The sequence below is a fragment of the Piliocolobus tephrosceles genome, chromosome 10 (genome assembly GCF_002776525.5).
Source record: "Piliocolobus tephrosceles isolate RC106 chromosome 10, ASM277652v3, whole genome shotgun sequence".
Lineage (NCBI taxonomy): Eukaryota > Metazoa > Chordata > Mammalia > Primates > Cercopithecidae > Piliocolobus > Piliocolobus tephrosceles.
Genome location: NC_045443.1, coordinates 65337179 through 65409267, shown reverse-complemented (window position 1 = coordinate 65409267; position 72089 = coordinate 65337179). Strand labels below are relative to the sequence as shown.

At 38.9% G+C, this 72089-nt stretch overlaps 2 long non-coding RNA genes and 2 pseudogenes across 3 annotated transcripts in view; all 4 read right to left on the bottom strand.

Moving 5' to 3' along the window:
- Nucleotides 1-14947: 14947 nt before the first annotated feature.
- LOC111528615 lies at nt 14948-16024 on the bottom strand (annotated as a pseudogene). The gene has a single exon (XR_002727091.3). The product of XR_002727091.3 is annotated as a centrin-2 pseudogene (transcript).
- Nucleotides 16025-45774: 29750 nt separating this feature from the next.
- On the bottom strand, nt 45775-48329 carry LOC111528623 (annotated as a pseudogene).
- Nucleotides 48330-52604: 4275 nt separating this feature from the next.
- Nucleotides 52605-58583, bottom strand: LOC111528618. The gene is made up of 2 exons (XR_002727094.2): nt 58008-58583; nt 52605-56468 (listed from the first exon to the last, which is right to left on the bottom strand). It is a non-coding gene; the product is annotated as an uncharacterized LOC111528618 (long non-coding RNA).
- A 7177-nt stretch (nt 58584-65760) lies between these two features.
- Nucleotides 65761-72089, bottom strand: part of LOC111528617 — a 35328-nt gene continuing 28999 nt past the window's right edge. Inside the window, exon 4 of the long non-coding RNA XR_002727092.2 lies at nt 65761-68114. This is a non-coding gene — a long non-coding RNA (uncharacterized LOC111528617). The remainder of the gene's footprint in view (nt 68115-72089) is intronic.

Here is a 72089-nt window from a genome sequence, read left to right as displayed (position 1 = left end):
TTCTTTTCATTATTACCGCATGACATGGTTTGGCTGTGTCGTCACCCAAATCTCATCTTGAATTGTAGCTCCCACAATCCCCACATGTTGGGGGAAGGAGCCAGTGGGAGGTAACTGAATCGTGGGTGCAGGTTTTTCCCATACTATTCTCATGATAGTAAATAAGTCTCACGAGATCTGATGGTTTCATAAAGGGCAGTTCCCCTGCAAATGTTCTCTTGCCTGTTGCCATGTAAGACATGTCTTTTCTCCTCCTTCACCTTCTGCCATGGTTGTAAGCCCTCCCCAGCCATGTGAAACTGTGAATCCTTTAAATCTCTTTTTCTTTATAAATTACCCAGTCTCAGGCATTTCTTCACAGCATTATGAAAATGGATTAATAAGTAAATTGGTAGTAGTGGAGTAGGATACTGCTATTAAGATAACCAAAAATGTGGAAGTGACTTTGGAACTGGATAATAGACAGAGGTGGGAACAGTTTGGAGGGCTCAGAAGAAGACAGGAATATGTGGGAAAGTTTGGGGCTTATTAGAGACTTGTTGAATGGTTTTGACCAAAATGCTGATAGTGATGTGGACAATGAAGTCCAGGCTGAGGTGGTCTCAGATGGAGATGAGGAATTTATTGGGAACTGGAGCAAAGGGGATTCTTGCTATGCTTTAGTGAAGAGACTGGTGTCATTTTTGCCTTGCCCTAGAGATCTGTGGAACTTTGAACTTGAGAGAGGTTGTTTAGGGTATCTGGCAGAAGAAATTTCTAAACAGCAAAGCATCCAAGATGTGTGCTCTTAAAATCATTAGGTTTTATGCATAAACAATATATAGTTTGGAATTGGCACTTAGGTTTAAAAGGGAAGAAGAGAATAAAAGTTCAGAAAATGTGCAGCCTGATAATGTGATAGAAAAGAAAAACCCATTTTCTGAGGAGAAATTCAAGCTGGCTGAAGAAATTTTCATAAGTAACAAGTAGCCAAATGTTAATCACCACGACAATGGGAAAAATGTCTCCAAGAAATGTCAGAGACCTTCATGGCAGCCCCTCCTATCATAAACCAGGAGGCCTAGAAGGAAAAAATTGTTTCATGGGCTGGGCCCAGGGCCTTGCTACTTTGTGTAGTCTTGGGACTTGGTGCCCTGTGTCCCAGCCATGGCTAAAAGGGGCCAACCTACAGCTTAGGCTGTTGTTTCAGAGGATGCAATCCCCAAACCTTGGCAGCTTTCATATGGTGTTGGGCCTGCAGATGCACAGGAGACAAGAATTGAGGTTGGGAACATCTGCCTAGATCTCAGAGGATGTATGGAAATGTCTGGATGTCCAGGCAGAATGTTCCTGCAGGGGTGGAGCCCTCATGGAGAACCTCTGCTAGGGCAGTGTGAAAGGAAAATGTAGGGTTGGAGCTCCCACACAGAGTATCACTGGGGCACTGCCTAGTGGAGCTGTAAGAAGAGGGCCACTATCCTCCAGACAGCAGAATGGTAGAGTCACTGACAGCTTGCACCTTGTGACTAGGAAAGCTGCAGGCACTTAATGCCAGTCCGTGAAAGCAGTTAGGAGAGGGGGCTATACCCTGCAAAGCCACAGAAGCAGAGCTGCCCAAGGTCATGAGCACCTACCTCTTGCATCAGCATGACCTGGATGTGAGACATGGAGTCAAAGGAGATCATTTTGGAACTTTAACGTTTAATGACTGCCCTATTGGATTTTGGACTTGCATGGGTCTGTAGCTCCTTTGTTTTGGCCAATTTCTCCCATTTTAAGTGGCTCTATTTTCCCAATGACTGCACTCCCATAGTATCTAGGAAGTAGCTAACTTGCTTTTGATTTTTGCAGGCTCATAGGCAGAAGGGACTTGCCTTGTCTCAGATGAGACTTTGGACTTGGACTTTTGAGAATTCTGGAATGAATTAAGACTTTGAGGGGACTGTTGCAAGGGCATAATTGTGTTTTGAAATGTGAAGACAAGAGATTTGGGAGGAGCCAGAAGTGGAATGATATGGTTTGGCTGTTTCCCCACCCAAATCTCATCTTGAATTATAGCTCCCATAATCCCCATTTGTCATGGAAGGGACCTGGTGGGAGGTAATTGAATCATGGGGACAGGTTTTTCCCATGCTATTCTCATGATAGTGAATAAGTCTCATGAGATCTGATGGTTTCATAAAGGTCAGTTCCCTGCACATGCTCTCTTGCCTGCCACTATGTAAGACATGGCTTTGCTCTTCCTTCACATTCCACCATGATTGTGAGGCCTCCCCAGCCATGTGAAACTGTGAGTCCATTAAACCTCTTTTTCTTTATAAATCACCAAGTCTCAGGTATTTCTTCATAGCAATATGAAAATGGACTAATGCACTCCACAACAGATTCATTAGCAAATCTTGACTATATCCTCAAAACACCTTCTTAATCTGTTTTTCTCTGTCTCCATTAACACTGCCCACATCCAAATAACAAAATCGTTCTCATGCACTTTGCAATAAAGTAATTACTCTCCCTGCTTTGATTTTTTTACTCTGTATTGCATTCACAATCGTTAGCAGATTTAAAATAATGCAAATTAGAATATTTAATTTTCCTGGCTAAAACTCTGAATATTTAGAATAAAATTTACACGCCTAATAGTGGGTTCCAAAGACCCTAAGAACTTTTTTCTGCTATTCCCCCATCTCATTTCTTATACTCCTCTCTCTCTCTCTTTTTTTTTTTTTTTTTTTAAGGAGTGGAGAGTTTAATAGGCAAGAAGGGAGAAGGCAGAAGGAAGAAGCTCCCCCATACAGAGACAGAAAGAGGAGGGCTCCAAAGCTGAGAGAGAGAACCACCCATATACTCCTCTCTCACTAAGCTCTGGCCACACAGGGCTTCTATTGGTTCCTTTGTAAGTGCCAACTCAGTTCATGAAGAAGTCCTTTGTCTTTCAGATCTCTGTCTAGACATCACCTTAGAGAGGTATTCTCTGACCATCCAATTCAATGTAGCCACTTTGTTCCATTGTATTATATTTTCCTATTTTAGTTTTTTTAAATCATATTTGTCACCTCTGGTATTTTTCTTGTTACTGTCTCATCTCATTCAAATTTAAGCCCTACTAAAGCAGAGACCTTTCACAGAGCAGGGACCTTGTATAATTTATGTGTCTGTGTGTGTGTGTGTGTGTGTGTGTGTGTGTGTGTATGAGAATATATGAGAATAGCATATATATAATGGATTCTGGCACATAATAGGCTCTTGATACACATTAAAGAAATGGGTGGATAAATGCATGCAAGCATGGCCAATTCTGTAAAAGGCATTTTGGAGATACATGGTAAATATGAAAATGGTCTCTGTCACATATGGAGCTTCCAATTTGTCTGGTGGCCCAAACAACAGAGCATTGTATGACTAAGCAGTAAACTATGTGGTATTGACAGGAGTTCAGAGAAGTGTGTGGGAAATGCAAGAGACCTAAGCTCTGGGCCTGGGTTCCAGTATTTGCATACTGCTCCATTATGCAAATCATTTAACCGAATGTATAGAATTTCCATACCTAACAATGTGGTTGCAGGAGGAGTTGAATGGTGCTAAAACTGTCTGGTGATAGTTTATGCTTCAACAGCCCATCCAAACAACTTTTTTCCAATACATTTGCATTCAAGTATGTTTTCAACAGAAATATTTTGAATGGGTTTTAAGTTTTATACAAACTTAGTAAATAATTGGGCAAACTTCTGTCCTTCCTAAACAAGATGCATGTGTAGGATGACATTAAGGGTTTTTTTTTTTTTTTACATTAATTTATAGGCACAATAAGTAAAGAGACCAGTGAGAGAGAACTTGGTGATGCCAATATACCGAAGGATATTTGAATATTTTTGTTTTTTCACTTCATTGGGTTATTTTTCAATCTTAATTGATTACATTACTTTGATTTTTGAAGCTTAATTCTTCTCAAAAACTAACTCTTTTTGGAATCTTTTATTACCCATTTACTTAATAGACTATTAGAGTTAAAGCCTTAGTGGCATGTTGAGCTAATTAATACTCCTGTCATTTGCCCATGTGGAAATTGTGTTCACTTTCCAGGGAGATTCTCTTATTGTCACAACAGATATAACAGTGAACATATTAATTAAGTGAATATCCCCAAAGATTAAAAATAATTGTTTTAATTTTATAGTTTCTTGTTGAAAAGTGAGGAAAAAAAGGTTTAAAGAATCTGCCTAGGAGAAACAGGTGTGTGAGGCAAACATGGGATGGAGAAGTTTAGCATTCTTTATCTTCTTTCTTCTGGAGAAATCCGATCACAGCAAACACTTGAAGAATTTACTGCTATTGCTTTTCAGATAAATGACTTGGGGTGTGAAAAACAGCACATCCGCCCTGTGGTTGAGCATTGTTTTCTGTGAGTAGCTTAGCTTTGAACTTCTCTGTAGTGGTGGGCTGGTGGTACTCCCCTGGCCTCTCCCGGAGATTCCTTTCTAACTCAGTTACTTTCAGTTTACTGAAAGACCCCAAGATGACCTGAGGAAAGCTCTGTTGTTTTCTTCATTTCCTGACTCCACGCTGCAGTGATGACATCTTCAAAAAATAGATTTCTGCATAAGAAAATATACCCATATCCTATTTTATCAAGAAAGCAGCATCTCAGTTTATTGGATTCATGACTTAATATAATAACACCCCAAATAATAGAGGCCACCTGACCCACATTTTTAATTAACTAGTATTTTTCCCACTAACATCAACTTTTAGGGGAAGAGGAGAGTACCAACTGTTTCAGGAATATTTTTAGTTACTTTTAAAGTGTTATAAAACAAAAAAATTAATTTTTAAAAGTATGATTATAAACATAACTCCTTTTGTTTATACTTAGATGAAAATCAAAATATTGACTTATTAATATTAGCAAAATCCCTGTAACTGCTAAGATGGATAGATTCTAGTATCAACTAAGGCCCTTAAAAAGTTGTATTTAATGTATACTTTCTTTCACACAAATTGAAGAAAATAGGCCTAGAGTTCAAACTATTTCATGTATTCAGCTAGTTACGAGATGAAAAGGATGGTGGCCTGTTCCTATGGCTTCTAATCAGGAAAGGCCCTGACCAACTATGTAGAAACCTAAAGAGGACTTATTGCCTCTGGGCAGAAAGAGAACCCCCAACAAACGGACAGCGACCTAAACCCTCCAGTAAATTATGCAGAAATGAATATTAGGCTCCAACTGGTTACAGTGTGAAAGGCAGGATTCCTGGTGGTACAAGAGAGAGGTATTACACACAAAATTCCACCAAGTGCAAAAGGAAGAGACGGGTTGCCATATATGACTGCACAAGTTGTACTCTGTACCACTGTAAGGTGAAGAAGGGTTCCGTTGATAAGGAATGGTATCAATATGTCCCTGAGGGTTGTGTAGCAACAGTAGAGTCATAAAGATTTCTTGGGACATATGTAGAAACTAACTCACTGTATTACACTGCCCAAGTCATTTAATCCCTATTAGCCCCAATTTCCTTGGTCAGAGATTACTTTTTACTCACCCAATAATCATTCTTGCCTACTTCCTTAGCTTTGAGCCCCTATATTGACAGGCATAGATTTGTGTCCAGATTAAAACAAACAAACAAACAAACAAAACAAACAAATGAAGTATACTCCCCAGCCTTCCTTGCATAGAAGTGGCCAATGGGAAATCTCTAAATAAAAATGACTCAGCTGGGAAATACAGTCTTTCTCTTTTATCCCTTGTCCTACACAGAATAAGATTGTAGTGGCTAGAACTCCTGCAATTGTAAGGTGACCTTGAAGTCAGCTTGAGGATGGAAACCACCCATGAAAAATGATGAAGTGGAGAGAAAAGGAGTGTGGGTCTCTGATATTGGTGAAGCTACCATAATAGCTTGCACTCTTCCACTCCCTTCTCACATGAGATAAAATACAACCCTATTTTGATTAAGCTACTGTTGGTTGAGTATATGTATCCACCCTAATCATAATCGATGGATACATCATCTGTAATGATATTTGTGTGGGTGAAGAGAAATAAAAGAGGGCATATTGGGAAACACTTTGTGAACAATAAAATGCTACGTTAATGTAATGGTTTTGTGAGATTCTGGGCTCAAGTAGTGTCACTTGGAGGTGCTAATGAAAATGACAGGCACATAGCTGTGCAGTGGGTCATTCCCTCCCTCCCCTTATTCTGCCTCAGGCCATAGTACAGCTTCCTGAGAGCACAGAATGGTCACTCCCTAAGCATGGGGCTCTGTCTGGCCTGGCAGGATTCTCGGCACTTACAACAGAGTCACCCAGGAGAAACTTGGCAGGAGCTGGAGAGAGAACAAGTTTATCAGAAGACTCAGAAGACTGGTCCTGAGAACTGGGAGACTCCTTCCTCTACGGCTTCCTGGAGTAAGAATCGGAGCTATAGTCAGTGACAGGGGAAGGTCTTGAAGCTGCACTGATGGGACTCAGAGCCATTAAGACTTTTATACATGACACAGAGGGTTTCTTGGACATTTGGGTATAACTAATTCACTCATTTGATAAATGATATGCAAAAACGATGCAAGCTTACCCAACCTGTCTTATTTCATTGTTCTTCTGTTTTGTTTTGTTTTAGGCTTTTAGCAGCCTGAACCCATAGTTTTCAGTTTCTGGCTCTAGTGATAAGTGAAAAAGAGGGAGGAGGAAGGGGCTTTACTGGCCCAACCAGAAACAGAAACTAAGAACCCATGACTGTGTTCTCCCCCTTGGACACCCCTGGAAGTGATCAAAAGAGAAAGACATATTTTCCTGGAGATGACAGGGAAGCCACACTCATCCTTGGTCCTCAATGCTGGCCAAGAAGTTCACCTGCCCTTGAAACAGGGGAAAGAGGGTACATTTGTATGATAGAACCCTTGTCCTAACACATTGCTGAGAATAGGAAATCAGGACACCCTGGAGGCAATTACATAAATCTTCTGCAATATCCTCAACAAGTCACCGTCTAATCTCTGCTTGTACACCAACAGTGATGTAGAATGTACTAACTCCCTAAAGAGACCAATCTACTTTTGAACATCTTTCTTTTCTCCTTATAAAGTCTTCTATTGAGAACAAAGCTTCAAATAAACAAAATTAAAATACAATACAAACCTTGGATTTCAGAATCAGGTTTGGGACAAATTACTAGCTTTGTCTTTCCAATAGCTATATGACTTTGTGAATTTATTTAACTTTTCTAAGCCTGTACTATAAAGGGAAATAATGATTGCCAACTCCTGAAATTGTTAAGAATGATGATAATGATGATAATGAAAATAATAGCTAACTCTTACTGGCTATATTACTGTTTGTCAGGTCTCTACATTGTTTCACATACTTCTAACAAGAACCCCATAAGGTGGATACCAATGTTATCCCTACTTTTCAGTTGAAGAAACAGAGGCAAAGAGGCTTAGAAACTTGCTGATGGCCACACAATTGCACTTAACCACTTTCCTAGACAGCCTTTTTATAAAAGAGAGTTCCCATGAAGGTCCAGCTAGTCCTGATCCTGCTTAGCTCCAGTGTTTAAAAAGACCAGGTATTTTAAGGAGTTAAGGTGATAGAAAAGAAATAAGCTAATGGACACGACAGAGCTTCACACATCAACACTACCACAGAGCTTGACATAGCGATACATTTGAGTTCATTTCACCTTCTCTCTTCTTCAGCTTAAGAAGCCACAATTCTGCTAACAATTCTCAATAAGTATCATTTGAAAGTTCCTCTCAATCTGGATTCTTTTCTCTACTTGTGTTATTTGTTTACATCCATGTAGTATCTATACTGAACTTAACACCCTGGGTATAATCTGACCAGTCTCAATATGAATCCATCATCTCCCTTGCTTTTCGTGTGTGTGTGTGTGTGTGTGTTTTTATGGAGTCTCCCTCTGTTGCCCAAGCTGGAGTGCAGTGCCCTGATCTCTGCTCACTGTAACCTCTGCCTCTGGGGTTCAAGTGATTCTCCTGCCTCAGCCTCCCAAATATCTGGGATTACAGGTGCTTGCCACCATGCCTGGTTAATTTTTAGTAGAGACAGGGTTTTACCATGTTGGCCAGGCTAGTTTCGAACTCCTGATCTCAAGTGATCCACCCGCTTTGGCCTCCCAAAGTGCTGGGATTGCAGGCGTGAGCCACCACACCCAGTCCATCTCCCTTGTTTTGAATGTGAATTTTCTCAATGTCATCCAAAATCACTTTAGCTTCGAGGGTAGCCACTGTCATACCTTTGGTTCATAAGCTTTGTCTCTTGCTTGCCTGGCACTGCTTCCTTCTTAAACCAAAGTATCCAGTCTTAACATGTATTGGTACAATTCTCTTAGAAAGCAAGTTGATAATATAAAAAAGTACCTTAAAGATGTATATCCCTTTGGCTGTTATGAAAATATGAGAGATAACAAGTGTTGGTGAGGATATGGAGACAAGGGAACTGTTGATGGGCGTGTAGATTGGTGCAGTCATGAAAAATAGTATATAGGTTGCCAAATAAATTAAAATTAGAACTACCAGACGACCCAGCAATTCTCTTCTGGGTATGCATTCAAAGGAAATAAAATCACCACCTTGTAAAAATATCTGCATTTTCATGGTCACTGCAACATTATACACAATAAATATCTGTTCACTGAGGGACAAATGAATAAACTGTGATATGTGGGTGTGTATGTACAATATTATTCAGCCTTAAAAGAGGAAATCCTGCCATTTGCTACAACACAAATGAACTTGGAAGATATTATGCTAGGTGAAACAAGCCAGACACAGAAAGAAAAACAAATTATATAATCTCACTTATATATGAAACCTTAATTTTTTAAAAAGTCAAACACACAGAGATAGAGAATAAAACAGTGATTGCTAAGGACTGGGGGCTTGGGGCCATGGCCAGATGTAGGTCAAAGTATTCAAAGTAGCAGATACAGAGGATAAAAAAGTCTAGAGATCTAATGTACAATATAAGGACTGTAGTTAATAATATTGTTTTGTATTCAGGATTTTTGTTTACTGAGTAGATTTTAGCTGGTGCTACCGCAAAAATAAGGATAACTATGTGATATGATGTATATGTTAACTTTCTTTACTATAGTAACCATTTTTCTACTTATATGTATCCCATAACTTCATGTTGCATACCTTAAATACACATGATACAACTTATTTTTATAATGTATATCTTTTGATACACAGTCTGAGAAAATCTGATTGGAAGCTTTCCTAAATGCCGAAAAAGTTTACAGTCAAAATGTCCATTATTTGCACAGCAAAAATTAGAAAATAGCCTATGTGTCCAAATACCAGGGGACTCTAGTAGAGCTACGGGGAGTGTAGCAGCTGAGAGTTTAAGAGTAAGAATCTCTGGACTTGCTTCCAATTCTTCCCCTTAATGTTCATGACTACACACACACACACACACACACACACACACACACACATGGCCATGAAAAGGTAACCCTGATGTTATGAATACTTGGCCTGGACCACCTGGAGGAAAGGAAGGCATCTCCTGCATGTCTCCCCAGTGAAGAATCTTTCCCATGTTTGCACATTCCTGTCCAGGTGCACTGCAGTTTACTTTTCTGGTTTTACTTCAGTATACAAGATTACTGAGTGGAGGTGGGTAGGACAGTCTGGGAAGAGAAATAGAGTTAGGACAGAGAGTAGCTCTGTAACAGGAGGATTTCAGGTGTTACAATGTGAAGCTAACAACTGCTGTAGCAATGTTAGGGAGAAATGTTTCATAAACTCCCTAGTTTTATTTTTACCACTTGTAACAGTAACACGATACATTTTACCAAAAAAACACAGAATTGTTGTTAAGTTTTCAAGCTAGCCTTGATTTCACTCTGGAAAGTTTTGCAACAGTTGCTTTTGCTTGACTCTTTCGAGGATTGCAGCAAAGAATTTTATAGAAGAAAATGCTTCATTAATAAAAAAGGAAGTGTTAATCTATATTAAATCATCTCTTAAAGATTTTCTAACTAGGTGTCCCTCAGATATGTATTATCTAGATAAAACACTGAGAGAGAGGCACTGGAGACCTTGGAGAACAATGAGTGAAAGTTACCATATGCAAGAAATAGTAAGGGAGGCAGCTGAAAAGGTGATATAAATTAATTTTGATTACCTTATGGGGGAAAACACAAGAAGATATTTCTGCTCTCAAAGCATCACGATTAGTCCTAAGTAGCTGCAACTAACTTTTTAGAGCCCCAATTATGTGCCAAGCTCTGTCCTAAGTGGTGTTCACATAAATGAACTAATTTAGCTATCGCCTCCTGCCTGTGAAGTGGGTAGTGTCGTTATCTTTGCCACAACCCCAAAGGTCACATCGAATTTCTCATCCTCGGTAGAGACATCACTGACTGAGTCTACAGAGCTTCTTCAGTTGCCCCTTGGCTCCTTCCCACCATGCTGGTAAAGCAGGACAGAGTTGCTCCGATGAAAATCTCGTATTTTAAAGATTATTCTAATAACAATAGGGAAAAGTCAGAGGCTAAGAAAAATAATGTGGGCTAATTAAAAAGGCGCATGAAGGCTTGGAAAGCTTCCCTCAGTCATGTGTCCTTCTCTAATAGGTCCCAGGAGTCTGACAGGGCTATGGTACTTTGCTCTTTGATTTGATGCTGGAGGGGGAGGTATCTAAACTGCCTCCAGTTATGACAGTGGGTAGGAATTCTCAGGGGCAATCAAAGCAGAGTGTCCCTTTGTCACAAGAAGAAACTTTCATTTCTGGAAACCTCCAAACTATACCCATTTTACTGAGTGCCCTTTTCACAGAGTAATGGACCTCTTTGGGTATTTCCTTATGTTAAGAGAGAGTTTTTGTGTGGGCTACCCAAGAACCAAATTAACATTTATATAATGCTCTTCCTTTAGAGCAAAAATTTTGATGTCTAAAAAATCAGCTCTCAAATGAGTGTTTAGAATTCAAATGCCTAAGTCAGGGTGTTTATATGTACTGAATCACTATGCACATTAAATTTCTAGGTGGAATAATATTAATACTTATTTTCAGTTCATGTGAACACCATTATTTTATTCTTCTTATTTTGTAAAATTACCCAGTACTTTCTGGATGGTAAAAATCAATCTTATAAAGATGACAATTTTCAACCAAGTTAGTTTATGGCTTTAATGTAAAAAAAAAAATTTAATATCATTCTTTCCGGAACTAGACCAAATGGTTTTTAAATTGTGTTGAGAATTAAAGAAGAAAAACATCAGGGAATATTCTAAAGAAAATGAAGAATAAGAGAAGACTGGCCCTAACAGATAATAGCACATGCTATTATTATTTAAACAACATAATATAAACACTAAAAGTATTTAAGTGTTTAGTGCAATATAATAGAGATTCTTATCAATTTATGATAGTACGTATACAATACAATCAGATTATAGGAAACTTTAAAAACTATTATAATAAATATGTCACATTAAAATATTATATTTATAATTATATAGTAAAGAAAAATTTAATTCTTACTCTTATGTCTTATTTTATGTTTACTCTTATGTTTTATTTTGAAATAGATGTCTAACTTAAATATTTTTAAAGCAGAAAGAAAGAGAGTAATTCCAAGATACAACAGAGATGGATGCTTGTGAGAGACTTAAAGCAATAGAAGGAATTATGAAAAAAAAAAAAAAAAGGACAGTTTTGGTTAGGTAAAATTGTTTATAAAGTAAACACTAACAAAAAATAGGATTTGATAGAATGCAAAAATGGCAGCCTATACTGGGAACAACAGGGCTCTAGGAATGGTGGTTGAAGCATGGACTTTGAAGTCAAGCCACTGAGTCCAAATCCTCCCTCCACCACACATGTGAACATGCGTAAGTTACTTATCTGTACCTCAGTTCCTCCTTTTGTAAAGGGAAGCTAATAGTACCTCGCTTGTAGTATTGTTGTAGGTATGAGATGCATGATAAAGCACTTAGAACATTGTCTGACATATAGTAACCACTCAATTAATTGATAGTTATTATTATTATCAACGGCAGCATTTCTATTTATTATTGTTATTGGGATCTATAATAGTGCTTCTTTACCAGGGGCAATTTTTCATCCAGAGGACACTTGGCAATGTCTGGAGACATTTTTGGTTGTCACAACTTGGGTTGCTGCCAGTTGAGTAGGTAGAGACCTACTCAACATCCCACAATCACAGGACAGCCCACCACAATAAAGAATTATCTGGTCCCAAATGTCAGTAGAGCCAAGGATGAGAAACTCTACGTGATGGTATGTAAAAAGTTTTTACAGCTTTACAAGAACTCCAACAGTATCCCAATAGGTACATGAAAAAAGGCACACGAACTATTCATTTAAAAAGAAGTTCAGATAACAAGTATTTGAGAAAGCATTCACATTTGCCACTAAAAAAATTAATTTGGACAATGAAGAATTATCTGAAAAGTTCAAGAGAGTTAATATTAAAAACCAAGGTCAGTTATTATCCAGGGAAATGGGTATATTTATACCTTGTTGATAGCTGTGTACGTAGGTAGCAGTCCTTGGGAAATAATTTGGTAGTAAGAGTCCTAAGAATGTGCAGAACTTTTGACACTTTGATATCAGTTCTGGAGATTTATTCTAAATTAATTACTTTAATAAGAACTTATATGGGCCAATATGCTCAATGCATACTGTAACATTTTTTTTTTTACTAGCAAAAACCTGACAGAAATTTAAATGAACATAAATGGAAAACAGTTAAGTTATATGTTATAACTAAATGGACTATTTTATCACCACTGAATTTATGATAAAACAAAAAATCTGACTACATGGAAAATGTAATGTTGAAAGTAATGTTAAGTGGAAATGAGTATAACATTTTTATTTGTTTATATTCTATGATTTCTACTATATAAAATATATAACAAATATGAAACTCAAAACATATGTTTAATAACACTGGTTAAATGAGTTAAAAACAAAACAAAAAAGTCTTATGACATCATGAAGATGGTATGCATGTATCTTTTTCCATTTACTTTAATATTTCTTAATGTATTATAATGTTTCCTGAACAAATAGAAAAGGAAAAAAAAAAAAACCTCATCAAGCATGCCTTTACTGGTGACTTAAAGTTAAGCAGACAGAATAGAGGTATCAATGGGTGGTAGGTAGTCTTCACACATCCATAACTCATATTACCAGTGACCCAGACTTTGGTATTTTTGAGTACACACATATCTCAGTTTTCGCTCTGTTAAGTGACTCCTTACAAATTTTATGTTCCGCTCCAGGCAGAAACATTTTCAAGATATTCTTTTCCATTTCATTTGAAAGCATAGGTAGTCCTTCAGGAAAAGATGCAAACAAATCACTCCGAGTTATTAAATACATTATTAAAGATTAAAAATAAAAAAATAAAGTGCTAGTGATTGTGTGAAGTTAGTCATGGAGAAAATTCCATCTTCTTAGGGAGTTTGAATAATGGTCCTTGGAGAAAAGTCATTCATAGGTTAGTTATTTCTAAAATTGCTTACTTTTTTACATGGAAGAAGTCAAAGTTTTTGTTTTTGACAAGAGTTACAACAGTTTTCTTCTTCTTTTTTCTTTTCTTTCTTTCTTTCTTTTTTTTTAGAAACAGGGTTTCACTCTGTGGCCCAGGCTGGAGTACAGTGGCTCAATCACAGCTCACTGCAGCCTCGACCTCCCAGGCTCAAGTGATTCTCCCACATCAGCCTCCTAAATAGCTGGGACCACAGGTCCATGCTAGTATGCCCAGCTAATTTTTTATTTTTTGTAAAGATGGGGGTCTCCCTATTTTACCTAGGCTGGTCTCAAGCTCCTGGGCTCAAGCAATCTTCCTGCCTTGGCCTCCAAAAGCGCCAGTTTTCTTCTTTAATTTGGTATTTAAGCAAGCGTAGTGGTTTATTCATATCTTTAAAAATTTCTTAAACTTTTGCCGTAGATTATTGGCAGAGACAGCCTATTGATAGGAAAAACACACAAAGTCACTTCGGAACTGATTCTGAGAATCTGCAGTAAGGAGAAATTGCCACTGATACTGTTTTGTTCAAGATGATACAGTGTGATATATAGCCTTAATCATCACTTTATATATATAGCCTTAATGATCATTTTCTCCTATAGATGATTTTTAGGTATAAGAAGTCGTTGATTTCCAGAAAGAAACTACAAAAACACTCTTTCTGGGAGAGGTGGGGTGTCGAGAAGGAGGACTTTGACAAAAACTTAAGTCCTGGCTCACCAATATTTCCCAATAAACTCAAGTCATTTAACCATTCTGGCCCTTGGGTTTCCTAATTATAAAATGAAACTAAGATGTCCCTGCCATACCTCCCACCCCACTGAGACTTCACATAGAGGAAAAGTTTATTTTCAGAAATGGCATTATGGCATTGGAGAGCCATTTGTAGGGAAAAACGAAATCTGTATTTCACTCCATCCATACACCAAATAAAATACAGATGAATCAATATTTAAATGTAGCAAATGAAACTATAAATTACCGGGAAAAGATAGGATATTCATATAACTTTGGAGTGGCTGTTGGGTTTTCAATATTCGTCTTTATTAATTTCATCTTAAATGCACATATGAAGTAAATGCACTTCACAGTAAATAATGAGTGAGCTACTTCCCTTTTTCCCAGGCCTTGCCCTTGAGATGATGTGATAAAAGACAGATTGAATACCCTACAAGAGTAGTTGGATACTCCAGCTAGCCAGGGAGAAAGAACAACAGATTTTCTCTGTTTATGTATAGGAGAGAAAGAGAGAACCATCTCTCTCCCTCCAGAAAGGAGAAAGAGAGAAAAAAGTCCTTTCACTCCTCAGAGAAAGCATGCGAAGGATCCTGGGTTCTTGCTCTAACTTTGGAATGTAAATATATTCTTCCAAGGACCAAAGATCCAGCTATTTTCACCTAGATATGTGTTCAAAGTCTGGATTTCATCCCCTTTTTTTTTTTTTTAAGAGTTCACTGGGTTTTATTAAAGAGAAAACTAAACTCAAGTGTCAAATTAAAAACTGGAGCCACTCAAGAATGACTGCTTGTGGTGACACAAGTGTAACATGTGCTTGTCTAAAGTCGTCCTGCGTTTGTGGATATGTGGAAATGCATGATAAGAGGGAAACAATGCAAGGCAAAATGGCAGGTGCTCAAAGCTTTAAGATCCTTTTCTTCATGCTAATGTGCTCTTGTTTTGCTTTTGAGAATTAGGGTAATTCGCAGGTCATTTTACAAAGAACTGTAATATCAAAGGACACTTCCAAACAGCTAAAATAGACTCAAGGTCACTATTAAAGTGATAAAGGGAGGTCAGTGGGGGAAAAGTTTGTATTCTCAAAGCCAGATTTCACACAATGGCAGGCACTAAATCTAGTTACATGTGCTTGCAGTAGAAAAAGAAGACACTGATCTTAATAGAGGCTGGTCTTTTTCATGATGCGCAGGAACTCTTGCTCACTGACCTCTCCATCTCCATCTCGATCAGCTTCATCAATCATTTCCTGCAGCTCCTCATCAGTCAGGTTCTCACCCAACTCCTTGGCCACGCGTTTCAGATTTTTGACCGAAATCTTCCCAGTTTCATCATCATCAAAGAGCTTGAAAGCTTTCAGGATTTCTTCCTTGGTATCTTTCTCGGACATTTTCTGGGTCATCACAGTTAAAAAGTCACCAAAGTTCATTTTTCCTGTCCCTTCCTTGTCAATTTCACTTATCATTTTCTTAATTTCTTCTTTCTTAGGTTCAAAGCCCAGGGCCCTCATTGCCACCTTAAGTTCTTTAACATCTAAGGTGCCAGTTCCATCCGCATCGAAAAGATCAAAAGCTTCCCGGATCTCCTGCTTCTGCTCTTCAGTAAGCTCAGGCTTAGGACTCATTCTTTTTCTCTGGGAACTTGATGTCATGTTTGTCTTCTTAAAGTTGGAGGCCATAGCCAACAGAGTCCACTCATTTCATCCCTTTTAAGTGTAAATATTTAGGGAGACAGTGCGCCCATCTTCCGGTTACTTTGAGGCCTAACTTAGGGACCTAGTGCAGCCTGTAACCATTTGGCGTTCTTGGAGCAGAACAATTAACTAGATAAACAGCTACAGCTTTAATTGTCATGGTACGAAAACCTTTTAGGGGAAGTGAAAGCAAACATTTCCTATCTTTAGACCATAAACATTTCTATGTTTCAGGAGGTTAGAGCTCTTTACAAGAACACTGAAAAGTCTGGTGAAATTTTCTTTCTTCATAGTACAGAATATTTTTCCAAACAGAATAAAAAGACTAGGAACCTAAAGAAAATCATTGACAGATTTGACTGTGTAATCATAATTAAAAATTGGTGTAGTAAAAAAACGATAAAAAGAATTGAGTGACAAGTGATGAGCAGAAAAAAAAAAACACATTTATAGCACATACGCAGAGTTAATAACTCTTAACTCTTAAAAAAAAAAACGAGCAAAAAAGACCTTTAAAAACTGTGCAAAAGTTGTGGATTTTCTTCAACAAAGAAGACAAAGCAAAAAGTTCTCACCTACAAGATAGTTGCTCAGGCTCATTAGTAATCAAATAAGTACAAATAAAGATCATCTGTGATATTATTGTCTTGACAAATTGGCAAAATGAAGGAAAACAATGCCTAGAGCTAGCAAAGCCATGGTGATAGTCCCTTTCATATTGTGGTAGAGGGAATGTAGTGCTTCTTTGGGCCACTTTGCCATCACATATTGCAGTAGACAGAATCCTGAACCCAAAGGTATCCACATTCTAAGCCTGGAAACCTGTGAATATGTTATGCTCCAGAGCAAGGGAGAACTAAGGTTGCAGATGGAATTAAGGTTGCTAATCAGCTGGCTTGAAGACAAGAACAGATCAAGATGACTGACTAGACATAGGTAGTGTGTGACTCCTCCATGGAGAAGAGCCAGAATCGTAAGTAGATACTCATATTTCTAACAGATCATCTAGGAAAGAATGCTTGAATTCACCAGAGAAGAGATGGGAAACACCAGAATTAAGTAAATAAAGGGTTTGAGGCAGCTTACCTAGCAGGAAGTGACTAAGAGCTGGGAAAGACCCCTGGATGCAGGGAAACAGTCAGAGAAATCCCCCAAGCTCTGAAATAGGGTTTTGTGATCTTGGCTATGGGAGAAACCTTGGACCCACTAGGTTATTGTGCCTGACATAGAGAGCTGCCTAAAGATTGCATGGAGACATTGCTCCAGAAAGGAAACCCACACAGAATTTCACAGGCATCTGAGCCTGGAGCAGCATCAGCTGGGCCATTTTGAGACCCCAGACACTGGGGATCTGCGGACATGGCTGTAGCCACTGCTGCATTGCCCCAAGGAGGGAGAGGGGAAGATGTGCATGCCCATGCACCCCTGAGATGGTCCCTGCTGCCCTGCTCTAAGATGCTATGAGACTGATACACGAGTGGACCACATTCCCCATGATATGTTGCTCATGCTACTCACCTGGGAGATGTCTTGCTCTCTCCGATCTCAGGCCCAAGAGATTTGCCATTTTGAGAGTTTAAAGCTGAGCTGTGCCCCACCCTCTGCCTGAATTTGGGCTGATGCAGCTGCAGCTGCTGCCAAGCCAAGGAGGGGCAGGGAAGTCAGGCTCTCCTACATATACCTCAGTTAATACTCATTGCCTTGCTATGAGCTACTGTGAGACTGAGATTTGAGTAGACCTCACAGCTTCTCACCCATGCTGCTCACCTGAGAGAGGTCCCGCCCTCTTTGGTCACAAGCCCACAGCTGGCACCATTTTGAGAGTTTAGAGACATTGTTTCATGACTTGGCAATTTTGGTGGCCACAGTAACTATTTTAGTTTTAGGCCACAGACCAGAATACTTTCTCTGGAATGGGGCAAGGACCCCCCACAGCCAGAATTGAGCAGTGAATGTGGAGATTGCCCCAGCAGTAGGAATTGGAATTAGGTTCCCTTCCATTGCAGTATTGGAGCAGGAGGAGAGTTGCTGAAGCCTAGGTTTCTCCTAGGCAGTGAGACTTGCATCCAGGGACAGCTTTGTGACCTGAAACCAGTCTGCATGTGTCATTTCTGGGTGCCTCAGCCTTCTCCCCTGGTCAGTTAGGGGACAGTGCCCCATCAGCTCTGAGGAGTGGGAGGGAGGTGGGCCCCACTCCCCTGGAAACATAACACTCAGTGTGGTTCACTCCAAGGGAGTGGGGAGTGCAGCCTGCCAAAGCCCAGCTAGGGTCAAAGAAAATAAGGGCAGAGCCAGCTCCTGAAGGCAATACCACCAACGCCAGGCATGAACGTGGAAAGGGATCATCTCTCATCTCCCCACACTCTTCCTCAGTGCACTGTTATGAATTCAGCAAGTTCTTCCCATTCTGGCCTGAGGAGTGTGGGCCAAAAGAGACCACTTCTTGGGCTTCTCCAGAGGCTCCAGCCCCACTGAAGATGAATGCATACTAAAGAAGGGCACTTTCTCATTAGTCCATTGCCTCCACTCCTGCCCCTACCTGTAGGCTCTTACTCTTAAGTGCCATCTACCGGAATGCAGCCTGAATTACACCACAAAACAAAATCACATCGCTACAAGCAACAACTGAGAAAGCCACTGCACAAACCTGTCTGTAGCCAAGAAACCTGTACAGAGCCTTAGCCCCTGAAAGCACCCAGAAATGAAGCCTACCAATCATATACAATATACACCACAGTCATACCCCTAGGGGAAAAAGAATACAACAATAAAAAATCCCCATCCAAACTATAGCAAATTCAAGAAAAAAAGAAATGTCAGCTCTCAAATGAGAAGGAATCATATTAAGAACTCCTGCAATGCAAAAAGCCAAGAGTGTTTCATCATCTCCAGAGGATCCAACTAGCTCCCGAGCAATGAATTCTAACCAGAAAATGAGTGTCTAAAATGACAGATATAGAATTTAGGATATGGATGGAAAAGAAACTCAACAAGGTTCAAGAGAAAGTTCACATCCAACACAAAGAAGCCAGAAACATGACCCAAGATTTGAAAAATAACATAGCTATATTGAGAAAGAACCAAATAAAACCCCTGGAATTGAAAAATTCACTAATGTTGTTTGAAAACACAATTGGAATCTTTGACAACAGACTGGACCAGGCAAAAGAAATAATTTCAGAGCTTGAAGGCCAGACCTTTGAATTAACCCAGTCCCACAAAAATAAAGAAAAAATAATTTAAAAAATGAACAAAGCCTTCAAGAAATATAGGATTATGTAAAGCAACCAAATCTATGACTTATTGGCCTTCCTGAGAGAGAACAAGAGAAAGCAAGCACTTGAAAAACATATTTTAGGGAAAATTTTTCCCAATCTTGCTAGAGATGTCAGCACACAGAGAGAAGAAATCCAGAGAACTCCTGTGAGATACTACACAAAGCAATCATCCCCAAGGCACATAGTCATCACACTATCCATGATCAATGTGAAAGAAAAAATATTAAAGGCAACTAGAGAAAAGGGTTATTATTACCTATAAAGGAAAACCCTTAAGATTAACAGCAGACTTCTCAGCAGAAACCTTACAAGCCAGAAAACATTGGGGGTCTGTTTTTAGCATTCTTAAAATAAAGAAATGCCAGCCAAGAATTCCATACCCTGCCAAACTAAGCTCCACAAACAAAGTAGAAATAAAGTCTTTTGCAGACAAGCAATTGCTAAGATAATTGGTCACCACCAGACCAGCCCTACAAGAGATGCTTAACAGAGATTAAAACATGGGAACAAAGTAATGATACTTGCTACCACAAAAGGGCACAAAACCACACAGCCCATGGACTCTGTAAAGCAAGTACATAATTAAGACTACAAAGGAGCTAGCTAACAACACTATAACAGGAACAAAACCTCACATATCAATATTGATCTTGAACATAGATGGCCTTAGCACTCCACTTAAAAGACATAGAGTGGCAAATTGGATAAAAACCAAACCCATCCTCTGCTGTCTTAGAGAGATCCATCTTATATTTAATGACAGTCATAGGCTCAAAGTAAAGAGATGGAGAAAGATCTAAAGCAAACGGAAAACAAACAAACAAAAAGCAGAAGTCAGTCTTCTTTTAGCAGATAAAATAGACTTTAAACCAACAACAGTAAAGATGGACAAAGAGGAGCATTACATAATGATAAAGGGTTCATTTCAACAGGAAGACTTAACTATTCTAAATATATATGCACTAAATATTGAAGTACCCAGATTTATAAAACAATTCTTCTATTTAACATGAGATTAGGAAGGTAAAAAAACCAACAATTACTTCTACACCTAAGAAAAGATTTTGACAGCCACCCAATAATAATGGGTGACTTCAGCACCCAACTGATATGATTAGATAGATCATCAAGGCAGAAAACTAACAAAGAAATTCTGGACTTAAATTCGGCCCTTGACCAGTTGGACCTAATACACATCTGTAGAATACTCCACCCAACAACCACAGAATGAACATTCTTCTTATCTGCACACAGAACATACTATCAGATTGACCACATGCTCAGTTCTAAAGTAAGTCATAATTTTTTTAAAATTTCAGTCATACCAACCATCTTCTTAGACCACAGTGGCATAAAAATAGAAATCAATATGAAGAGGAACTCTCAAAACCACAAACACATGGAAACTAAACAGCAGCTCCTGAATACCTCTGGGTAAACAACAAAAGGCAGAAATAAAAAGTTTTTTGAAACAAATGCAAATACAGACACAATATACCACAACCTCTGAGATGTGGCAAAAGCAGTGTTAAGAGGGAAGTTTATAGTGCTAAATTTAGTTCCCTGGTTGTCCAGTGGCTAGGAAAAAAAAAAAAAAAAAGGAAGAAAGATGTCAAAGATAGAAAGATCCCTAATCCCACACCTAAAAAAACTAAAAAAACAAGAAAAAGCTAAACCTATAGCTAGCAGAAGAAAAGAAACAACTAAAATTAGAGCAGAACTAAATGAAATTGAGCCCTCAAAAAGACATACAAAAGGATCAATGAAACAAGTTGATTTTTTTTTGAAAAAATAAATAAAATCGATAGGCTGCTAGCTGAATTAACAAAGGAAAAAAAGAAAACATCTGAATAAGCACAATCAGAAATGACAAAGGTGACATCGTATAATCCCACAGAAATACAAAAGATTCTCAGAGACTACTATGAACAACTCTATGTACACAAACTAGAAAATCTAGATGAAATGGATAAATTCCCTAGAAACACAAAGCCTCCCAAGATTGAATCAGGAAGAAACAGAAATCCTGAACTGAGAAACAATGAGTAATAAAATTGAATCAGTAATAAAAACCTTACCAACCCAAAAAAAACAAAAAACAAAAAAAAGCTGTGGACTATATGGGTTCACAGCCAAATTCTACCAGATCTACAAAGATTTGGTACCAATCCCACTGAAACTGTTCCAAAAAATCAAGGAGGAGGGGCTCCTCCTTAACTCATTTAAAGTCCATTTTATCTGATACAATGGTATTGACTCCTTCTAAAAAACCAGTATCATCCTGATACAATAATCTGGTAAAGTCACAACAGAAAAAGAAAACTACAGACTAATTTCCCTGATGAACACAGACACAAAAAATCCTTAACAAAATACTAGCAAATCAAATCCAGCAGCACATTAATTCAGCACTAGAAGCAGCTGCAGTTGGAGGCTCCCACTGAGAACCAAAACAACATGTGAATCCTGCACCAGCAACTGAGGTATGAAGGTTCTATTATCAGGACTGACTAGGTGTGACCCATGGAGAGCAAGGAAACGCAGGGTGGTGCATCGGCCCACCTGAGAGCCACACAGGGCAAGGGCACCCCCACCTCCAGCCAAGGGAGGCAGTGAGTGAGTATGCTACCCAGCCTGAGAAATCATTTTTTTTCACAGATTTGTTCAACCTGAAGATCAGGAGATTCCACTTGTCAGCCCATACCACCAGGACCTTGGGTCCCAACCACAGAGCTGCACAGATTCTCAACGGTCACTAGGCTGGAGTCTGCCACAAACTACCGAGTTCCTGAGGGCAGGGGCGTCCATCATCACTGCAGCTGTCTCCTGCCTAAGCTGTCTAAGCTCCCTGGGGGAAGAACAGCAACCATCACTATGGCTGCTAGCTACCTAAGATGCTGGATAGCTTGGTCCCAAGAGGTATTGCCCACAGCACAGCAGATCAGCTGTGGGAGATTGTGGCCAGACTGCCTCTTTAGCCTGAACCCTGACCCATCCCTCCTCATTGGGCAGGGCCTCTCTGAAGGAACTATAGCAACCCCAGCCAGGGTCTTAGGGGCAGAACTCTGATCTCCCTGGGCCTGAGACCCTAAGGGGAGGGGTGGATGTTGGACGTGATCTCCATGAATCAGCAGATTTAGTATTTCCCCTCTAGTTCTGAGGAATCTGGGCATCCCAGATGAGTGGGTTTCCCCCAGCACAGTATACCCACTCCACCAAGGGGCAATCAGAGTGCTTCATTAAATGGGTCCTGGATCCCGTGTACTCTGACTGGGTGAGACTTCCCCAGCAGGGGTCGCCAGACACCTTATACAGGAGTGTTCTTACTGGCAACATGTTGGTGCCCCTGGAGGACAGAGATCCCAGAGGAAGGAGTAGGCACCCATCTTTACTGTTCTTCAGCCTCCTCACGTGACACCTAGAGGTACAGGAGGAACCCGGGTGAATAGGGCCTGAAGTGAACCCCCAGCAAACTGCAGCAGTCCTACAGAAGAGGGACCTGGCTGTTGAAAGAAAAACAAACAAACAGAAAGGAACAACAATAGTATCAACAAAAAAGTTCCCACTAAAACCCCATCCACAGGTCAGCAGCCTCAAAGATTGAAACTAGACAAACTCATGAAGATGAGAAAGAATCAATGAAAACACACTGAAAACTCAAAAGGTCAGAGTGCCTCTTCTCCAAATGATGGCAATACCTCTCCAGCAAGGGCAGAGAACTGGTCAGAGGCTGAGATGGACAAATTGACAGAAATAAGCTTCAGAAGTTATGTAATAACAAACTTCACTGAGCTGAAGGAGCATGTTTTAACTCAATGCAAAGAAGCTACGAACCTTGATAAAAGGTTACAGGAGCTGCTAACTAAAATAACCCATTTAGAGAGGAACATAAATGACCTGATGGAGCTGAAAAACACAACATGAGAACTCTGTGATGTAAACACAAGTATCTATAGCTGAATCGATCAAGCAGGAGAAAGAATATCAAAGCTTGAAGACTATCTTGCTGAAATAAGGCAGGCAGACAAGATTAGAGAAAAAATAATGAAAAAGAACTAACAAAACCACCAGGAAATATGGCACTAAGTAAAAAGAACAAACCTATGACTGATGGAGTACCTGAAGAAGACAGGGAGAATGGAACCAAGTTGGAAAATACATTTCAGGATATCATCCAGGAGAACTTCCTCTACCTAGCAAGACAGGCCAACATTCAAATTCAGGAAATACAGAGAACCCCAGTAAGATACTCCATGAGAAATTCGACTCCAAGACGCATAATCATCAGATTCTCCAAGGTTGAAATGAAGGAAAAAATGTTAAGGGCAACCGGAGAGAAAGGCCAGGTTGCCTACAAAGGGAAACCCATCAGTCTAACAATGGACCTCTCAGCAGAAACCCTACAAGTCAGAAGAGAGTGGAAACCAATGTTCAACATTATTAAATGAAAAAAAATTTCCAACTTAGAATTTCATATATGACCAAACTAAGCTTCATAAGTGAAGGAAAAATAAAATCCTTTTCAGACAAGCAAATGCTGAGGGAATTTACCTCCACCGCGCCTGCCTTGCAAGAGCACCCAAAGGAAGCACTAAATAGGGAAAGGAAAAACTGGTATGAACCACTGCAAAAACACACCAAAATATAAAGGCCAATGACACTATGAAGAAACTGCATCAACTAGTGTGCAAAATAACCAGCTAGCATCATGATGAAAAGATCGAATTCACACATAACAATATTAACCTTACATGTAGATGGGTTAAATGCCCCAATTAAAAGACACAGACTGGCAAATTGGATAGAGTCAAGACCCATTGTTGTGCTGTATTCAGGAGACCATCTCATGTAAAAAGACACACATAAGCTCAAAATAAAGGGTTGGAGGGAAACTTACCAAGCAAATGGGAAGTAGAAAAAAAGCAGGGGTTGCAATCCTAGTCTCTGACAAAACAGACTTTAAACCAACCAAGATCAAAAAAGACAAAGAAGTGCATTATATAATGGTAAAGGGATCAATTCAACAAGAAGAGCTAACAATCCTAAATATATATGCACCCAATACAGGGGCACCCAGATTCATAAAACAAGTTCTTTGAGACCTACAAAGAGACGTAGACTCCCACACAATAATAGTGGGAGACTTTAACACCCCACTGTCAGTATTAGACAGAGCATCAAGACAGAAAATTAACAAGGATATTCAGGACTTTAATTCAGCTCTGGAACAAGTGGACCTGATAGATCTCTACAGAACTTTGTACCCCAAAACAACAGAATATACATTCTTCTCAGTGCCACATGGCACTTACTCTAAAATGAATCACATAATTGGAAGTAAAAGACTACTCAGCAAATGCAAAGTAACTGAAGTCATAACAAACAGTCGCTCGACCACAGAGAAATCAAATTAAAACTCAAGAAACTCACTCAAAACCACACAACTACATGGAAATGGAACAACCTGCTCCTGAATGGCTCCTGGGTAAATAATGAAATTAAGGCAGAAATCAAGAAGTTCTTTGAAACCAACGAGAACAAAGAGACAATGTACAAGAATCTCTGGGACACAGCTAAAGCAGTGTTAGGAGGGAAATTTATAGCACTAAATGCCCACATCAGAAAGTTGGAAGGATCTCAAATTGATACCCTAACATCACAACTAAAAGAACTAGAGAAGCAAGAGCAAACAAATCCAAAAGCTAGCAGAAGACAAGAAACAACTAAGATTACAGTGAAACTGAAGGAGATAGAGACATGAAAAACCCTTCAAAAAATCAATGAATCCAGGAGCTGGTTTTCTGAAAAAATTAGTAAATCAGATAGACTGCTAGCTACACTAATAAAGAAGAAAAGAGAGAAGTATCAAATAGACACAATAAAAAATGATAAAGGGGATATCACCACTGACCCCAAAGAAATACAACCATCAGATAATACTATAAACACCTGTATGCAAATAAAGTAGAAAATCTAGAAGAAATAGATAAATTCTTGGACACATACACCCTCCCAAGACCAAACCAGGTAGAAGTGGAATCCTTGAATAGACCAATAACAAGGTCTGAAATTGAGGCAGTAATTAATAACTAACCAACCAAAAAAAAAAAAAGCCCAGACAGAATTACAGTTGGATTCTACCAGAGGTACAAAGAGGATCTGTTACCACTCCTTCTAAAATTATTTCAAACAATTGAAAATGAAGGCCTTCTCCCTAACTCATTTTATGAGGTTCGCATCATCCTGATACCAAAATCTGACAGAGACACTACCAGAAAAGAAAACTTCAGTCCAATATCCCCAATGAACTTCAATATGAAAGTCCTCTGGCAAACTAAATCCAGCAGTACATCAAAAAGCTTATCCACCATGATCAAATTGGCTTCATCCCTGGAATACAAGGCTGGTTCAACATATGCAAATCAATAGACATAATTCATCATATAAACAGAACTAGTGACAAAAACTACATGATTATCTCAATAGATGAAGAAAAGGCCTTCAATAAAATTCAAAATCCCTTCATGTAAAAATCTCTCAATTAACTAGGTATTGATGGAACATATCTCAAAATAATGAGGGCCATTTATGACAAACCCACAACCAGTATCATACTAAATGGGCAAAAGCTGGAAGCACTCCCTTTGAAAACTGGCACAAGACAAGGATGCCCTCTCTCACCACTCCTATTTGACATAGTATTGAAAGTTCTGGCCATGGAAATTAGGCAAGAGAAAAAAATAAAGGGTATTCAAATAAGAAGAGAGGAAGTCAAATCATCTCTGCAGATGACGTGATCATATATCTAGAAAACCCCATTGTCTCGGCCCAAAAGCTCCTTAAGCTGATAAGCAACTTTAGCAAAGTCTCAGGATACAAAATCAATGTGCAAAAATCACAAGCATTCCTATACACTAACAACAGACAGGCAGACAGTCAAATCATGAATGAACTCCCATTCTCAATTGCTACAAAGAGAATAAAATACCTAGGAATACAGCTAACAAGGGATGTGAAGGACCTCTTCATGGAAAACTGCAAACCACTGCTCCAAGAAATAAGAGAGGACACAAACAAATGGAAAAACATTCCATGCTCATGAATAGGAATAATCAATATCATGAACATGTCCATACTGCCCCAAGTAATTTATAAATTCAATGCTATTCCCATTAAACTATTATTGACATTCTTCACATAATTTAAAAAAAAACTACTTTAAAATTCATATGGAACCAAAAAAGAGCTCATATAGTCAAAACAATCCTAAGCAAAAAGAACAAAGCTGGAGACATCACACTACCCAACTTCAAACTATACTACAAGGCTATAGTAACCAAAGCAGCATGGTACTGGTACCAAAATAGACACATAGACCAATGGAACAGAATAGAGATCTCAGATATATAACCATCTGATCTTAGAAAAACCTGACAAAAACAAGCACTGGGAAAAGGATTCCCTATTTAATAAATGGTGCTGGAAAAACTGGTTAGCCATATGCAGAAAGCTGAAACTGGATCCCTTCCTTACACCTTCTACAAAAATTAACTCAAGATGGATTAAAGACTTAAATGTAAAACCCCAAGCCATAAAAACCCCAGAAAAAAAATCTAAGGAATACCATTCAGGACATCATAGGCAAAGATTTTATGGTGGAATCACCAAAAGCAATTGCAACAAAAGCAAACATTGACAAATGGAATCTAATTAAACTAAAGAGCGTCTGCACAGCAAAAGAAACTATCATCAGAACAAATAGGCAACCTACAGAATGGGAGAAAATCTTTGCAATCTACCCATCTGATAAAGGTCTAATATCCAGAATCTTCAAGGAACTTAAAATAATTTACAAGAAAAAAAGAGATAACCTCATGAAAAAGTGGGCAAAGGACATGAACAGACACTTCTCAAAAGAAGACATTTATGCGGCCAGCAAACATTTGAAAAAACGCTCAACATCACTGATAATTAGAGAAATGCAAATCAAAACCACAATGAGATACCACCTCATACCAGTCAGAATGATGATTATTAAAAGGTGAAGAAACAACAGATGCTGGCAAGGCCATGGAGAAATAGGAACACTTTTACACTGTTGGTGGGAATGTAAATTTGTTCAATCATTGTGGATACCAGAGTGGTGATTCCTTAAGGATCTAGAACAAGAAATACCATTTGACCCAGAAATTCCATTATTGGATATATAACCAAAGGAATATAAATCATTCTATTATAAAGATACATGCACTTGTATGTTTATTGCAGCTCTACTCACAATACCAAAGACATGGAATCAACTCAAATGCCCATCAATGATAGACTGGATAAAGAAAATGTAATACATATACACCATGGAATACTACGCAGCCATAAAAAGGAACAAGATCATGTCCTTTGCAGGCATGGATGAAGCTGGAAGCCGTCATTCTCAGCAAACTAACACAGGAACAGAAAACCAAACATCACATGTTCTCACTCATAAGTGGGAGCTGAACAATGAGAACACATGGATCCAGGGAGGGGAACAACATATAGCAGGGCCTGCTGGAGGGCTGGGGAGAGGGAGAGCATTAGGATAAACAGCCAATGCATGCAGGCCTTAATACCTAGTTGATGGGTTGATAGGTGCAGCAAACCACCATGGCACACGTTTACCTACGTAACAAACCTGCATGTCCTGCACATGCATCCAGGAGCTTAAAATAAAAAAGTTAATTCACCACAATCAAGTAAACTTTATTACTGGGATGCAAGGATGGTTCAATATATTCAAACCAATAAATATGATTCACCACATAAACAGAATTTCAAAACAAAAATCACGTGATTATCGGAATAGATGCAGAAAATGCAGTTGATAAAATCCAACATCCCTTCATGCTAAAAACCTTCAGCAAATTAGGAATCAAAGGAATATACCACCATTCTATGACAAACCCACAGCCAAAATCACACTGAATAGGCAATAGTTGGAAGCATTCCCCTTAAGAACTAGAACAAGACAAGGATGTCCTCTGTCACCACTCCTATTCAACATATGATATGGTTTGACTCTGTGTCTCAACGCAAAACTCATCTTGTAGCACCCATAATTCCCACGTGTTGTGGGAGGGACCCAGTGGGAGATGGTTGAATCATGGGGGCAGGTCTTTCCTGTGCTGTTCTCATGATAGTGAATGGGTCTCAGGAGATCTGATGGTTTTAAGAATGGAAGTTTCTCTGCACAAGTTCTCTCTTTGCCTGCAGCCATCCATGTAAGATATGACTTGCTCCTCCTTGCCTTCCATCATGATTGTGATGCCTCCCCAGCCATGTGGAACTGTAAGTCCAATAAACCTCTTTCTTTTGTAAATTGCCCAATCTCAGGTATGTCATTATCAGCAGTGTGAAAATGGACTAATACAATATAGTACTGGAAATCCTAGCCAGAGCAATCAGGCAAGAGAAAGAAATAGAAGGCATCCAAATAGGAAAAGAGGATATGAAATTATCTCTGTTTACTGATGATATTATCCTATACTTAGAAAGCCCTAAAAATTCCTCCAGAAGACTTCTAGTAAAGTCATTCTAATAAATGACTTCAGTAAAGTTTCGGGATACAAAATTCACATATAAAAATAATCACTAACAGTTCTATACACCAATAACATGCGAGCAGAGAACCCCATCAAGAACACAATTCCATTTACAATAGCCACACAAAAATATGATATCTAAGAATACATCTAACCAAGGAGGTGAAAGATTTCTACAAGGAGAACTACAAAACAACGCTGAAAGAAATCATAGATGACACAAACAAATGGAAAAGCATTCTATGCTTATGGATTGGAAGAATTGATATTGTTAAAATGTCCATGCTGCGCAAAGCAATCTATAGATCAAGGCTATTCCCATCAAATTACCAATGTCATTTTTCATAGAATAAGAAAAACTATTCTAAAATGCATATGGAACCAAAAGAAGAGCCTGCATAGCCAAAGCAATCCAAAGCAAAAAGAGTAAAGTCAGATGCGTCACATTATCCAACTTCAAACTATACTACAAGACTACAGTAACCAAAACAGCATGGTACTTTCAAACTGGAAGCATTCCTTTTGAAAACTGGCACAAGACAGGGATGCCCTCTCTCACCACTCCTATTCAACATAGTGTTGGAAGTTTTGGCTAGGGCAATCAGGCAAGAGACAAAAAGAAACACATAGACCAAAGGAACAGAATAGAGAATCTTTAAAAAAAGCTACACACCTACAACCAACTGACCTTTAACAAAGTCAACAAAAATAAATAATGGCTAAGGATGCCCTATTCAATAGATGATTCTGAGAAAACTGGCTCACCCTATACAGGAGAATGAAACTGGACCCCTACTTCTCACCATATGCAAAAATTAACTCAAGATGGATTAAAGACTTAAATGTAAGACCTCAAAGTATAAAACTCCAAAAAGAAAACCTAGGAAATACTTTTCTATACATTGGTCTAGGCAAAGAATTTATGACTAACTCCTTAAAAGCAAATGCAACAAAAACAAAAATGGACAATTGGGACCTAATTAAACTAAAGAGCTTCTGCACAATGAAAGAAACTATCAACAGAGTAAACAGACAGCCTTCAGAATGGGAGAAAATATTTGTAAACTGTGCATCTGACAAAGGACTAATACATAGAATCTATAAGGAACTTAAATCAACCAGAAAAAAAGACAATCTCATTAAAAAGTGGGAAAGGGCATGAACAGAAACTTCTCAAAAGAAGACATACAAACAGCCAACAAACATATGAAAAATGCTCAACATGACGCATCATCAGAGAGATGCAAATCAAAACCACAGTGTGATACCATCTCACGCCAGTCAGATGGCTATTATTAAAAAGTCAAAAAAGAACAGATGTTGGTGAGGTTGCAGAGAAAAGGGAATGCCTATACACTGTTGGTGGGAATGCAAATTAGTTCAGCCCCTGTGGAAAGCAGTTAGGAGATTTCTCAAAGAACTAAAAATAGATTTATCATTTGATCCAGCAATCTTATTACTGGGTATCTATCCAAAGGAAAATAAATCTTTCTACAAAACAGACACCTGCACTTGTGTATTTATTGCAGCACTATTCACAATTGTAAAGACATGAAATCAACACAGGTGCCCATCAGTGGTGGACTGAATAAAGAAAATGTGGTATATATACACTCTGGAATACTATCATGTATATACTAGCCATAAAGAAGAATGAAATTATGTCCTTTGCAGCAACATAATGTAATCCAGCATATAAACAGAACCAAAGACAAAAACCACATGATTATCTCAATAGATACAGAAAAGGCCTTTGACAAAATTCAACAGCCCTTCATGCTAAAAACCCTCAATAAATTCAGTATTGATGGAATGTATCTCAAAATAATAAGAACTATTTATGACAAACCCACAGCCAATATCATACTGAATGGGCAAAAACTGGAAGCATTCCTTTTGAAAACTGGCACAAGACAGGGATGCCCTCTCTCACCACTCATATTCAACATAGTGTTGGAAGTTTTGGCTAGGGCAATCAGGCAAGAGAAAGAAATCAAGGGTATTCAGTTAGGAAAAGAAGTCAAATTGTCCCTGTTTGCAGATGACATGATTGGATATTTAGAAAACCCCATCGTCTCAGCCCAAAATCTCCTTAAGCTTATAAGCAGCTTCAGCAAAGTCTCAGGATACAAAATCAATGTGCAAAAATCACAAGCATTCTTATACACCAGTAACAGACAAACAGAGAGCCAAATCATGAATGAATTCACATTCACAATAGCTTCAAAGAGGAAGGAATCCAACTTACAAGGAATTACCTAGGAATCCAACTTACAAGGGATGTAAAGGACCTCTTCAAGGAGAACTACAAACCACTGCTCAGTGAAATAAAAGAGTACACAAACAAATGGAAGAACATACCATGCTCATGGATAGGAAGAATCAATATTGTGAAAATAGCCATACCCCATTAAGCTACCAATGACTTTCTTCACAGAATTGGAAAAAGCTGCTTTAAATTTCATATGGAACCAAAAAAGACCCTGCATTGCCAAGACAATCCTAAGCCAAAAGAACAAAGCTGGAGGCATCACGCTACCTGACTTCAAACTATACTGCAAGGCTACAGTAACCAAAACAGCATGGTACTGGTACCAAAACAGAGAGATAGACCAATGGAACAGAACAGAGCCCTCAGAAATAATACCACACATCTACAGCCATCTGATCTTTGACAAACCTGACAAAAATAAGAAATGGGGAAAGGATTCCCTTTGGGCAGTACTAGGTTGGATCTGATCTTGTCATTTCCATCCTCAAACTTCCTAGTGGCTTTTCCACCCTGCACAGTAGCAGTCAAAGGCCTTGCAGGGGCCAGAAAGGCTCTCCATGGCCTGGTCTCCCCTTACCTTGTTGAGCTCCTCTTTGGCTTCTCCCCTTCCCTGAATAGGCCAACTATCTCCTCACCCCACAGCTTTGAACTTGCAGTTTCCTCTGCTTGGGATGCATTATCCTCAGAAAGTCACATGGCTCACCCTTATGTCCCTCAGTGCACAGGTTTCATGCCTCTTTTCAGTGCTGCCCTCCCTTAGAATCTATTTAAAGTAGCAATCCTTGCCCCTCCCAAATGTATTTTGGTTTATTGTCTGTTTTCACATTCTAGCATGTAAACTCTGAAAAGGTAGAGGTTTCTCTATTTTATTCATGGCTGTATTCCTAGTGCCTAGAGTAGAGCCTGGTATATAGTAGATACTTAAAAAATTGATTAAATGAATACATTAATTAAATGAATCAAACTTTTAGGAATATATAATAAGAATATTATCAGATACATGCTAACAATTAGATGTATGAAAAGTTCATAGCGTCCTTAAAATATTTATTAAGCATTAATAGTAGAAAAAAAACCTTCTCAGTAATACAAATTTTAAGCCTCCTTTATGTCTATTAATAGGATATTAGTTAAGCAAATCATGGTGAACATCTACAGTTTTATCTGCCCAGTAGCTATGTTCTCATAGAACCTGCTTTGCTCAGTCACATGTACTATAATAGTTGCCATACTTTAACAGCTAATTAGCACAGGGTGGGAATTAAGTAATGAGCCTGTGTCCTGAAATTATGAACATTGTATCCCCAAAATTACAGTCAGTGCAGTCAGAGAAAGTTTGCCTGCTGTGTGGAGAGAGCCACACCATAGTAAAAGAACTTGAGATGGATCCAGGGAAAAACACAGATGAGGAGAACAGTCTTAATGTTGTCTGGGCCCCTGGTTCTAGTATTTCCTGAAATTCACTGCATTCTTAGCTTTTCCTCAATTATTCAACCTTTTTTGGATTTCACAATCTGATTTGCCTCCTTTTTTTGTTAAAGTCCATTCATATTGGGGTTCTATCACTTGAAACCAAATACACATACAACAGAGTACAATCTAGGTATCAGAGAGGATGTTGCATAGTAACATTCATTGACTTAGAAAAGTCTCTATGACAGATTTCCTGGATAGAAAAGCAAGCTGTAAATAATCATGACCCTGTTATATAAAATATCAATAGCATGTATTGTGGATACATATATGCATTTAGAAAAGAATGGAAGGATATATGCCAAACTGTGGTTATCTTTGTGCAAGACGATTTTCAAGGACTCCTGTTTATTTTCCCATTATTTTCTGTTTCTAAAAATTTTCTATTATGAGCATTATAAAGATAATAAATCTTTGTAAATACAAAAGAATAAGCATTAATTCCTCTTATATGATTTATCCTGATGTTTTGACTCAAAATACATTATAGGTAGGAGAGAAAATGTGGAAATTATGCAAAAATTTTCTGGGACTTCACCCATTAATCCTCTTGCTTGCTTTAATATACCTGGTACCCACCATGCTCTCTCCCAACAATAACACTAATTTACTAATGAATAATTCAATTAAAAATGCGATTAGAACATATGTTCTCTGAATTGTTCTACTACTTTATTCACTTCTTTCTGTTCTTCTTATAGCAGAGGACTACATGGGACTTTCTTATAAAGAGTTTTTTTTTTTTTATGTTTTAGGCTGAGTGTTAAGTACGGGAAAAAAATCAGTGGACATCTACAGTATGAGAAACCATGCTAATTTTGTAGAGACTCCAAAGAAGTGTAGCCCTGTCCTCAAGAAGCTTAACAAACACATAGATTATAACACAGACATACTTAAAAATAGAACTACTCATGCAAGACCATGAATGCCAAAGGACATGTCAATATCAGGCCCTCAGAAGAGGGAAGTAGCAGTTCTGGCAGGGAGAGTTGGGGAAGCTTTAAGAAAATGGTTGGATACAAGCAGGAGAGAGAAACAAAGAAAGGACATTTCAGGTGGGTGTGTGTAGGTGAGTGTGTGTGCATGGGTAGGGGCTGCTTTAATGAGTTCAGAGAGATGAGCATGTGGGAATAGTATGGAAAATTTCAGGAGCAGTGAGTAGACTACTCCAAATGGAGCTGAAGGAGTTAGTGTAAATTTTGGTCAGATTTTAGAAGGCCTTTATGACAGGACTATAATCCTGTTAATCCAGAATTACAGACAATAACTTTTAGTTCCTGTGCCAACCCAATGGACAATGGCTGTCTGGAGTGCTTTGAGAAGGATCATGAGACAATCCTTGGAAAAAAACATCGTGATCAATGAATGATGAATGATGGGAAATGACATATTACCTATGCATTGAATGTATCATGTGTTTTTCTAATTCTGCCTCTCCCTAAGAGGCAACTATTATTCTGTAAGTTGGGGTTATTCCCCTCCATCTTTTACTTGATAATTTTAGCACACATGCATATATAACCATAAAATTTTGCTTGTCTTGAGCTTTACTAAAATGATGTCATACTGTTTGTAGGCTTTTGGAACTTGCTTGTTTTGTATTACTTTTCTAAGACATATTTATGTCTGTGTCACTGAAGTATATTTTTACCATTGTATGATATATCCTTTTGTGACTATACCACATTTTATTTTCTGTTCTATTGAAGCACATTCAAATTTGTTGAGATTCTTCACATTGCAAAAATATTCCCATATGCCTTCTTGTATTTCCCTCTTTATGCCCTGTGTAAGAGTTTCTCTAAGCTATACATCTAGGAGTAGGATTGCTAGGAAGTAGGGTATGTGTCTATTCACCTTTATGAGATAGTGCAAAAGAGTTTTCCAAAGTGAATGTTACAATTTTATTATCTCACTACAGTTTTTAAGATTTTGAGTCTTCTTTAAGGGTTGTAAGCAGTGAAATGGCTGAGAAAAAAATGACATTTGGGAAATAGAAATATGATATTTACATGCATGATAGATTTGAAGTAGAGAGTTATATTGGGAAATTCAATAAGGAGGCTGTTAGAGTAGTTCAGATTTGAATTAAAATCCTAATTTGGATGATAAGGGGTGAACTTGGTGATCAATTATTTGGTCATTGTATTTGGTTATTAAGTGTGCTGGAAAGTTAGAAATCACTCCAGCATCTTTAGCCTGAGCCAAAATCGTTTATTCATACAGTAAAAATATATTGAGAATGAACTACATGTCAAGCATAGCATATGTTAGGAAGAGAATATAAAGATGAAACACACAGTGACCTGAAGTTTCTTCAGGAAACATACACCCTCCCAAGACTAAATCAGGAAGGAGTTGAATCTCTGAATAGACCAATAACAGGTTCTGAAATTGAGGCAATAATTGATAGCCTACCAACCAAAAAAAAGGCCAGGACCAGATGGATTCACAGCCGAATTCTACGAGAGGTACAAAGAGGAGCTGGTACTATTTCTTCTGAAACTATTTCAATCAATAGAAAAAGAGAGAATCCTCCCTAACTCATTTTATGAGGCTAGCATCATCCTGATACCAAAGCCTGGCAGAGACACAACAAAAGATAATTTTAGACAGATATCCCTGATGAACATCGATATGAAATTCCTCAGTAAAAGACTGGCAAACTGAATCCAGCAGCACATCAAAAAAGCTTTTCCACCACGATCAAGTCAGCTTCAACCATGGGATGCAAGGCTGGTTCAGTATACGCAAATCAATAAAAGTAATCCATCACATAAACAGAACCAACGACAAAAACCACATGACTATCTCAATAGATGTAGAAAAGGCCTTCAACAAAATTCAACAGCCCTTTATGCTAAAAACTCTCAATAAACTAGGTATTGATGGAATGTATCTCAAAATAATAAGAGTTATTTATGACAAATCCACAGCCAATATCATATTGAATGGGCAAAAACTGGAAGCATATCCTTTCAAAACTGTCACAAGGCAAGGATACCTTCTCTCACCACTCCTATTCAACATAGTGTTGGAAGTTCTGGCTAGGGCAATCAGGCAAGAGAAAGAAATAAAGGGTATCCAACCAGGAAAAGAAGAAGTCAAATTGTCTCTGTTTGCAGATGACATGATTGCATATTTAGAAAACCCCATCATCTCAGCCCAAAATCTCCTTAAGCTGATAGGCAATTTCAGCAAAGTCTCAGGATATGTAATCAATGTGCAAATATCACAAGCATTCCTATATACCAATAATAGACAAACAGGGAGCCAAATCATGAGTGAACTCCCATTCACACTTACTACAAAGAGGAGTCCAACTTACAAGGGATGTGAAGGATCTCTTCAAGGATAACTACAAACCACTGCTCAATGAAATAAAGAAGACACAAACAAATGGAAGAACATTCCATGCTCATGGATAGGGAGAATCAATATCATGAAAATGGCCATACTGCCCAAGGTGATTTATAGATTCAATGCTATCCCCATCAAGCTATCATTGACTTTCTTCACAGAGTTGGAAAAAAATGCTTTAAAGTTTATATGGAAACAAAAAAGAGCCCACATAGCCAAGACAATCCTAGGCAAAAAGAACAAAGCCGGAAGCATCATGTTACCTGACTTCAAACTATACTACAAGGCTACAGTAACCAAAATAGCATGGTACTGGTACCAAAACAGATACATAAACCAATGGAACAGAACAGAGTCCTCAGAAATAAAACTACACATCTGCAACCATCTGATCTTTGACAAACCTGACAAAAACAAGAAATGGGGAAAGGATTTCCTATTCAATAAATGGTGCTGGGAAAACTGGCTAGCCATATGTAGAAAGCTGAAACTGGATCCCTTCCTTACACTATATACAAAAATAAATTCAAGATGAATTAAAGACTTAAATGTAAGACCTAACGCCATAAAAATTCTAGAAGAAAATCTAGGCAATACCATTCAGGACATAGGCATGGGCAAAGACTTCATGATGAAAATGCCAAAAGCAATGGCAACAACAGCCAAAATTGACAAATGGAATCTAATTAAACTAAAGAGCTTCTGCACAGAAAAAACAACAACAACAACAACAACAACAACAACAACAAAAAACCTATCATCAGAGTGAACAGGCAACCTACAGAATGGGAGAAAATCTTTGCAATCTACCCATCTGACAAAGGGTTAATATCCAGAATCTACAACGAACTTAAACAAATTTACAAGAAAAAAACAAACAACCCCATCAAAAAGTGGGCAAAGAATATGAACAGACACTTCTCAAAGAAGATATTTATGCAGCCAACAGACATATGACAAAATGTTCATCATCACTGGTCATCAGAGAAATGCGAATCAAAACCACAATGAGATGCCATCTCATGCCAGTTAGAATGGCAATCATTAAAAAGTCAGGAAACTACAGATGCTGGAGAGGATGTGGAGAAATAGGAACACATTTACACTGTCGGTGGGAGTGTAAATTAGTTCAACCATTGTGGAAGACAGTGTGGCAATTCTTCAAGGATCTAGAACTAGAAATACCATTTAACCCAGCCATCCCATTACTGGGTATATACCCAAAGGATTATAAATCATGCTACTATGAAGACACATGTACACGTACGTTTATTGTAGCACTATTCACAATAGCAAACACTTGGAACCAACCCAAATGTCCATCAATGATAGACTGGATTAAGAAAATGTGGCACATATACACCATGGAATACTATGCAGCCATAAAAAAGGAAGAGTTCATGTCCTTTGCAGGGACATAGATGAAACTGGAAACCATCATTCTAAGCAAACTAGCCCAAGGACAGAAAACCAAACACCACATGTTCTCACTCATAGCTGGGAATTGGACAATGAGATCACTTGGACACAGGGCAGGGAACATCACACACCGGGGCCTATTTGGGGGGTGGGGAGCTAGGGGAGGGATAGCATTAGAAGAAATACCTAATATAAATGATGAGCCGATGGGTACAGCAAACCAACATGGCACATGTATACCTATGTAACAAACTGCACTTTGTGCACATGTACCCTAGAACCTAAAGTATAACAATAATAATAATAATAATAATAAAAGAATCTTACAATTAAAGGAGAAACAATCAAGCTACTGATAGCTACAGTACTGTCCCACCAGCATGATGATGGGGAAATCAGGAAGGGTGCTTAGAGGTGCAGACCGGGAGCACCTAATCCAGTCTGACGGAGACTTTAGGGAGGAGGGGAATGCCTGAGCATCCCAATTTTGAATAGCAGGAGTTATCCGGGAGAAGAAATGGTAGAAAAGGTCTTTCCGAATTAAGAATACAAATTATGGCAACACAAGGATGAGTAATGAGCTTGCTGCAGTAGAGAAACTGCATTTTATGTGTGTGTGTGTGTGTGTGTATGTGTGTGTGTGTGTGTGGCCAGTACCTGGTTCTGTGTAAGAAACATTTTATTATTGATACACAATAGATGTACATATTTGGAGGGTAAATTTGCTATTTTGATACATTCATATCATGCATAATGATCAAATCAGGATAATTGAGATATTTTATTTTTCAAGGAATGTTGAAGCAGTAGGCAGAAGCTGGATCATGCCTTGCTACAGAGTTTGGACTTGGTGATAAGGCAGTGGGGAGCTGTGAGAGTTCTAGCTCTGTCCTCACACTCACTTCTTTAAGTGTCTCCTGGACCATTTGCTTTTGAAATGTGGCTCATCAGCTTACCACTTTCTACTGCTAAAGGAATCATATAAAAGTCTTCCTGGCCGAGGCACAAACTGCTTCATTTTTTAATGTCTGCACTTATAGTATAGCATATCCTGGCCTGATCTCACATCTTTGTCTGGTTTTCAGCCTTTGTCTAGGTTACAGCCTTCTTTAACTCAGTGGTCCCCAATATTTTTGGTGCCAGGGATTGGTTTCCTGGAAGACAATTTTTCCACAGACTGTGTAGTAGGGATGGTTTTGGGATGATTCAAGTGCATTACATTTATTGTGTACTTTATTCTGTGACTACATTGTAATATATAATGAAATAATTATACAACTTATAATATAGAATCAGTGGGAGCCCTGAGCTTGTTTTCTTGTTGTTATTTTTGATGGAGTCTCGCACTGTCACCCAGGCCAGAGTGCAATGGCACGTTCTCGGCTCACTGCAACCTCTGCCTCCCAGATTCAAGCAATTCTCCTGCCTCAGCCTCCCAAGGAGCTGGGATTACAGGCGCTCGCCACCACACTTGGCTAATTTTTGTATTTTTGGTAGAGATGGGGTTTCACCGTGTTGGCCAGGCTGGTCTCGAACTCCTGACCTCAAGTGATCCGCCAGCCTCGCCTCCCAAAGTGCTGGGATTACAGGCGTGAGCCACCACACCCAGCCTCCAGAGCTTGTTTTCCTGCAACTAGATGGTCCCATCTGGGGGTGATGGGAGACAATGACAGGTCATCAGGCATTAGCTTCTCACTCATCTCCCAAAGCTCATGTCCTTTGTATATAAAATACCTGCGGAAATTTGGTTAACAAAGGCAGCTAAAATGATACGAGGACATGAAGTCCAATAGGCAAAGGTTGGATCAGAACATTATGCCAGAGGTGTCCAGAGCTCTCGGGGAGGTGTTGGGAGATGAGTGAAGGGTTGAGGATAGGCACGGACAAGCCTTGGAGAGCCAGGTGGAGTGGCAGTGACGATTAACTTTAGCTGCTCTCCCACAACGCTGGGAGAAATTAATGAGCAACAGAATTAATGAGCAAGTTTACGAAAGTTTAGGCAACTTCAGTGACTTGAATATGCGTAATGTACCACTGCTAAGACATAGTTGAGTAAAGAGGTATGCAACTAAAAATTCCCCAGGATTCACTAGATTATGTTAGAAAATACATTAATTACAGAATATTCAAATCCTGTGGTTAATTTTCTTCATTCCTGAAACAAAGCCCAAAGTCCTTGCAAAGTTGCCTCCCCGCCAGCCTTTTTGGAGCCATCAGAGCATATGCTCAGAGATAAATCTGCTCACATTGCACCTGTTACCTTCCTGGCATGCATCTCTCAGGTGTCATCTCAGGAGATTGTCCTCTCCTGCTGGCTGTCACAGACTTGAGGAGCCTGCAGCCAGGCATTGCCACTGAGCCTCACCACTGAGAGTTTTATGAGGCCATCCTGGCTTTAGGGGCTCCAAGTGTCACGTTGATCAAAGCAGTCCACTTTCATCTGTTTTATAAAGGGTCCTGTGTATATCAATGGAAAAGTATTCAGCCTTCTAAAAGATGTTTGAAGACGATTTCATCGGAGCTTCCACAGTGCCAGGACCCTGCTGTGTTTTAGGGAAAAGTGGGCAAGTGTTCATTTTCCTGCTTGTTGCAGAACTTAGTTGCCTGGGGAGCAAAGTACTGCTGTTCAAACTCCAAGTCTTACAAAATTTCTTATTAAAATAATTCCTGACATTTTGGCTTCTACACCTTTTCTCCCTAGGTGTCAGGCCTAATCAGTGAAGTAGATTGGAATTAAGCACCCCATCTTTTTCTGTCAGAGTTCTCAGTTGTCACCAATTAAAATCTAGTAGGAGCAGAAAAGGAATTTGTTAAACAATGTAAGATTTCCCAGGAGGCTGGAAAGCAGGCTGGGAGGCTTCCCATCCAGGATCAATTCTCAGAATTACAGTAAGGAACTGACCAGGTGGGAATAACTCTGCTGACCCCACCAGGGACAGACTCCTGCTGGTGCTGGTCCTGGTGTCACCTTGGCCACCCTTCCCTCTGGAAACCGAATTCACCAGCTGCCACTCTCACCAGGGTGGGCTCCAGGTGGCACTTGTTTCTTTGCAACACATGCTTGTGATTAGAAAACTTGCTGAGGTACACGCCATTGTCTGGGTCTGTGTCACAGACCAGTGTACTGGCTGCAGAGGTGGTGGGGAATTCTCCAAATATAGGCAATGTGTTCAACAGTGTTGAGAAGCCCAGATGAGTGATAACATGTTCACTTGAACATCGCTGTCCTCGGGTTCTCTTCTCTCCTCTATACCTACCCCCAACTACACCCACGCCAAAGCCACAGTACCTTTCCTCCTCATCCACTTAAAGCCAAATATTTCACTAGAATTGAATTATTTGAGGTCTGTCACCACCAATTCACCAAACATGCCCAGACATGACTGAACCTCAGCGCTGAAAACACTTAGGCTCAAGCTGAAAGTTTCTTAAGTGCTACACACTAGAAACAACCAACCATTCCTAAACTAGTCCATGAAACTACAGGACACTAGGAAAGGATAGCCTAGATCTAGTAAAGAACACAAACATGTTTTCACAATAGTGAAAATAGATCTTCGTTTACACCACCACTGATTTGAAAGGCTATACTATTTGTTTTGTTTCTTCTTTCGTTCTTTATTCAATATTCAACTTAACTATTGAATGGATCTAAGCACTGTTAATAAAGTAGTAAACAAAGCCCTGCCCATAAAGTGTTAATATTCTAGAGGGAGACGCAGAGTATGAACAAGGACTTAAATGCACACACAATGGAAGCTCAGACAGTGATAAGTACATTAAGGAAAATAAAGGAGGGTTAAGGAATAGCTGGTGACGGGACCAATGCTCGTTTATATTGGGTGGTCTGGGAAGGTGAGGTTCGAGCAGATTTGAATCATGGAACAGGGTGATATGAAGAGATTTGGGATCAGAGGTGCCTGAGATGAAAACATACCCAGGAGCTAAAGTGAGAGGAATAAGGTCAGAGTGAGTGCGGTGGAAAGAAGCCTGAAGATGAAATGAGACAGATAAATGGGGCCAAAATATGGAGGGTCTTGTGGGTCACCATTAGGAGTTTGGCCTTTATTCTAAGCATAATTGAAAGCCATCGGATAGTTCTAAGATGAGCAGTAGTGATAGGATTAGACTTACATTTTTTCGAAGTTCTCACTGGTTGCCCTATAAAGAGTAGGTTATGGAGTTTTAAATTGGAGGTGAGGAACCTCTCACTAGCCTTTGCTGTAATCCAGGTAGAGAAACATGTTGGGTTGGACGAGGGTGGGAGCAGTGCAAGTGGTGAGATCAGATCAGGTTTGGAATGTATTTTGCAGCCTGGTCTGTTAGGATTTGCTGATGCTTTGCATGTGAAAATGAGGCAGAAAGAATCCAGTATGAACTTCTAGGAAAGCACTTTGTGACTGATTGTATTCTATGGAAATGGCTACAATATTTCCTGTTTATATAGTTTTCCAGAAACTTGCTACTCCCTCATCAAGAGATGGAGTCTGTGTCCTATTCCCTTGGAACTAAGAGGGCTTTTCCTAGACTTTTAACTATTAAAATATGGCAGAAGCGATACATGTCTTTTCTGAGTCATTAAAACGTGATCCCACTTCTGCCTGATTTCACTGGGACGCTCATGCTGTAACCCAGCTACCATGCTATGAGGAAGCCCAGGTCGCATGGAGAGGGCCAAGTGGAAAGGAACCCAGGCCCCCGCCCTCAGTATCAACTGTGCTTCCTGCCAACAGCCATGATTTTCTTGCTAACTTTTGAGTGAGGTTTACTGGACGTATGCTCTCAGATGCGTGCCTGGATCCTTGTCATTACTACACTTATTCCAGTCCTTGATTTTTGTCTACAAGACGTTTTGAACTATTAGAAAACGTCCCCAAAGCAGGCTATAAATGGCCCTAGCTCAGTCTCCATTTTGTATGATTCACAGTGCCCTTCTCCCCGTTTTTCCATCAGGCAGGACATCTTTCTGTGAACCTTTCGTCCACACTGTTCTTATGCCTCTGCTGCCCTCTAGGGGCCATTAGCCACATTGCACCATTTAGATCTTACATGCATGGGCAAAAAAAAAAGAAAAGAAAAGAAAAAAGAAAAAAAAGTTACCATTGATTGACTGGAAGGAACTATTCTAAACATTTGATATATACTTACTCCTTTATTCTTGACAATCCTATAAGGCAGATACTACTATTAGCCTCCTTTTAAAGATAAGACAAGATTAAAAAAAAATAAGCAATTTGTCCAAGCAAGATCCTACAATGAATGACAAAGCTGGAATTTGAACCAAGGCAGTCTTGTTCTAGTGTCTATGTCTGCATTATCCTCCTTCTCCTTTGGTAGGACAAAGTAGATCTATGATGCATGCATATGAGACTTGTTTACATCTATAACTTGTAAAAAATAAATTTGCTTTTAAACTTAGGTATATATCTTTTGCCTTGATGATGGCAGCAGGTGCCTAAATGGCCTCCCTAGGCATCAACAGATCCCCGACCAGGTCTGTTCTTCATGTAGTAACTAGAGAGATCTTTTTAAAAAATTGTGAATCAATAAACTAAAGAATTCTTTCTCTCCTCACCTCTTCTCTGTACAGAAAAAATATATAACCAGTCTTACCAAAAAGTTAGTTAGGTGACCTAAGCAAACAGGGTTCAAATATTCTAGCACCCTGAAACCACAATCTAAAATGGTCTTCTGATGTGTGGTTATAACACTTAATATGTAGTGTTTGTCTCTTAGTAACTTTACCTTTATCTGATTCAGCATCACATTATTTATCCTCTAAGGAAGTAAGCATATCTTCTCTGTTTCCTAAGAAGATACCTTACTGTAAAAAATGGTACTGTGGCCTAAAAATCACCCAATAAATATGGTGCAGGGTTGGAGTTGTTACTTAGAGTAGAATGCAACTCCTAAAATCTAAATATTTTTCAAAACCTGAATGAGATGTGCGGTGGAGCCCTGTAAACACAATCTTAAGCAGAAGCTTAATATGTAAACCACATAAAAGCTGTGCAAGTTGAATAGGAGGCAATAAAGGAGGGAGGTATGTGCTTGGGCCTCTAGAAAGACATAGGAAGCATATCTGAGAAATCTCTAGGGCTCAGCTTCAAAAACATTATTGTAAAGCATGTGTGCATCTAAGGTAACAGTGCTATAACTGGTAATAAAGATGGGGAAGAGAGAAGCTGCCAATCACCATCACCATCACCAAACTGATGGTCAATATTTCTGGATTCCAGCATTCCCAGTTCCTTTATTTATCTCTGGACTGTCCAGTTTTCTATGGCTCATCAAAGAAAAATTAATATGCCCATATTTACAAAAAGCCACCTTCATGCCCTCTTCCAGGAGGAACTAGAGAACTTGGGACTTCCCAGTCACGATTTCCAACCTTGCTCTTCTGGGTTTTCCATTTCATGTTGAGCACTCAGAGACTTTACTAGGTTCAAGCTTTCTTGCCTGGTGGGTGGGAGTAGGGACGGGGGTGGAAATGAGGTGACTGTTTATTGAGTGTTTGCTCTAAGGCAGTGGTAGCGGGTCAGGGGTTCTTTCCTGGTTATCAGAGCTGTGCACCTGCTCACTTGCCAGCTGATATGCAAAAAAGAATCCAAAGCAGCAAGAAAGCCAATAAATTTTCTTAGATCAAAATGACATATCCCAAAGCTCCTCTCTTTCCAATTATTTTTGATGAGAGCAAAATTATTATACTCAACTCCAGTATGAATCTACATCACAGGGGGAGATGATTTTAGGTGAAAATTCCCTTATGGTTAAATAGATGTTTGTGTGCTCATTTTTGTTGTTTTAAGAAGCCTCCAGGATAATTCTGATGCAAACAGGCCTGAAGCAAGAAAGACTGACATACAGGTTTATTGGATAAATTGAAGTTTATTAAATATGATTACTATTATTTTTTGTATTAATCTTATAATATTGGTCACTTGTCTTCCTTTCAAGTTTTTAAATTTTTTTTTTTTTGAAAAACATAGGCTTGAAACCTGTGGGAAAACATATTATTGGGATATATCACATACCACAACATATCACATTGGCCCTAAGGATTGAACTATTTCCAGAGCCATCTGGTCCGACAGACATAAGTGATTGATTCTTGTTTGGTCTGTAATACACCCCAAATGCATTCACCTGCTATGCCATTGCCCCTTCTTCATTTTCTACTCTGAGCTTTAAAAACCTGGAGTTATACATCTCATGGCTCTTAGACTAATGCATAGCTTGTTCCTGACTGCCTTCCAGCACTGGAAGAGAAAAGTAATATCTTTGTGACAGCATAATTACTTCCATCTCTGACAGCTCTTCTCCATTGTGACATCTGCAAAGAAATCATTTGGAAGGGGAAAATACACGTGTTCTGGGATTAAAGACATAACAGGTATGTACTGAATGTGTCAAAAAATTTGAGATGTTGAGGGAGCTGAAGACAAGCCCTCTACCTTGTAAATGTAGTACCATGAGGAATTTTCTAAAGAAGTCTTATGAAGATTTTTTAGTGTTTTACTACATTTATGAATCTTCAGCCCATCAGTGGAAAATATGATGCTCTGAGAGTCAGCCATGACGTTGGGCTAGAATGGGGTGCTAGTTTACTTTGAAAGATAGTTCTTCTCTTTGACGTATAATGTCCCGTTTCTCCCAGCTACTACATTTCACTTCATTTCTCTAGACCACAGGGTTCTAAGACACTTAGTCTAATTTAGAGGCAGTCTTTTGTTAAGAGGCCACTGAGGCATATAAGGTTCGGCCAGTAGGACTCAGTTGGGTAACTTTATAGAGAGAAGTCCAGATTGAGTTGTCACTGTTAATAGGTGGGTCTTTTCATTAATGTCAGCCAACCAATGTACTACAACACATCGTATTGTTTTTTAAAGGACACGTCTATTTAGCATCATGATCAGCTATTACATTTAGCAATCAACAGCATGGGTGCAAAAAAAAATTGACATTAAAACCTTTTATAGGCATGCTTTACACTTTCTACAGAACAGAAACTAAAATAAACTGTTGTACAATTGGTCACAACTACAGTCCTTGAGATTTTTGCCCATACACATGAATATTGTCAAAAACATGTCTTCTTTGTAGCAGCTAGGTCCTGCTACTACTGTGCTTGACTGACTTCAAAAATCTGTTGTAACCTGTAGTTTCCTTGTCACGTTTGCAGCTGTCTTCTCCTGCTAAGCTTTGTCTCGTGGCAGTAATTAAAATCTTCTGGCCGGGCACAGTGGCTCATGCCTGTAATCCCAGCACTTCGGGAGGCCAAGGTGGGCAGATCACGAGGTCAGGAGTTTGATATCAGTCTGGCCAACAGTGAAACCCCATCTCTACTAAAAATACAAAAAATTAGCTGGGTGTGGTGGTGGGCACCTGTAATCCCAGCTACTCAGGAGGCTGAGGCAGGAGAATTGTGTGAACCTGGGAGGCAGAGGTTGCAGTGAGCCAAGATCACGCCACCGCACTCCAGCCTGGGGGCAACAGTGCAAGACTCCATCTCAAAACAACAACGACAAAACAAAAACAGAAACAAAGACAAAACAAAACAAAACAGTAGCAATGGCCGTAGCTACTGTTGCTACTAGAACCACCATAGCCACCTTGGTTTCGTGGTTTGGCAAAATATTGGCCTCCACCACCATAGGGGTCAGAGTTTCTGTCTTCAAAGTTTCCTGCCTTCATGAGTTCAAAATCTGAAGACTGACTGTTGTACTTGCCAAAATCATTGTATCTTCTACTACTTCTGCAATTGCTTCTACTACCACTGCCAAAGCCGCCTCTGTCTCCGTTGTTATAGCTGTCACAGAAGCCACTGCCATGGTTTCTACAACCTTCTCCACCACTTCCATAGCCTCTGCTTTCTTCAGAGTAACCGGGGCCACCTCCTCCATAACCACCATCATTACCAAATCCATTAGAGTCATCCTCACTGCCACCATATCCACTACTATCACAGCTGCCGCCAAAGCCACCATGACCACTGAAGTTTCCTCCATGACCAAAGTTGTCTATCCCATCAAAACTGCCTCCATGACCGCCACCAAAGTTTCCAGAACCATTTTGGCCTCTTTGGCTGGATGAAGCACTAGCCACCTCTTGCTTCGACAGGGCTTTTCTAACTTCACAGCTGTGGCCATTCCCAATGTGGTATTTCTGAATGACAATCTTATCCATGGAGTCATGACCATCAAAGGTGACAAAAGCAAAGCTCTTTTACTTGCCACTGCTTTGGTCAGTCATGGTTTCAATCACTTCAATTTTCCCATGCTGTTCAAAATAATCTCTTAGGTGATGTTCTTCAGTGTCTTCTTTAATGCCACCAACAAATATCTTTTTCACAGCTAAGTGGGCACTTGGTCTCTGAGAATCTTCTCCTGAGACAGCTCTTTGGTTATACAATTCTTCCATCCCCATGTGTGGCCTTGTATGCATGGCGGCATCTGCCTCCTCCACAGTGGCATTTGTGACAACCCCAAAGGCCCTGGAGCGCTTGGTGTTTGGATCTCATTTCCACACAGTTCGTGAGTGTTCCCCATTGCTCAAAATGGCTCCTCAGGCTCTCAGCAGTCGTTTCAAAGCTCAACCCTCCAATGAGGAGCTTCCACAGCCATTCAGGCTGTTTAGGAGACTCCGACTTAGACACGACAGCAGTGGGAAGAGAGACTTTGACAATGCTTCCTCAACAGCATCCCCTAGCAGAAAGGAGAAAGCTAACAAATGTATCTCAACGCACCATATTCTAAACTTTGAAAATTGACTCTGTGTTCAATTAAGTTTTCTTCCGTCTGGTCAGTAGGTTCCCATGCAGCACATGCTTGCCATGTTTGTTAGTCACTTGAAAGCTTACCTCAAGCCTGGACGATTGATCCAGAAAGTCCCAACTCATTCAGATGTCCAGGCTTGTGTACTTATGAATCTACTACTGGTCCTGAACCACCCCATTGGAAGGCGAGGTAGAGGAATGCTATCAGCTGCAGTCAGAAGGCTCACTACAGGGATGAATCCTAGCTCCAGGGAAACAGACACATAATGAAGACTCCAAACTGAGAGAAACTGCACTGCGATCTAGACCCTGGACTCCTTAGGTATATGTTAATTTGAAAACATATTTAATGTATTCTACCTGCCAGGCATTGGGAATGACTAAGATTAATTTTCAGAGATTTAGAACAGTGACCATATAACATGGATTGAAAAAAGATACAGTTTCTGTCCTCTCACCTCTGCCTTCCCTCTGAAGGGATCGGTTTGTGGGAAGTTACAGCCTAGGGCCCTGGAGTTGGGTCCCCAAGTACCTTCCTACTAAAGGCAGCCTTGATCAGTTTCTCCTTAGGAACTACTGAAGCAGTTCAGTATCTATCTGAACTATCTTCCTGGGACCTACCTTTTTGCTGAATCTAGCTTAGTGTACCTATCTTAATAATTCATAAAATGGGATTAATAATCCCTACCTCGAAGAGTCATTGTGAGGATTAGAAATCATTAGGTGTGATAAACTGAAGTATGGTCAGGAACTCAAATTTTCTTCATTTTATGTTGGGTTCTCCAGAAGCAGAGCCTGAGTCAGAAACTGAGGACAAGGGATTTATGGAGGATGCGTTCTTCAGGCCAAACCTATAACAGAAAAAGAGAGGTGACATAGGAAAGGGCAAATTACCAATCGAGGATATCATCTAATGAAGTCTAGCCTTGGCCTGATCAACAGGGGACTCTGGAACATAAATAGTATAGCAGAGTTATCATGATTTGAAGCAGACTGGACTTAAGTCAGCCATTCGCTGTTGGGATGTGGTGGGGCAGGTGGTAGTTGTGCTGGTGGGAGGGTAATCTCCTTGGCATATCTGGGTGAGGTGGCATCTGTCAGCCAAGGTTCATTCTCACATACTTTTAACTTCTACTCTTCACTTAAAAACTTTCATCCCTTAAGACTGTGTGCCTGAGGACTTTGTTCTCTCCTTAGGACTTCCTACTTTGGCATGTAGTTAGAAGGCATCTTTGAGCTCACTTTAGAGGATTGAGCATGTATGAAACAGAAGCAGTGTGCTTCAAGATTCTGGCACAGTATTTGGCATATAGCAGGAACTCTATAGATGCTAGCTCTTTAAAAAAAAAAAAAAAAAAAAATCTCCTGCCCCTAAAACTGTCCTTCATTTCAGAGAATTCCTGGCAATGCATTGTCCTTCCAAGTCAGGCCAGAGGTGGACAAAATAGAAGAGAATGTAATCAAAGCACCTAGCACATGGTACAAGTACATAATAAATAAGTATTGGTTACGTTTCTTCCTTCCCTTTCATTAGCTTCGTCCCAGGACCATTTGAGTTTTCTTATGGTGCAGAAGAATTTATTTTATCCAGTTAATTATTAGGGACATTAATATTCACGATAATCACCATAAATATTATGTTCCAAATGGATTTGGAGTCATAATCATTTTGGGGGAATACAGTTGTAGAAAATAGCCTAATTTTATCTTGTAAAAATCTTTTTTTTTTTTTTTTTTTTTTTTTTTTTTTTTTTAATCTCTGGTTCTTTTAAAGCACATGTAATAGGCACTACCACCCAATTTAGTACTTATAAATCTGCACTTTTCCCTACTTTTTTTTTGAAAGAGCATAAGGGTAAGGAGTTTCTATTGTACCCTTCCACCATTCCTATGCCTCCTGATCCTGATCTTTGCTCACTGTCAGGAGCAAAGAAAGTGCCCAGTTAATGCTTGTTATCCTGATCAAGCACAGTAGTGAGCAAGTTATGACATCCATGAATCAACTGAGAATAACCCCTTAATAAATAAACGAGAAATTTCTTCCAGAATTTTGTACCACAAATATAATAGCAACAGCTAGTAATATTTTAAATGCTCAGATTTTCTTATTTCAGCAACTGTACTTTTATGAATGCATCCTTAAAAAACTGGAAACTGGAACCACTTCAGATGTCCACCAAAAAATAGTTAAATAAATTATTGCATTCAAAATTTATTGTTATATACAAATTCCATTAAACAAGGAGTTAGGTGTATATAGACTTACTTAAAAAGCCAATATACAAGAAAAAAACAAATTATAACACACACACATACACACATGCCCAATTGAAACTTTTTATTTAGTTGTGAGGTAGAAATTAAATTTTCCTGTCTTCATCAAATAGCTGCAATAAAAAAATGATAAAGTGGATATCACTACCGATCCCACAGAAATACAAACTACCATCAGATAATACTATAAACACCTCTATGCAAATAAACTAGAAAATCTAGAAGAAATGGATAAATTCCTGGACACATATAGCCTCCCAAGACTAAACTGGGAAGAAGTTGAATCCCTGAATAGACCAATAACAGGTTCTGAAACTGAGGCAATAATTAATAGCCTACCAACCAAAAAAAGTCTAGGACCAGACGGACTCAGCCAAATTCTATCTGAGGTACAAAGAGGAACTGGCTCCATTCCTTCTGAAACTATTTCAATCAATAGAAAAAGAGGGAATCCTCCCTAATTAATTTTATGAGGCCAACATCATCCTGATACCAAAGCCTAGCAGAGACACAACAAAAAAAGAGAATTTTAGACCAAGAACCCTGATGACCATTGATACAAAAATCCTCAGTAAAAAACTGGCAAACCAAATCCAGCAGTACATCAAAAAGCTTATCCACCACGATCAAGCTGGCTTCATCCCTCGGATGTAAGGCTGGTTCAACATATGCAAATCAATAAATGTAAACCATCATATAAACAGAACCAAAGACAAAAACCACATGATTATCTCAATAGATGCAGAAAAGGCCTTCGACAAAATTCAACAGCCCTTCATGCTAAAAACTCTCAATCAACTAGATATTGATGGGACGTATCTCAAAATAATAAGAACTATTTATGACAAACCCACAGCCAATATCATACTGAATGGGCAAAAACTGGAAGCATTCCCTTTGAAAACTGGCACAGGACAGGGATGCCCTCTCTCACCACTCATATTCAACATACTGTTGGAAGTTCTGGCTAGTGCAATCAGGCAAGAGAAAGAAATAAAGGGTATTCAATTAGGAAAAGAGGAAGTCAAATTGTCCCTGTTTGCAGATGACATGATTGCATATTTAGAAAACCCCATCGTCTCAGCCCAAAATCTCCTTAAGTTGATAAACAACTTCAGCAAAGTCTCAGGATACAAAATCAATGTGCAAAAATTAACAAGCATTCCTATACACCAATAACAGACAAACAGAGAGCCAAATCATGAGTGAACTCCCATTCACAATTGCTTCAAAGAGAATAAAATACCTAGGAATCCAACTAAAAAGGGATGTGAAGGACCTCTTCAAGGAGAACTATAAACCACTGCTCAGCAAAATAAAAGAGGACACAAACAAATGGAAAAACATTCTATGCTCATGGATAGGAAGCATCAATATTGTGAAAATGGCCATACTGCCCAAGGTAATTTATAGATTCAATGCCATCCCCATCAAGCTATCATTGACTTTCTTCACAGAATTGGAAAAAGCTACTTTTAAGTTCATCTGGAACCAAAAAAGAGCCAGCATTGCCAAGACAATCCTAAGCAAAAAGAATAAAGCTGGAGGCATCACACTACCTGACTTCAAACTATACTACAAGGCTACAGTAACCAAAACAGCACAGTACTGGTACCAAATCAGAGATATAGACCAATGGAATAGAATAGAGCCCTCGGAAATAATACCACATATCTACAACCATCTGATCTTTGACAAACCTGACAAAAACAAGAAATGGGGAAAGGATTCCCTCTTCAATAAATGGTGCTGGGAAAACTGGCTAGCCATATATAGAAAGCTGAAACTGGATCCCTTCCTTACACCTTATACAAAAATCAATTCAAGATAGATTAAAGACTCCAACAGGTGCTGGAGAGGATGTGGAGAAATAGGAATGCTTTTACACTGTTGGTGGGACTGTAAACTAGTTCCACCATTGTGGAAGACAGTGTGGCAATTCCTTAAAGATCTAGAACTAGAAATGCCATTGACCCAGCCATCCCATTAGTGGGCATATATCCAAAGGATTATAAATCATGCTGCTATAAAGACACATGCGCACGTATGTTTATTGTGGCACTATTCACAATAGCAAAGACTTGGAACTAACTCAAATGTCCATCAATAATAGACTGGATTAAGAAAATGTGGCACATATACACCATGGAATACTATGCAGCCATAAAAAAGGATGAGTTCGTGTCCTTTATAGGGACATGGATGAAGCTGGAAACCATCATTCTGAGCAAACTATCACTAGGACAGAAAACCAAACACCGCATGTTCTCACTCAGGTGAGAATTGAACAATGAGAACACATGGACACAGGGTGGGGAACATCACGCACCAGGGCGTGTTGTGGGGTGGGGGGAGGGGGGAGGGATAGCATTAGGAGATATACCTAGTGTAAATGAGGAGTTAATGGGTGCAGCACACCACCGTGGCACATGTGTACATATGTAACAAACCTGCACACTGTGCACATGTACCCTAGAACTTAAAGTAAAATTTTAAAAAATTGCTTTCTTCAAGATGGATCAACAATCTTACATCATTTATGAAATAGTCTGAATTTACTCCACTAAATTGAGCATGTTAATTTTGCTATATATCCAGTTGTCATAGATAAATGAATCTTTTTCTGAATGCTATTGATTTGACTCTTCTTTTAGTGACATCAAAATTATCTGAACATGGTACCTTTACAGACAGTTTTAAGAGCTTCATAGCAAGTACCCAACTCTACCTTGCTCAATTTTATTTTTTGTAAAAGTTTCCAGGCAATCTCCCATACCAATTTTTACATTAATGTTACAACTTCAGTTTGTTTGAAAAAACCAAAAACATTTGTATTGGATTTAAACTGAATTAAATATTGACTAATTTGGGGGAGGAGTGACCATTTTATAAAAATATCTTTCTACTTACTTTCTCTCAGTATAATCTTCTTCTTATAGGTTTTCAATACTCCCACTCTTATTTTGGGGGGAATGAGCTATTTCTGTATTCGTTTTCTAACTGGTTATTGCTAGTATAGAGGACAACCATCAATTTTTATTTGTTTTGTATGAAGCCACTTAATGAACTCTTATTTGTTCTGATTATTTTCTCGTTTAGTGTTTTATTTAGTCTTCATCAGGTTTGGGGGAACATGTTGTGGTTTCTTTTAACTCTGAGTTAGACACAGGAAGGATATAGTAAATGACAAACCCTCTTACAACCAAGTTCAAATTAGTTTCATTCTTATTCTTTATTTTTGTGATTCTGTAAGTACCTTTCCAACCTCTCACTGGACAAAGGAAAGCAGTATCTAAGCACGTGTGTGGCCAGGTCCTCCTGCTCTCACTCTGTCCAGGACAGCATGCCAACACAACTCCTGAGCTGGAAATTCCCACGATCAGTAGAGGGGAAAAACAGCAGCTTGTATGTAAGAACCCACAGGCCCATGAGTCTTCTTTGTATCCTATCAGGTGGATAGGAGCTGGCTCAGGTAGGTTAGTTTCAATTTTACAGGACTGATTTGAGCAGTCAGAATACACTTAGGGGCCAACCTTCCCACTTTCATATCCTGACTGGTTATCATCAGGATTACAGTGACTTGATCTTGATGGTCATACATCCCACAAAACATCTTCACAAGATAGTGCTCCCTAAATAAATAGTTCTTGCAAAAGTAGAGATGCAAATTTATGCAGCGTTGCTGACTCAAGAGTTTAGCGAAATAATTTCAAAAGAGGAATCTTGATTTTATTTCTTAGGTGTTTTACACAAGCTGAGAGGACAGAGGGAAAGTCATTAATGGTTTTTAGCCCAAGGAATAAGCTGGCATGTGGAGCTTTCTGTCACTTTCATGACACTTCTCTTCCCAACCTCTCTGCTGAACTTTTTGGACCTTTGTCCCATCAGCACATCACACCTACCATTTATCATTCTATCCACTCCTTCATATAGATATCAGCGAGCTGTCGAGAATCACCCCCATAACATGCCCCCACTACTACTACCACCAACAACAAATTGTGTAGAGGTGGAGGTGTTTCATAAGTACAGATGTTCCTCAATCTACAATGGGGTTATGTCCCATTAAACTCATGGCAAAGCTGAAAAATCACAAGTCAAACCATTGTAAGTCCGGGACTTTCTTTGCAAAGACAAGAAAAATAGATCATAATATTTTCTGAAGCACTTACCACACACACGATTCACCTCTAGCCTTTTAGTAATTTAGCAATGCTGTTTTTTTGTTTGTTTGTTTGTTTTTTATCTTGCTGCCTAGAATTCTGTGGAGTAAATGTCTGCTGAATATGCAGGTTTCAATCATTAGTTGTTCTTTTCTATAAAAAATTCTGCCTTTGACTCATGATGGCTGAATAATACCTATTTTGTTATTAAGTATTTTGAGCTGATTGACAACAGATATTTCTCTGTTCTGCTGCCTCAGCAGATCCTGATAAGTGAAATAACCCTTCTTCACTGAAAAATCTTATTGTTTTTGAGCAGATTCTTTAACAATAGTCAGTGGAAGTTCTGATGCCAGTTGGCCCAGTGTGTAGGATTACAAATTCACTCCAATTCGAGAAGATATTTTTCTTAATTACTATACATATATGTTGTCACTTTGAATTTTTTTCAATTATAAAAGTAAAAAAAAGCCATTAAAGACATTTAAAAAAATAAAATTAAGAAGATAAAAGTAATGACCACCCAATTATCCAAACACAAACTCTACACTGTCTTTGCATTTACATTGAATATTATCAATGAGAAAAATACTATTTATACCAGTAAAACAATTATATCTTAATGTTGTTTTATTTTGGATTTCCATTACAACTGAGATTGAATATAGGTTTTGTATGTTTGCTGATTAGTTATATAATAAAAAACCATAATTATTTTTAATTTCCCTTTGTAGCTAGTTAATTTTGTATTTATTTGTATTTTTCCCTGTTTTTCTTATGTTTTCTGTCAGTTAATACAAGTTCATAATACAATAAAGTTATTAATGTTTTTAGTATTTTCTGTAGCCATTTCCAAATTTGATACTTGTCTTACGGTTTTTAGAGTTTAGATATTAAAGTTTTAAATTTGTATATGGCTCAATCTTTATTTTTCTCTCTTAAGTCTTTTATCATTTCTAAGCTAAGTCCTTTTGAATCTAGACATTTGATAATACTTATTTCACTTTATTTTTTACTAGTTTCTGTTGTTTCATTTTTAATGTTTACTTCTTTATCTAAAATATATTTTGGCCTATGATATGAGACGAGGCTCTAAATTAATTTTTCTTTGCAAATTGCTATCTGATCTCTCATAGAACACTTACTGACTAAACCTTCAGGTTTCTGATTGACCAATGGTATCTCCTTTATGAAACTATAGTGCCATATGTAATACATTCTACTTCTTGGCTGCAGGTTTTGTTTTTAGCCTAGTAACAAATCGTTTTTATTTCAGAGTCTATATAACATGTTGCAATATGTTATATCTGTTAGTATTAATTCGATTTTAGTATTTGCACTAGTTTTCATAATTTTCTCATCTCTATTATTTTCCAAATTTATTTTATAACAATTTTGCTGTGTGTGTGTGTGTGTGTGTGTGTCTGAAATTTTGGCAGGAATTAAGTTGAATATATGAATTTATTTCAGAAGAACTGTTATATTTAAGACCGTCAAAGGAGAAAATCTTTAATCTTCTAGGCTCTACTAACAGTCATGATGTATGATAGTCCTTTCTCAAAGAATACTAAGGGATTAAGAAATAGGAAAATGCAAGCAGGTTGATAAAATAGTAAATAACTGGTTAGCACAGCCACATGGACATGTTGACCAAGATCCATAGAAAGATCCTATTTTTAATCATTATTATCACCATCAATTTCATGAACATAAACTGATCCCATCATTTTACCCACAAAGAACAGGTCAAAATTAAGCACTCGCGAAGTGCTTGATATTGAGACTATCAAAAGCAGACTTCCTCAGTATGGCCTATGATATGGTTTGGCTGTGTCCCCACTCAAATCTAAACTTGAATCATATCTCCCAGAATTCTCATGTGTTGTGGACCCAGCGGGAGGTAATTGAATCATGGGAGCTAGTCTTTCTTGTGCTATTCTCGTCAGAGTGAATAAATCTCATGAAATCTGATGAGTTTATCAGGGGTTTCTGCTTTTGCTGCTTTCTCATCCTCTCTTGCCACCACCATGTAAGAAGTGCCTTTCACTTCCCGCCATGATTCTGAAGCCTTCCCAGCCATGTGGAACTGTAAGTCCAATTAAACCACCTTTTCTTCCCAGTCTCTGGTATGTCTTTATCAGCAGCATGAAAACGGACTAATACAGCATATAAGTCTTAACATGATTATATACTTCCAGGCTTTATTCTTTCTGCCTAAAATGTTACTCTTTCTGCTTCTCCCCATCATAAATTCATTTTAGTCCATCAAGATCCAGATCATATATAATTTCCTCTGTTGGTCTCTAATGACCCTGGCAGTTAGTGACCTCCTTCTCTTTAACTCCTAGTGCTTTATTTGTACTTCTCTGATCAGCTTGCCTTTTTGAATTGTAACTACTTGCATATACTTCTATCCCTCACTAAATCAAAGTCCCTGAGCACAGGGACTTCAGTTTTTCATTGTTATAAATATCTGAATGCTGAGTATCAAGGACAGACCTGAATACATGTTTACCAAATGAATATATAGAGAATAGAAGAAAACAATTCTAGTTCACAGACATTTCTGTAGGAAAAACATTGATACAAAAATTCCTAGGAAATGTTTTGTACATTTCAAACATTCCGAAGTCATTTAATAGAACTTTTTGAAACCTCAAAACTCTAAAAGCTGGTCATGCGTGTGTGTGTTGTAGGCAGTAATTTCCTCCTGAGATTTCAAGATGACGTGTATGAGGTAGTTGATCTATCACTATTGCTTCAGTACAGATGAACATACATAGTTTTCTGAATAATTCTCAGCTGTAGAAACACACGTTAAAAGCACTCAGCCGTGGATAGGTAACTTGGTGAGATGGATGGAAATGCTGCTGCCAAGCTGGACTTTCCCAGGTGGAAGGCCTGTGTGCTGAATGGAAACCGCACACTCGACCTGTGAAAAACATTTTCATGTCAGCAGAATTGACTTGAAGTGTGGATGAGGTCGACAATTCTTTACATGGTGTTCACTTCCTCCAAAATAATCTTCCCTGCCCGCCTTCAAAGGCACCTAATACTCTCACTATCATATTGCACTTTCAAGTGTGGCAAAACAAATTAAATTGCTATGAGCTACAACACTCACTTAGGCATGGGTTGGACTTTGTACGTTTTTTGAACCACTCAGTGCAAATGGCTACCCCGCCCCCCAAGAACATCATCAATCACTTATGAAAGAGAACTCTTGTGTGCACTCCATATCCACAGCCTTGCCTGTGATCACAGTCTTTGATTCTCAGCTCCCTTGACCTTGTGTGCTTTGGCTTGCCTCTTTTTTTTTTTTTTTGTCAGTTTTTATGGTTCTCCACTTCCTGGAAGCTTATAAAAGTTGTCTCTGGCCATTTTAGACAAACATCATTTCCAGTAGTTTTAGGCTCTGGGTACCTATTACTTTGTAGCTCCCAGGAATTTGTAGAGCTGCTTCTGGCTTGCTCTGGCATGAGTAGGAATTAGATCCTGCATAGGATCTCTCATAACATCAGTCAGGAGAACAATGACTGCAGGGGGCTGGATCAAGGGAGACCAGCTCCTTGAAAAAAGGTTAAATATTGTGTATTTCTGGCATCACAATCAAGTTGGGACCAAATACATCGCATAAAGGAATGTTGTATTATTTTAGGCTCTTACCATTCAGCATAACATTTTATTTCTGACAATAAAACTGAGGGATGTATAATAAAAGGGTTGGGCAAAATTCCACTGGGCTTCAGTGATCATCCTATAACCAAGCAGAGTTCCCCATATTTTTCTGAGAGTCCTCTCTAGCAAAATGTATTTTATCAAAAGACTGTTATCTGTAAAAAAGTAAGTATACATAAAGCAGCTTGCCAGAAATGGTGCACTAAACTATGACAAAGAACGATGAAGTTATTGCAATATTTGAGTAATTATTGGTATGTGAATTGTTTATAATTTACTGAATACTTTGACTTACATATTATTATTTGGTCTTCCTGATTCCAGTCTCACTCCACTAAAATATGTTGTCAATAAAATAGATCGTTAAAATGCAGTAAAATGATGATATCACTCCTCTACTCAAAATTCTTTAATGGTTTTCCTATATTTCACTCAGATTAAAAATCAAGTCCTTGCAATGAGGCTGACAATTCTCTCTGTGGTATTTACCAGTCCCCCCCGCCCCTCAATTTTCCCTGTTCTCCTGTAGACAGGCCTAAAATTCACACTACTAGTATTAATTGTTTGAGTTCAGGGTCATGATGATCTGGAACAAATCCTCTGGCCCACATGATCTAGTTCTCATTAGTTCTCAAATCTCATCTCACTTCTCTGGCTCATTCCAGCCTAGCCACAGTGTCCCCTGTTTTTCCTCCAACACTGCACTCTTGGGATAAACTCCACTTGGTCTTCTTTTAGATATTGTCACATTCAGCTTGCTAAAATTTGCTAAGAATTTTTCATCTGTGCTTACAAGGGAAATTGGTCCGTGGTTTTCATTACTTAGGCCTTTGATTTTGGTATCAGAGTAATGCTAGCCTTGTGGAATGAGTTGGGAAGTATTTACTCCTCTTCAACGTCCTAGAAGAGTTCACATAGAATGGGTATTATATCATGCTTAAGTGTTTGTTAGCATTCACAGATGAAATAATTCAGGCCTAGGATTTACTTCGTGGAAAGTATTTTCATTCATATATTTCTTTATAAATTGAATTAAAAAACATAAACTTAATTTCCTTAATAGGTGCAGGGCTATTTAGTGTCTTCTGTTCCTTCTTGAATGCATTATGATAGCTGTATTAGTCAGTTGTCCCATTGCTGTAAAGAAATATCTGAGACTGGGTAATTTATAAATAAATTAAACATTTTTTAAAATAAATAAAATAAGAGGTTTAATTGGCTCACGGTTCGACGGGCTGTACTGGAATTATGGTGCTGGCATCTGTTCAGCTTCTGGGGAGGCCTCAGGAAACAGAATCATGGTGGAAGGCGAAGAGGGAGCAGGCAGATCACATGGCCAGAGCAGCAAGAAAGGATGAAGTGTGAGGTGCTACACACTTTTAAACAACCAGATCTCATGAGAACTCACTCACTGTCACAAGAACAGCATTAAAGGATGGTGCTAAACCACTCATGAAGGACCCACCTCCATGATCCAATCACCTCCCACCAGGCCCTCCCTCCAACATTGGAGATTACAGTTGAACTTGAGATTTGGATGGGGATGTGGGTCAAAACCATGTTGATAGCTCATACTACTCAAGATATGTGTACATTTTCATCAAAGTTGTCAAGTTTATTAGCATAACGTTGTTCATAATATTTCTTTATTTTCCTTTTATTTTCCAGGTCAAATCTGTACTGTCACTTCTCACATTCCTAATATGGGTAGTTGGTGTTTTCTCTTTCTCTTTTTCTGATCTGTCTTGTGAAAGGTTTATCAGTTTTGATTTTCTCAAGAACAAGTTTTTAATTTTATTGATTTTCTCTATCATTTTCTATTTTCTATTTCATTGTTTTCCACTCTAATCTTTATCATTTTCTTTCTTCTCCTTAGGTCAGGTTTTCTTTTCTTTTCTTTTTCTAATTTCTTAAAGCAGAAGCTGAGGTTGTTAATTTCAAACCTTTCTTCTTTTCTGATATGGGTGTTTGAGTTTCATAAATTTAGATGTATCTTACAAATTTCAGTAATTTCTGTTTTCAATTTCATTCAATTCATTGTCTTTGATTTATCCTGTGATTCATGAGGTATTCAGAGATGTGTTATTTAGTTTCCAAATATTTGAGGATTATCCAGAGATGCTTTCTGTTATTTACTTTTATTTATTAAATTGAGCTTCATTTAATTCTGTTGTGATCTGAGGGCACACTTTATATTGTGTGAATTCTTTTAAGTTTATTGAGATTTATTTTATGGCCCAGAATATATGGTCTTGAACACTATAGACATGTCCTTGCCTCAGGGTGTTTGCATTTATTGTTCCCTCTGACTGGAATATTCTTTCCCAAAATGTCTACATGGTTCATTCCCTCAACCCCTTTAGTCTCTATTCAAATGTCATCATCTTTATGAGGCCTTTCCTGACCACCAAATATAAAATGTGCATATGCATTGCACCAGGCCCTCCTCACTCTCCTTCTCTGAATTAGTTCTATTGAACTTATTACCCATGTGTGTGTGTGTGTATAAGTGTGTGTGTGTGTGTGTGTGTAGTCTTTTACCTACTAGAATATAAATTCCATGAAGGCAGAAATCATTGTCTATTTCAATCGTTAATGTGCCCTCAACAAATAGGACGGTGCCCAGCACATAGTAGGTGCTCTATAAATATTTTTTATATAAATTTGATTTTTAAAGTACCTGTGACAAATAGCTAGGGCTGATTTTATTATCACTATTTTGTCAATATAGTAACCATCTAGTGAAATGTAAAATGAAGACTCTGTACACTCTCTGTTTTATAGCATAATTCCTGTCACTTAATGCCAGCTGCTTTGTGACCATTTTGTGCCAGATATTGTGCTAGAATCCAAAGATTACAAAATAAAGCAGCATGGTTCTAGTTGTCATAAAGGTTAGGGAGGGCTGGTGCTCAAGCTGCATGGTGGGTGTAGCTAGAGGTAAAACTAAAAAGTAGGAAGGTCTTCTATACCATGTTAGATGCTTCGAGTCTATCCACAGAGCAATGAGAAGCCATTGGAGAGCTTAAGATGGGAAGTGGCATGATCAAATTTCCAAATCAGAATGATTTAGATTGCATAAATTATTTTCATTCAATGCATATATGTTGAGGGTTTATTTTGTTTCAAGGACCTTTCTCAGTGTACAGGTACAGCAAGAAACAAAAAGCCTCAGGAAGTATACAACCTAGTGGAGAAGACTAGACAATAAACAATCAAATAAAAATATAATGCAATTTCAAGCAGTTGTAAATGTTTTGAAAGTAAATAAAGGAGGGTAAAGGAGTTGAAAGTCATGAGGTGCATTTAAAATAGAGTTAGGAAAGCTCTATTAAGAAAGTTACATTTGAGCAGAGGTATCAGTGAAATGAAAAGTGGGGAGACACATCCAGAGAGTTCCAGGTAGACGGACAAGGATGAACACATGCAATGGTTGTGACACCGAAATCAGCTTTGGATGCTTGAAGAAACTCAAGGCAGCCAAAGTGACTGGAGTTGAGTGAATGACGGGGAAGAGTGATATGTAGTAAGGATGGTGAGGTGGGCAAGGGTAGATGAAGGTGGGTTGTAAACTGGAGTTGAGTTTTATTTAAGTGTAATAAGAAGTCACTAGAGAATGCAAACTAGGGAAGCAATGGTATCTGATTTACTTTCAACAGTATCTGACTGACTCTGATGGATGTATGAGAAATAGACTGTAGCAGGAGAGGAAAGGAACCAGTATAAACATTTAGGAGACTATTACAGTAGAGCAGGCAGAATAAGACAGCAAAACCTGGAGTCCATAGTGGAGGTGGTGGGATATTGAATTGGTAAAACACACATAACTTCCTAATGCACTGGATGTGGGGTATGAGGGGAAGAGGAATCTTAGATGATTTCTAAAATTTAGCCTAAGAAATTAATCAGTGGTGGTGCCATTTCCTAAAATAGGAAAGATTGTGAGAGGGGTGGTTAGGAATTGAATTGTGCCCTACCTCTAAAATTCCTATACTGAAGCCCTAACCTCTAATGTGACTATATTTGGAGAGAGGGCCTTTAAGGAGGTAATTAAGGTTAAATGAGATCATAAGAGTGGGTCTGTAATTCAATATGACTGATTCCTTATAAGAAGGGATAGACACCAGAGATGTGTGTGTGCAAAGAAAAGGCCATGTGAGGACATAGTGAGAAGGTATTCAAGGAGAGAGATACCAGGAGAAACTACTGCTTGATCTTGGACTTCCAGCCTCTAGAACTGTGAGAGGACAAAATTCTGCTGTTTAAGTTTCCCAGACTTATTTTGTTATGGCAACCCTAACAAACTAAACAGCAGTGAAGAGATAGTTTTAAAAAAATGAGGAGTATCCTTTTTGACATGTTGAGTTTGAAATACCCGTTAGGCTTCCAAGCAAAGACTGAATAGACAGGTGTACATATAATTCTGAGGCTCAGGAAAGATGTTGAGACTGGAGACACAATGGAAAGTCACCATTTGTTATGGGGAAGCACATATTCCCCGGTCTTTATGTTTGTATAGGAAACCTCCATCAATGTTACAATTGTGACTTCTCAAGAGTGACTCTTCCTAGGGGAGAAGAATTGTCATAACTGATTGGTCAGCTTGGGAGAAAGAACTCAGTATTAATGGTTCATTCGTTTTCTTGTATCTGGAAGGGCATATCTGCCTTCAGAGAATATACATTTTTTTAATCCTCCATGCTGTGAATTTTTCACACACCAATCGGCACTGGAGGAGGCCTGTGGCTGCCCAAATGTTCTTGTGTTTGTGTGGGTTAGTAGGTGTCTCAATCATATTTTCCAATATAAATGTTTTAAAAATAAGTAATAAGGGTAACATATTTATCTCTTCTCTTTGATTCCTATCTCTATCTTGCAATTGATTCTAATGTCATGGTTGACTAGATGAAGTCACCTGTTCAGTAGTTATTGATAGAGAACTATCTGCCTGATAAAGTGATAGATACGCCATTGTCTGGGTCTGTGTCACAGACCAGTGTACTGGCTGCAGAGGAGGTGGGGAATTCTCCAAATATAGGCAGTGTGTTCAACAGTGTTGAGAAGCCCAGACGAGTGATAACATAAAGTGATAGTGACAAATAGTTCCTGACACATAGTAAGTAATGGTAAGCTACTCTTCATAGACAGGAAGAGCTGGATATGGGAATGAAGCTAGTTAAATGGACTGAGCTGGAAGTATAGCAATATTGAGAAATGAAAGCCCGGAAGAGTATATGAGTAACTAGTTGGGAAACTGGAGAATGTGTCTTTATGTGTATGCATGCATGTGAATGCACCAGCACTGTAGCTGTTGTAGTAGTGGAAGGGCAGTTAAACATACAAAGCTTTAATGATGACTACTAAGAAAATAATGTTTGTATCATGGTAATATAAAAGGTGTTGAATTTCTTGTCCTTATCAGTTATCAATTTCTCCATAACAAATCCTGATTTAAAACACAAGAATTTATCTTGTCCTAAATTGCTATGCCTTAGCAATTTGGGCTGGGTTCAGCCAGTTTGTTCTTTTGCTGGTCTTGCTTATAGCCACTTATCTGGCTGCAGTCATCTGGCAGCTTAACTGAGGATGGATGGTCTCACTCACATGGCTGCAGGTCGGCTCTCCTTATTGACCAGGTGTGGTCTCTCATTCTCATGGAGGCTGGCCCAGGCTTCCTATCTCACAGCAATGACAGCCTGAAAGCAGAAGCTGAAAGGCCTTTTGCTGCCGAGACTCTGAAGTCATATGATGTCCGTTCTGCAGACTTCTGTTGGTTTTAGGCAAGTCACAGGGCCAAATTAAGCGGAAAAAGAAATAGACTCTATATCTTGACAGGAAGGGGTGACAAAGTTGCATAGCAAAGAAACATGTGCATAAGAATCACAAGAATTGTTGTAGCCATCTTTGTAAACTGCTGAACAGTAGTCTGACGGCACATTTCTTGTGTTGTTACCATATGCTCACCAAATAGAATCTCAAATGTATAAAAACCTTCCTACCACCAACTATACCCAGAATAAGAATTATACATGTTATGCTATGTGTGTGTTAAAGGTAGGAATGAGTAAAGGTGCAAGCTGGTATGGAGTTTGCACTTTGATGTGGTATTAACTGTGGCCAACTCTCCCTTGATGAGAATATAGGTAGCTGGCCAAGTGGAACAAGTGTTTTTTGTTCAGGATGTTTCTTCTCCTCACTTCCACTAAATCTACTTTATTCATATTATCTTCAAATCCCAGCAAGGGCATATGAAGATAGAGGCCATGCAGTAGGTTCTATCCAAGAATCCAAAAGCCACATTTTCCTTGGTGTAGAAGTCAAAGATGACCCTGTTCTGTGATGGGCCATGAAATCACGCAGAGACCTTAGGAAGATTGCTTCTTGATGTTTTTAAAGCAAAACTTTACTTGATTAGCTAGGGCCTCTGATTCTCAACTCTGTTTTCCTTTCAGAATTTGAATTCAAGAAAAAGAATATCTTAACAGGTACATTGAAGCATAGCTCAGGTGTCAGACTGTCTGAGACCATACACTTAATGGCTTTGTGACTATGGAAAAGATAATTAAACTTCCCATGATTCATTTCCTCAAGTGTTGGGGTCTGTGTGTTTCCTAAACAAAGGAATGAACACACAAGACAACATAAGACAAGACAAACATGGCGGCCGTCCCGAATGGTGTGCTCTGCTTTATTTTATACAGTCGTTTGTGGAATGTTGCCAAGTCACAAGACACATTGTTGTTTTTCTGACCTTTCCCTGACTTTCTGGATTTTCAAGATGTTTACACATAAACAAGCCCCCAGGGTCTGCCATTTGCAGCTGGCTCCTTTGTCCTCCCTGCAAACAGGGAAGGAACACCCTGCTTCGTTTGCAAGAGCAGGACTTATCGGGAACACCCTGCTTTGTTTGCAAGAGCAGGACTTATCAGGAACGTCTCATTTGGGAGCACATAGTCCTCTACACTCAAGTATAAACTGATGACAACAGTAGTATCTACTTCATGCAGTTGTTGTAATAATTAAATCAGTTAGTACCTGTAAAGCTATTGAAATAATGCTGAACATACAGTTAGCATTCAAAATGTCTTAGTTATTATTACTGTTGTTGTTTTATTGCTGTTGATTTTTATATACCACATAAGGCATGATGAAAAATTACAGAAATATAGACAAATATTCCCATTTTTTAAATGCTTGTAGTTAAATTGGGAAAACAAACTATGTATACATAATATATTTAAGGAGTAGTTAAAAGACCATATTTGAGAAAAACAAATACTTAGACTAACAATTCACATGATTGCTGAGGATGATCAGCATGGGGAAAGATGATCAATACAGGGATGTGTCACTTAGAAGGAGAATCTTGGTAGAGACATCAAAGAAATGGTATGTGGTGGGAGAATGGCCAGTGTGCACAACTGCATTCAATTACCAAGCCTCCCGGTCCCCCATGCTCAAACGTGTATATGGGGAAGTGGTATACGCTTTTCTATTACTCAGACTTGATTCTTTGAAACACTGCCACCCTACCTTTTAGAGGGTGTGCGTCAAAAGTACAGTTACTTGTCCCTTTAACATAATACCAGTTAACTCATACTGGGTTGCTGATTTTGTTTTCTCTTCAATAGGTTAGTTTTCCACAACACTATCAATTTCTTTTTAAAGGAATATGAGAGCTGATTCAAAGAAAATGCCGTTAGCTCTTCTTGGTAAGAGCAAGGCATTTCTTAACCTTTCAACATATTTTTTGCTTCACTCACTCTGCCCAGATTCCCTTCTCTGGTGAAGTATGTGCATAAGTCTACAATTGCATTTCTTTGCATGTCTGAAATTTTATGTGGCAGTTTTGCCAACAACTCCAAATTCTTAGCTTAATCCACCTTAAAGGTTGTAAACATTTATTTCCACTTTTAGTCCAGTGACAAAGAACTTCTGGCTCTTCTCTCTCAAGATTTTAATGTGTTGATGTGTTTGCATGTATGTTTTAATATTTTGGTTTCCCGTGCTGTCGATGTCAAACTGATACCTGTGTTCTCCATTTTAATCCACACTGAACACTATATGAATTGTCTTACTAAAGCATAGGCATGATTATACACTTCCCTTTCAAATACTCTTGATGGCTGCCTATGGCATGTGACATGTGACATTCAACGTGTTACACGTCATGATTCATGTGTCATACTTCATATGTCATGATTCAAGATATGATTTATCATGTTTTGATTCTGCATGCTGTAGGCAACATGTGACAAGTAACATTCAGGGCCCTTCACAACCTTTTCCTAGTCCAGCTTTCCAGGCATCCTTCACCCTTTTCAAATCTTGTGTGAGTTCTTGGACCTCGGTTGCTTTGATTACACAAACACCTCTCAGTAGAATGACTTTTCCTCTTTTCTTTTGGGCCATTTTCTGAAGACCCTTCAAAGACTTTCCCAACTGGCCCCTCCAGTTCTAAATAATTGTTCTCCTTTTGGGCTCTCATAGCTTTTGACTTACCCCTCCAGCTGGTTGTTAGCAGTTGCTGAGCTTCTAGCCTGTAACAAAAGCCATAGTTAATTTAGAAATATTGAGATAGCGGGCATCACAGACTATGACTGCCTTCTGGATCAGTGGAAGATTCTAAACAGTAAATTTTAAGGCCTCCAATTTGTTCAGTTCACCCACACATTTGCTGTTCTTGGGGACTCTAGATATCTCAGAATTTTATTAGTTTACTTAGAAATCTGAGAGGACATTGTGAGTGTACAAGTTGAAATTAGAGGCACCTACTCTAGTGTGGGTGCCCCTCTGGTGTCTAGGGTTCGAGGTACACTATCTCCTTCAGACCTCACCAAGGTTGGCGTCATCATATGCACTTTACAGGGAAGGAAACTCAGATTCTGAAAGCCAGACGCTGTGCTCCAGAGGCACGTGGGAGGCAGGGAAGCAGAGTGGGTGTAAGCATGGATATCTGCAGCCCAGCTGCCTGGGTTTGAATTCTGGCTCAGCTCTTTAGTAACTTGTATCCATTGCAAAACTTTTCTGTGCCTCAGATTCCTTTACTATAAAATATGATGGTGGTATCTTCAGTAAGCTGATACATGCAACGCACTTACAACAGAGCCTGGAATGTAGTAAGCACATGTAAGTGTTAGCGATTATCATCATTGTCATCATTATTAACTTTAATGAGCACAGAACTAAAGAGTAAATGAGTCAGGATTTAGATCCAGATCTGCTTGGCTGTAAAGGTTTCCATTTTTACCTGTCAGATTACCTCCTGCTGTGTCCATTTGCCTCGAGGTTATAGAGTGAATAGTCCTCTTCAACTTTTCTCTCAGAGACCCAAACCCTTAATCAAATTATTTTAGTTTAAAATGTATGATCAGTACTTCCTTCACACTTTATGGAGGTTGAAGGCTCTGCAAGAATTAGTATGAGAGAGTTCAAATTCTGCTTCCCTTCAAAGGCATGGTAAAAACCATGGATCCTCTTAGAAAAGTTGCTCTGGGGTAGTTCACTGTGCTTGTAACATTATCGGGATTTGCCTAATGGTGTTTGGACCTTCTGCACAAAGTCAGGTGGTTAGAAAAGCCTCAAACCAGCCTGAGCATGCCTGTTAATACAGCACGTACAGCCACTCTCTCTACCTTCTGTCCCTCATTGAGGGGTAAAGGAAGGTTTTGCAAAGTTGTAGGAGTATTTCTTCCTCTCCACCCCACCTTCCTCCTTCCTCTGTTCCTCAGAAAGGCATGGGCCCCACATTGCTCAGGAAGAGCACAGCAGAAGTGAGAGACAGATAAGAAAGGTGTTACGTCTGGCATGACTGGTTTAGGCTTAAGTTTGGGCACCCTAAATAGCCATGTAGGGTGAATGTTTTCTATACGCTGGCTGCTGGCTGTAGCTTGCTGTGACTGCATTCATAGGCTACTTTAATTAAGCAAGAGGCTTAGATTGTGCGATGAGTTCCCTGAGGGTATCATGCTTTTAATTTAGTTAAATTCAATTAAATCCATCTAATTCATTCTGTGCCTCAAGCTACAACAGACTAGGTTCTGTGGAGATAAATTTGTATAAGACAAGATCAGCAAGGTCCAAAAGTTCTAAGTCTTGTTCAGGAGACAAAAAATAAATAAATAACTCTAACCCATGTGGTAAGTTCTATGGTAGAAGAATCCATAGAGAACTGTGAGCCCATGCAAGCAGGAGAAATGGCCCAGATGACTGGCTTGGGCGGGTGGTGGTTTGAGGTACCAGTCAGAGGAAAGCTATCTCTGGATAAGAAATAGAAAATTATCACAAGGGGAGATGAACACATCAAGCAAAAGGCAGGGAATGAGCTAAAGCTTACAGATGTGAAAACACCCGGCTTATTCAAGTGAATCATCTAAAATAGTAGCTTGGAAGTACTCCAAATGTTTTATAAGACTACAATAGCCGTATGAACCAGTTATTTCCACATAGATGATTAAACTAACTTTTCTCGTGATATGGCCAGTTCATACTAGGTTTGAACAAGACAAGCTACCTGCAAAGAAAGATATAATGACTAGCCATTAAATGTAACCATTATTCTCTATGCTACTTCTCTAGATTGAGCCTTCTTAACTAGGGTTAGCCATCAGAGTCATTTGGAAGATTTCTAGAAATGTAAAGTTTATATTATATTCCCTGGAGAGGGATTTAGTGCCTCCCCTTGGTAAATGGCTCCACCAAAAATGGTAAATGGCTAATTGTTCAAAACTGAGCCCTGAGAGTAATTCCTGGCACCTCTTCTTTCTTTATCTTCTACATCCAGTTTATCTCCAAATTTTCTCAATTCTCCACCAAAAATTCATCTCCAATCCTTTCACTAGTTCCCATCTCAGCTTCCAGGCTTCAAATCCAAGCCTCCGCAAACCAAATGATCTCTCACCTGCATGAGAACAGAAAAGAGGCAATTGGATTTAGCAAGGAGGTCATATTTGTTCAGGTGATTTCACTTAAATGGTGGAGAAAAAAGCAAATACAGTGAATTGTGAAGTTGAATGAGAAAGCAAAGAGGAAATTAAGTTATTCTCATGTGAAGGAAATGATCATAGTTACTAAGTGCCAGACTCTGAACCTGGCACCTGACATTCATTATTTCATCACTGCAGCAACCATATGAAGGATGTTCTGTAATCTCCATGTTTGGAATGAAGTAAAGAGTCTCAGAGAGGTTGAGTAATGTGCCCAATGTCACATACTTCGAACACAGCGACACCAGGACCAGGCCCAACTTCAGAGTCCATGCTCCTAACCACTGAGTCAATGGCTCTTGAGTGTACAGGGGAATCATGGTGGTCGGTGACTTATTAAAACCACTACCATCAAGCAACTGTAATTAAATAGGTGTGGGTGAGGGCCTGGGAATCATTGGTTTTAACAAGTGACTGGTTTTGAGTGATTCTGAGGCAGGGAGCCCAGGAGTCCCACAGTGTGAAGCATCACTCCATGGTGTGCATCACAAGAGAGGAAATCTGAGGTCTCCTGTAGCTTCTGATCTAAGTCTTGGAGCCTCCATGACCCCATTTTGTCTATATAATTGATAAAAATGTTTTCTCACAAGTCTATGATAACTAAATGCATAATTTATAGAGTTAATATATAGTAGGTGCACAATAAATGTTGGTTTCTTTCCCCTCTCCTAGACCTCTCTTTCAAGAACTTTTACTAGATTAGGAATGAGAGAGATAGACAATAATTTGAAGTTGTGTCAATTTCTGGGAAAGGTTTTTTTTTTTATTTTTATTTTTATTTTTATTTTTTCCTATCTCTAGTTTTCAAATAGGAAAATGGAGGCACTCAACAGTGAAGTAACTTGGCCTCGGGTCACAGCTAGTAAGTGGCAGCCCTCTTAACTTCCATGCTATGCTTGTGGGTAAGTTAGATTTGGAAAGACATCTGTAGTCAACACTTGTTGAATTGAATTTCAAACTTGGCTGATCTTTCTATTGCTTTGTTCTTACGACCTTTCCTTTCCCCTTTATTTGTTGACTTTGGTCTTTGACTCTTCTTTAATATATGTCCTTTTATTTTTACTATAAACATCAAGTCTTTTTGGGAGACTACAAAGTATTAAAATCAAATAAATGTAGCCAATATGTGAGGTAGTGGGTAGATCATAAGCACAGTTAAGGAAAAATTGCACTGTTTGGGATACTTGGAAATGGGAAATCTAGTAGAAGCTTCAAGAACTTTAGAGGCTTCAAAGTAGCACATATGAGGTGATGAGAAGGTGAAGCCTCTGCCAGAGAGGTGAGATTGCTTGCTCCTGACACCTTATCTCACCCTGGGTGAAAAGATCAGCAAGTGTCCTGAGATCTTGTCTTGGTCCTTCCCTTCCAAACCTTACATGTACTCTACCCTTTAGGGGTGGCTTGTTTGCAGCTTTCCTCTGCTTATGTCTTTATCATGGAGAAGCAGGTGACCCCACATCCCTCCTTCTGTGGCCTTACTTTTAGAATGTGAACATATAATCCAGCCCTGCCCTGCCTGCATTGTCAGCTAAAAGCTTTGTGTCCATCTGGCTCGCCTTAGATAAGACCTCAGTAAGAGGTCTTACTGTGTTTTTGGTTGGTATTTTGAGCCCTTCCTTCTTCTCCAGGTGCTTTTGCTCTGCCCTGGGCCAGAACAAAAAATTGTGTTTGTTCTAACATGTTTTATATTCGTTCGATCTTGGTGCCTGCGTTTTTAGTTGCCCTTTATCTCAAAATCTGTTTGTATAGTACATTAGAAATGTGCATGGCTCTTTTCACAAAGAATTACAATTCATCTGACCATCTGAAAATAGACTCCATTCTATTTTCCAAATTTACATTAATGTAATGTATTAGGGTTCTCCAAAGAAATAGGGTGTGTGTGTGCGTGTGTATGTGTGTGTGTGTGTGTGTGTGTATAATACATTTATTTTAAGGAACTGGTGTATGTGATTGTGGAGGCTTGGCCAATTCAAAATCTGATGGAGACGGCTGGCAGACTGAAGACTCAGGAAAGAGTTGCAGTTCAAGTCCAAAAGCAGTCTGCTGGCAAACCAGGAAGAGCTAATGTTGTAAATGAAGTTCAAAAGCTGTCTGCTCAGTTCTCAAAAGAAGATATACAAATGGTCAACAAACATATGAAAAAATGTTCAACATCACCAATGATCAGGGAAATGCAATATCAAAACCACAATATGATACCACCTTACCCCTGCAAGAATAGCCATGATAATAACAAAACAAAACAAAACAAAACCAGTAGATGTTGGTGTGGATGCAGTGATCAGGGAACACTTCTACACTGCTTGTGGGAATGTTAACTTGTACAGCCACTATGGAAAACAGTGTGGAGGTTCCTTAAAGAACTAAAAGTAGAGCTACCATTTGATCCAGCAGTCCCACTAGTGGGTATCTAACCCAGAGGACAAGATGTCATTATACAAAAACATACTTGCACACACATGTTTATAGCAGGACAACTCGCAATTGCAAAATCACGGAACCAACCCAAATGCCCATCAATCAACAAATGGATAAAGAAACTGTGGTAAACATTATGATGGAATACTACTCAGTCATAAAACGGAATGAATTAATGACATTCTCAGAGAACTGGATGAGATTGGAGACTATTGTTCTAAGTGAGGTAACTGAGGAATGGAAAACCAAACATCGTATGTTCTCACTGACACATGGAAGCTAAGCTATGAGGGTGCAAAGGCATAAAGAATGATACAATGGACTTTGGGGACTTGGGAGGAAGAGTGGGAGGGGAGCGAGGGGTAAAAGACTACAAATAATGGTGCCGTGTATACTGCTCAGGTGATGGATGCACCAAAATCTCACAAATCACCACTAAAGAACTTAATCATGTAACCAAACACCACCTGTACCCCAATGTCCTATGGGAAAAAGAAAGCCATCTGCTGTCAGAGGTCCTTTTTACTTGGGGACAGTCAACCTTTGGTTCTGATCAAGGCATCAACCGATTGAATGAGGCCCACCTATGAAATGGAGGGCAATCTGCTTTACTCAAAGTCCACCAATTTAATTGCAAATCTTACCCAAAAACTCCTTTACAGAAACATCCAGAATAATGTTTGACCAAATAGCTGCCATCATGGTCCAACCAAGGGGACACATAAAATTAACCATCCCACTTAGCGTTTTTCAAATTGGACCCTGTAGAAGGTATTAAGACATTAGTAGGTGAAATTAAGGGGGAGGAATTCAAAGATTAAATGTATTTGTGACATGTAACCTACTGTACCTCCCTCTTGGAGTGCCATATTGCACATTCATCTGCTAAAGACTTTGAGAATTTCTGAGGTCAAGACAACTGCTTGGCTTTGTGTAACTGCTGCCAGAGGAAGGCAGGGCAGCTTGTATTAGGTGGTCCTTCACCCTGCAGCCCCAACCTCCACCAATGCATTGAGAGAAAGTGGGGCTAGGGTTGTTTTCCTATAAATCCCAAATCCTAAACCCTGACTTTCAGATCTAAGTTGCACAGAAATGTTTGTCTAAGTGCTGAAAATATGTGCTGCGAGCTAATTCAATAAGATCAGATAATGATACATTCAGTGGTTCACGGGTTTTTGAATAAATCCCAGGCAAAATGGCTAAAGCTTCTGTATTGCAGTGAGCTGAGATGCCCTGGACAAGGCTTGCTCTTTCCAGCTCTATCACTTTGCTCTCTTGATAGTTCTTTCCGCTTTTGTTTTCATGTATCTGCTTCATGCCATTTAACCTCCCTCTTTTGCCACTTCATGCTTCCTCTCTATCCCCAAGGGAGCTCTAAACAAAACCAAAAGGAGGTATACCGCAGAAAGAGCAAAGCTGTTGTTGTTTTTATAGAAGGCTTGCTGTTCTGTTTCTGCACTTGATGGCAA